Source organism: Phoxinus phoxinus (genome assembly GCF_949152265.1).
Source record: "Phoxinus phoxinus genome assembly, chromosome: 13".
In the NCBI taxonomy this organism is placed as follows: Eukaryota; Metazoa; Chordata; class Actinopteri; order Cypriniformes; family Leuciscidae; genus Phoxinus; species Phoxinus phoxinus.
The window spans coordinates 16,581,065-16,653,153 of record NC_136888.1 but is presented as its reverse complement, the minus strand read 5'-3'; the positions used below and the strand labels follow the sequence as shown (position 1 = coordinate 16,653,153).

Here is a 72,089-nt window from a genome sequence, read left to right as displayed (position 1 = left end):
GGTTCTAAATTTATATTTGAAATGTAACTTATTCCTGTAATGGCAAAGCTGAATTTTAGCATCATTACTGCAGTCTTAAGTGTCACGTGATCCTTCAGAAAATATTCTAATATGCTGATTTGGTGCTCAAGAACGTTTATTATTAGTGTTGAAAACAGTTGTGCTGCTTAATTTTGTGTAAAACGATAAAACATTTTTCAGGATTCCTCGATGAATAGACAAATAACAAATTATTTTAAAACTAAATCTTGTGTAACAATAAATACTGTCACTTTTGATCAATTTACTGCATCCTTTCTAAATTAAACTATTAATTTACTGATAATCGTACTGAACAAACTCTTGAACGGTAGTGTGATAAAATATTACTGACTTAAAGAGATCGAAATAAAGTGTAACCAACTTGGTATTTTTAAAAACATACTTTTGTCCATTCAATGCCATTGACTTCCATTGAATGGTCAAAAACAAAGCCATATCAATTTTACGCGTGTGTGTAAAAATGCTGGGTTGTTTCAACCCAATTTTGGGTCAAATATGGACAAACCCAGCTGTTGGGTTAAATTTTTTAATTACATTTTTAACCCAACGTTTGGGTTTGTCCATATTTGACCCCCCAAATAAGCAGACAGTCTACTAATCATCTAATGAAAGTTAGTTGACATGTTACAAAATATAACTTACAAAGTTACTAGAATGTCTAAAGTGGACTATCAAAATAAAGTGTTACCAATAAGTTCCACAGGTTTGGAACGACATGAGGTTGAGTGAATGATGATAGAATTTCAAAAATATGTTTTTGGCTAATATTCCTTGAAACAAGTTCCATTACAAATGGATAAAATATTGCTCAAAAATCATAATTTCTAATCCAAGTAAACTGTTGCCAGTCGCCATTCAGAATAATCTTTGGCTAGCACATCAGCAGAGGATAAAGGGCAGTTAAGGCTTTGTTTCATGTGAAACATTTGCCTGTGTGACACTTTTTGGCCGCTCGTCTTATCTGGGCTTTGTGCAGCTGTGTTTGCTTTTGCGAGAAATGATTACCCTGTATAGAACCGGCAAGAGTCTGAACAGAACAGATAGGATGAGTCATCTACGGGTGACAGTGATGAGCCTGTTTCAACCAAGAGAATGAAAAAAACAAAACAAAGAACTTCATTGGATTCGCAGGTAGCCTATGTCCTCAATATGAAACCTCGGTTTTCTCAGCAGTTGTGTTTGTTTCCAAAGGTCTGAATAAAACCAAATATACCATCAAAGCTAATTGTGATCAAATCCAAACATTTACCATAGTTCTCCACCCCATCCGTGGGAAAATAAGCAACAGGATCAGGAGAGATCCGCGGGTAAAACTAGAGCAACGTTCCCCACGTGAATAAGGCGGGGAGGATAAATGATAAAAGGAAAGAATGAGAGACGTGCTCTAGAGATCGCACAGGAAATGAAACACGATGGGCTAAATCTATAATGGCAATAAAAGTCAAGGTATGTAGTGATACATTGGGTCACACCTTTTCTTCAACCTGATTTCTTTGCATCTCACAACACAAATACCCACATTTGTGTAGCTCAGACTTTTTGATTTCATACAGTGAATGTATTTGTAGTTCTGCCGCGATTGCGCCGAGATATGATTCACAGAATCGAATGCGTGCCAGCAGCATTTGAATTACACCACATGCTCGAGCACTCGGCCATGAGAGATTAACGCCTATTCACTGCAAAGATTCAACACTTGAGGGACACGGTTTCTTTTAAAACGTGGCCTCCCTCCCTTAAGAGTTATAGGCTATATTTATCTGAATGCTTACTACAACCAACATTTAGCTATCCGACAAGTACAACATATTAAAATTGCATGGTAAATCCCAGCCTCAAGCATAGGCCTATCATAATCACATAAAAGCCAAATGAAATGTATTCAGACCCTTAAAATGCAAAACATGGTCTTTCACAAGAAGCAAGTTGCATTTGTAATTATGGGCAGAGGATTGAAAACTATTTTTGCTTGCTTTCTTATTTTGTGTTATTAGTATTTTTATTTTTTTTTAATCTGATATTAAAACATGAATATTCCACCCTGGACATTTGTTCTCAGGAAATGAAGTGCAAATATCTTCCTCCATCAAAGATGGTGGCATATAATTATACTAGCAGGCTGCAAAATTGACTTTTGCTTTCAGAACTCTTGGTCTTGTGAACTGTCATCTCTGAGTTAATTTCCCTGGAGTCTCCCCCTTACAAATTGTATGTCACTCTTTGCAGAATTGAAATGTAATGATGCTTAGAGGTACCTTCAACAGGCGATCGAACAATGGCTACATAGTCTTGCTCTTTTGAGGGCTCATTTTAGAAAGGCAAAGGCGCTATTTTTCATTACCCTGCAGCAGATGTGGAGGGGGTCGCATATAATTAATAATCATCAAGAATGAATTTCTATACTGGACTGAAACTATACTAAGTGTATTAGCACTGAAGACAGAAAAACAGGTTTGGTGTGACAAGTGGACTTCATTTGTCATGATGGATTGATACCACGAGAGCATAAAATATAGACCAAGTGTCAAAGGCGCCTTCCATAGGGATGCAAAATTAAAAAAATAAACCAGAAAGCCCAGCAACGTGAACATAAAACATGCTCCCTTCAATAAAAAATAAATAAATAACGATAATACTTTTAATCAGCAAGAATGCTGTAAATAGATCACATTTAAAGACATTTAAATTGTTACATTAAAAACAGGGATGCACCAATATGAACATTTAGACCGATAACTTTATATTTGAAAGGCGATAACCGATATATTGGCTGATATATCTCATTTTTGAGAGTCTCTCCATTAAAAGCCATGTCCCAAGCACACAATTATAATGTTCTCATTATAATTTTATGTAGCCTATATGACAGACTTACGCTGCACAAGTTGCACTAAACTGTATTTTATCGAAGTGATTCCAATCATATTTCAAACCGGTATGTCCTCTGCATTTTTTCTCCATATTGTCAATTCATCAATGGGATCAAATGAAAGGGCTATTCTTACTTCATGGCGTGACTCTATATTAAAGCCCACGTAATTAGACTGGCATGGAGAACCCATATGTTGTAATATATTATTCATACATTCTTGATAGAGCCGTCTTATATAACGGGAGATGTAAAACAGTCAGTTCTGCATTTAAACCTTTCAACATTTTGCAAAGGCCATTCCAATGACATTGAATTCGCACGTCACACCTTCTCTCTGCAATCATGACAAAAACATTTCACCAGACAAATACCTAATTTAGTCTGCTATCAATAGCGCATTTCAGCCAGGTAAATGCCATTACGGCTCTGATTTGCTCTGACACCTCTAAAAGAATGCGAAAGCACCTGAGGTTCTTAATTTTGTGTGAAGGAACAGGTGATTGATTCTGTGCCTCCAACCACTCTATGGAGTCAAATGACTGCTTTATGATCCAGCTGCACAATAATTCACTCAGATATTGAAATATGCCATCCATCAAAGAGCCCTCTAATTTCCCTCTGGAAATAATGAGTCCTCTCATTATTTAATGTAACTTGCCAGACCGGGGGTTTTCAGCGTGTTTATCAGATTCCTGTACCGCATCGATTAGAGCTAGAGGGATCTTCGCTCACTTTTGAGCTGAATGAGAACGCGAACCTTCTGCCACCAGCCGTGTCTATACTAAACGGCGAGGTGAAGATTCATAGCTTGTCTCTCTAGGCATGGCAAGTACACAAATCTTGTAAATTAAAGCAATGTTATGGCATGGCCCAATTCTGCTCTCTGAAGCACGATGCCCTTTTCTGCAGAGAGACGGAAAGGGCATGCAGCTAAAAACAAACTTTAGACTCACTTTTGAAAAGGCAAAGGGACACCTCTATACATCGGCGCAGACACAAACATATTAAAGAAGGATACACAAAATAATATAATACCATTATGAGAACAAGTCATGCTGTGACGTTTTAAAACTTAATTAAAAGTATTGACTGGACTACAAGAAATCTTTCAAGAAAAGATAATACCGTTCAATAATCCTGGAAACTAGTCGGACTCCATATAAAAGCCAAGCACTCTTAGAAAAAAAAGGTTAATTGGGGTTCAAAATGGAATAGGATTCTTGACTAAATTTTTCAGGTTTAATTCTAGTGATAAAGTATGTTTACCAGCTGTTTAATTCATTACATTTAATCAAAAAATAATAATTGAAACTAAATCCATAACATGGTCCAATGATGGGAACTCCTAAAAGGTTCACTCTTAAAAATAAAGGTTCTTCATTGGTATCAGTTGTTCCATACAACAACATTTGACATCAATGAAAACTTTTCAATGCACAAAAGGTTCTTTATATTGAAAAAGGTTCTTTATATTTTTTAAATGCTATTCAAACTAAGAAAAATGGTTTAAGAAATGTTCACTAAAAGGTTAGGGAACCAAAAATGGTTCTGCTATGGCATCGCTGCCCTTTTTTTAAGTGTTCATACTGTATATGAAGTGCCTGACAGAACCCTTTAAGGTTCTATATATAACCTTTTCTTCTAAGAGTGCAGTAGTTTCAGCAGCTAATCTTATGTCAAATGGAGCAGCTAGATGATTTCCAATCAGCAGAGTGCTGTTGTTATATCATATATTTGTCATCAAAGTAGGGGTGGTGTGCTTGGGACACAAACGGCAAAGGGTGATGGGAATCTTTCAACAAGGAGTTTTTACTGTTGCTCAAATAAACCAGGACTTGTTCAATTTCCATATGCAGCAGCAGCAAAAAAAAAAAAAAGACTCTGGCTTATGTCCAGATATCACTGAAGTAGAACTTTTACTGGTAAACAGATGATGAATTTCTCAGATGTTTACCTTTTTACAAAACACTTTCACAGTAAACAGTAATGTGTATGAGCCATGTTTAAACATTGTCAAATCCCAACGATTTTTCTCCACATATCGAGTACTTCTGAGAATCGCTGCTCACACATGCATTATGAAATAGATCTTATTGTTTAACAAAATGCATCATAGTTTTTTTTTGTATAATAAATAAATACATAAATAATTGTTTGTATAAAAGAATTGTATTCAGCAAGGATGCATTAAATTGATCAAAAGTTACAGTAAAGACTAAACATGTAAAATAAATGCTGTTCTTTTGAACTTTACATTCATCACAGAATTGTGAGAAAAAAAATCAATCATGGTCACTACAAAAATTAAGCAGCAAAACATTTCCAACAGATAAATATTTATTGCGTAGCAAATCAACATATGAAGGATCACGTGACACTGAAGGCTGAAGTAATGATGCTGAAATTTCAGCTTTGCCCTCATATGAATTTCATTTTAAAATATAGTAACAAATTAAATATTTCAAATTGTAAAACTATTTCAAAATATGAATGGCTTAATTTTCGAACAAATAGTCCTTGATGAGCAAAAAATAATTATTTTAAAAATTTTACTGACTCTTAATTGTTTTCTTCCATTCTAATGATATTCACGTATGTATTTATTTATTTTTGAAGAACTTGTTCTCAAGTGTCCCATAATCCAAATTATTTTTAATAATAATATATATATATATATTTTTTTTTATTCACAAATGAGTAGGGAACAAGAGATATTTTTGGACATGTCACCATACAAAGTGTACAAATTCAATTGAATGTTTTAAACCTCTTTTGTTGAAATCCCCAATACAGTGTCTAATTATTTTCTCCAGTAATGCAACCATCTGGCGACAAAAGTACAGTCAATAATTTGACAGCTGCGTGGGCACTGAAAGCTGCTAACGTTTCAAAGCCAAAGCCAAGACTCTACAAATGATTGATTTGCCATTGTAAGGTAAAAGTTTTAACAGTTTGATCCTCTGACACATTTTAACATACAGTACAAACACCAAAGAAAAAGACAAACGTCTCTATTAAAGCCCGGGACCCATAAAAGATACATAGCCTACCGGCCCTTTGCGGGTGACGGCTTCTGCTTTCAGAGCCTGTCAGTGCTTTTATATCTCTGTATATGGCTGAGTGGGGGTGAAAAATGGAGGGTGATGTCAGGGTCACTCCTGGGGATCGAGTGCAGCTACTGAAGCGGGACAACCGAATTCCTGATGGAGTTTGCAGCCGGCTTGTTGGGCTGGGGCCGAGCGCTCACAGTTACAGTAATACGGAGATGCGGACGGCTGTGCAAGGTCGCATGATATTTATATAGATGTAATTGCTCAGCGCTGATGCAGAGCGGGGAAGAGTAAGTCACTTGCACAAGGACCTTTCCCAGAATGCCTCTCTTCGGAGGCTCTATCTGTGCACTATAAAATGCATCTCAACAGAAATGCTCCATTTGTTTTTTATGCTTTTGTGGTGAGGTGGTCCTTTTTAAATAGGACTCCGCCCCAGGATTATTGGCAGCATTATTTGGACTATATAAAGGGTGTCCCTAGAGTGGTAGGATATTGCGTCATCCTCGCGTCATCTGGGTGTTGGCTGCCGGTGCTCGTCTGCTCGGTGTGTGTGTGCTGGTGTCTGGCGGGAGGGACGAATTGGATAGCTGGATCCTTCTACATCTACCTCGCTGCTATAGTTCCATGTGGGGAAAAGGAGAATTGATCGCACGCATAACTCAGCGTGCTGTGAGGGATTAGCGCTCTACTGCTTGAGTTTAGTCACATTGCTGCTGTATTTCCCAATCGCTCGAACCTGTAATACGCCGTGCGGTGAAGGGCTGAGTGGCTGCTGCTCTTCTGTTCGGTAGGTCCATTGTATTGTTTACATGCGGGCGGGGGGACTGAATTATTTTGCCGGGGGATGACGCGTGAATTCCTCTGATTTAGTAGGTGAGAGGAGGGACTGGTTTGCCGGATGTGTGAATGAAAGCTCTGCTGGTCGGTATGTAAACCCACTCATTCCACTCATGTCCACCTTACATTGAAAGTATGGTTCTAATCTTGGTTCTCGTGTGTTTTAGGCCATTGAATTGGGCATTGGATCGCGGCTACGTATCATCGACACTGCTGTTTTGTTTCTATTTCATTTTGCTTCTATTAGTTATCATTAGTTTTGTTTATTTGGTTTTGCTGCTATTAGTTATTAGTTTTGTTTCTATTTCATTTTGCTTCTATTAGTTATCGTTAGTTTTGTTTCTATTTCATTTTGCTTCTATTAGTTATCATTAGTTTTGTTTATTTGGTTTTGCTGCTATTAGTTATTAGTTTTGTTTCTATTTCATTTTGCTTCTATTAGTTATCATTAGTTTTGTTTATTTGGTTTTGCTGCTATTAGTTATCATTAGTTTTGTTTATTTGGTTTTGCTGCTATTAGTTATCATTAGTTTTGTTTCTATTTCATTTTGCTTCTATTAGTTATCATTAGTTTTGTTTATTTGGTTTTGCTGCTATTAGTTATTATTTTGTTTTGCTTCTATTAGTTATTAGTTTTGTCTAGTTGGTTTTGCTTCTATTAGTTATCATTAGTTTTGTTTATTTGGTTTTGCTGCTATTAGTTATCATTAGTTTTGTTTATTTGTTTTGCTTCTGTTTGTTTTCCTTTGGATGGCTGTTTCTGCCAACGGCTGCTAACAACTGTCGTGTTTTTGTTTGTTTTGTTTTGTGTTCTTTGCCTAAATATTTTCGGTAGGAATGCCCACCATTAATGCTGTGTTTTAGCTGCCGTCATATTTTGTTACTTTTGTCTTTTTCTTTGTCAGGAGCGGGGGTGATCCAAAAGCAGGCAGGCTGGCCATATCGTGCATGGTGTTAGAAATTCTGTTTCCGCGTGTGGTAGAGGTTTGCTTGTAGCACGTTTCACCAGTGTGAGTGTGCTGTGGAAGTGTTGGACACTGTGTAATTTATTGAGGGCTGATTCGAGGCCTACTGCTTAGCCTGCCCAGCTGATGGTGCACCCCAGCTCCATAACGAGAGCCTGCAGGTTCGTGTAGTGAGTGAACTTCCTTGCTCGTAGGCAAACTATTGGCCCTGCCATCTATTCTCATGGTTTTGCTACCTCCGGAAGTCTTATTGATTTTTTAATTATGTGTAATTAAATAAAGAATTATATTTTTGTACGTATTCACGTCTCAGTGTCTTGTGATTGTGGGAGGGAGACACGAACTTGTGTGCCCGTTTATGGGTATTTCCTCAAATTCAATACTGGGGTGGCGTAGTCGTGACTTGTTGTAGCTTTATTGTTTCCTCTCAACGCCACACTTTTTTAAACAGAAACACGTAAGCCAGAAAGTCCAATTTCCTAAGCAGCAAACTAGCCATCCATCCAAACAAACTCTGTAAAAAGACAATCTGTCAGAAGCAACGCAGCTCAGTCCATCCGTAGCATCCGCGCACCCCCAGCTGATATCAGTGGTGTGAATCTGGCACACTCTCTGTGCTTCTATGAGCCGAGTATCAGCTTCAATTTGTAAAACGTCCCTCAGCACACCCTTGCATCTGTCTCAATCAATGAGGGCAATTGCCAAAGGCTCCAGACAGGCCGTCTGCCGCTGCTTGTCCCTGACAGTCCCTCTGTCCCAACACCAGCTGAGGTTACAGTGTCTGCTGAAAGCCCCAGTCAGCATTCTGTCATGCTCTCAAAATCATTATTTAGGCCTGACATGCCGTACCATTTCCACACAGTACAATTAAGAGAAACTATTGGGTGCGTCAGAGAACGAGAGAAGCTTTAAAAAGTGCTGTTTTTCGTGTTTTTGAAGCTTTGATTGTGTTTACAGTGTGCAATATAACATGTATTCATGTTTCGCGTGTAAAAAAAACGGTATTTTCCCCAAAATGTACTTATCTGTATACCGCTGTTTTCACTTTCCTAAAAACGGGCTGATTACTTCCTTGTTCTATGAAGTCCCTCCTTCAGAAATACGTAACGAGTTCTGATTGTGTCAATGAACCGCTGGTACAAGGCACAAGGAACCCTGTGTTGTAATTCGACAGCTGCTTAGCGCACGTTGCCCGGAAAGGTCACGCCTCTTACCATAGTGGAGATGCATGCGCTCAGTGTTATTGTAAACATGGCCAAACAAAGATGATTTGACTCCGGGATGAAAATAACAGCATCTCGACGACATGGCGACAAACACACTCTACAAACGCAACTCTTCCTCTTCACTTTAGCAGCACAACAAGACTACGCGCCCTTTTTTTGTGTATTCCTGTGTGCGGAGGTTAGTCAAAAAACTGTTCTAGTGACGTCATTAAAGCAGGAAGTAGAGGGATGTAGTCCAAACCGGCCGTTCGCTGTTGGCTTTGAAAGGGGACTTCTGTTAAATCAAATATCTCGCTTGGCATTGAACTTTGAGCTTTATAATTTTACAGGTATTGTTTATGCTCTAACAGCAACATTACACACTAGCTAAAGTTTAAAAAATGGAATTACGAAGAATGGGACCTTTAAGATCCATCTTTGGGGAGCAAAAATCTGAGATCAAAGAGTAAAAAAGCTTCTTTTTTTTTTTCTTTTTTACAAATTGTGATGAGATGTTTTACAAAAGCATTACTATTTGAATTAAAAGTTGAAATTAATTTCAGTGCAAATGAGTCACATGATCATTGACAAATATGACTATTTATCAGTGGCCAGAATTCTATTATTCATGTCATGTCACTATATGTATACATGTTCAAAAGCTTAAGTTCAGTAATATGTTTTTTAAAAAAAATCCACAAGGAGGCATTAAATTGATCAATTGTCAAGACATTTATACTGTTACTAAAGATTTCTTTCAAATAAATGACAGTCGGTGGTGCTAGAAGGGTTTTGAGTTAGAGACTCCAAGTTTGCTATGTTGACAGGTCAGACTGTCCCTATCTGTGTGCCAACTTTCCGGCAAGAAGAAGAACAACAACAACAATAACAACAACAACAACAACAACAACTGCCTACGCACCTTTGGTGCTTGGCCCCTAAAATTCGTATACAGACCCTAAACTTTTAAAAGGCATTTATGTGTTTATATGTTATATGTTTTTCAATGTGATCTCAGACTTTCAGAACCCACAATACATAAACTACTTTAATTAAACAAATTGTTTAACTGTAAAATCTGATTAGATCAGCCAATATTCTTGATTTACACATGTAACTACCATTAAAACTTCATAAATGTCACACTTCGACTTTGTTAAGCTCAATCAAAGAAAATGTCTCAATACATTTTAACAATACTTTATTTTTATAGAGAATTATGGAGATAATGAGCTTACCAACTTAACGCAAGTTTGTAACACAATTTAAAACTTAAACCAAAAATACTGTAATACTAAATAAACTATAGCTGCAAAATGAATATGCATCCCAAAATTTGTACTGATTACCATCATCCATTTTAATAAAGTTTTGTTTGTGATTCTAAATGAAGCAAGTGCAAAGTGAAGTGAAGCAAGTGCAAAGAGAGAGAAAAAATCCTGACCAACTATGAATGATTTATTTAACTTATTATGCCATTTGAATTCTTTTTACTAATAGCAAATTATATTTGACGAGGCAAACCGTTCTGAGTGAGCTGGGTAATTACACTACATGATTTGCCTCATTAGGTTGTGTCCTAGTATTGTGTGGACTTAGTTTTGAGTTATGTATTTCATGCATTTAGAAATAATGTGCTATTATGCTGAATCCAAACATCAGAAATTATTTTACACAAAAGTCAATCCTTTCTTTTCCCTATGCACTATGTATTTTTGGAAATAAATAGCCCATATTGAAATAATCCACATCTCAATTAATAATATGTTAGGATGTGAAGGCCTTGATCTTTGCCTTTTAAAATCAATTGTTCATGCAGTCAGACTGAACAAGTTAAGGAAAGGGAAACGTGTGTGTGTCACCTACAGAAACACCTGTCCAAGCAGACTGAAAGGAAACACCCTACATAACAGAACGATCAATAAACGTGTTCTCTTGACAGCTCAATTTCAGTGCAACCAGCATTTTTATCACACACTAAATATGCAGTATACACTGTAACAATTACCCATGTCTAATTTCCTCAATATAAAAAGAAGCCAACCAGAAAAAGAGGATGGATGGATGGATGGATGGATGGATGGATGGATGGATGGATGGATGGATGGATGGATGGATGGATGGATGGATGGATGGATGGATGGATGGATGGATGGATGGATGGATGGATGGATGGATGGATGGATGGATGGATGGATGGATGGATGGATGGATGGATGGATGGATGGATGGATGGATGGATGGATGGATGGATAGATAGATAGATAGATAGATAGATAGATAGATAGATAGATGGTGGGTTAGTAAAACAGCTTTTTTTTTCTTCATGTAAAAACAACAAAAACAAAACATTATTCATACACATTTTCACAGTGTATTGACCAGATTTACCGCAATTTCTCATTCATTACATGGTGAGACACAATTCCACACTGTCTTAACATCAAATACTGAATCCCTGCCTCTGGGTTACAGCATTATTGTGCCCTTGAAATGTCTTTCACACTCATCCTTCAAGATAACCCCTTGCCAAACAGAGGAAATTAAAAAGCTTACAATGAGCGGGGCCAACTTTATGCAAGTTGAAGGAAAAGTCTGCTTCTGAGGTGAGAGTCAACGTGTGGAATTATACACTATCATCAATCATCTTTCCTGGAGATGTTACTGCCAAACTTTGTCCTTGGGGAGACATTTTATACCGTGTGGCCCGTCTCCCCATCAGAGGCATCTGCGCTGTGTTTGTTTTATTGTTTCTTGCTTTTATAAGATGCTGACAGTGCTGTGTTCATAAGCATTCTGCTAACGGCGCAGGTGTCGCTCTTATCGGAGTCTAATCTCGATGTTGACGACCACACGACTTAATTACATTTTGAAAGCAGCATGCGACCGAAAAATATCTGGGCTCGCATTTTTTCCATCTTTCTTTTCTTTTCTTTTTTCAGTGGTTGTAATGTATTCCTCAAACTTTCTGGTAAGGGGTTCTACCATATCTACCCATTGCAACTTATGCAATTGCTGTAACTCAACCCAAACTGATTAATATATATATTTACAGAAATTATGTCATCAAAAAATTATTTAATAACATAACACAATCTAATATGTGTGCCGGGTTTTTAAAGGGTTTTTTTCAACAAAACCTTTATGGCCCCTAAAATATTCAAAGTGATTTTTAGGTAAAGTGTGGTTATAGACATTTACTAACATTTCCATAAACACTGAAACGTACAATAATGACGTATTGACAGTACTAAAACTTAAATGAATTACATATGAACAAATTTATAGACGTAAAAATGTGTACGAATCCTTATTTATGTATATTAAAATTCATATTTTGGCATTAATATTTGGATTTTGTTGTATTCAGTTGTCATTTCAATTAAATTATGTTTTCAGTAGCATTTATTAAATGCAGTACTCTAATCTACAATCTATCTATGAAATGATAACATTTGATGAAATGATAACATTTCACTTTTTGTGACTTATGCCATAATCTAGTTTCGAGGGATTACATAATGTTAAACAATACTACACTTTGAAAACTTAAAATGAATAATACTTCTGTAATTGTTTAATCATTAATTATCATGTAATATTTATTTTGTTTGCCGTGGGACACAAAAGTGGTTTTCTCAGTATAGTCCTATGCTGTGATTGACAATTGAAGCAACCGTAAACGTCCAATCCTGCAATTGTCATACAAGGCCTTTATTATGGACATTTTTAATGTTTTTACTTTTGCTATGGTGTCAGTCTCCGTGTCTGTGCCAATACCCATGCCGGTGTCCATGTTGGTCCCAGTGTGTCCATGTCGGTGCCAGTGTGTCAGTGCCAGTGTCAGTGTGTCAGTGTCGGTGTCCGTGCCAGTGTCCGTGTCGGTGTCCGTGCCGGTGTGCGTACTGGTATGTCCGCGTCCATACCGGTCTCCGTGTCGGTGCGTCTGTGCCAGTGTCCATGCCAGTGCCATTGTCCGTGCCTATGCTGGTATGTCCGTGCCGGTGTGTTCTGGTGTATGTGCCAGTGCTGGTGTGTCTGTGCTGGTCTCCGTGTCAGTGCCGGTGTCCGTGCCCATGCCGGTATGTCCGTGCCGGTGCCAGTGTGTCGGTGTCTGTGCCGGTGTCAGTGTATATAAATATCTAAATATATCAAAAGAAAGAACAGAGCCTCTGCTTTAAGAACAAAATCTACATTTTTAACAAAAAGCTGAGAAAATCCTGTTTTTGTCAAAGACAAAAATCTGAAATGGATTCAGAATGATGATCAAAACATAGATTGAGTCTATCAACACCCCTAAACCATTCACAGCTCTATAACTCTTAATGGGTCCGACATTCCATTTGGCAACGTAAGGGAGTTTTGTTTTATATGCTTTTTAATGTTTAATGATCGCTTAATTTTACATGTGCGTAAGCAATGCTTCTATTGCTTGTTTCTGCTTCTTTGTTTCCAGTGTTTTATTCTGGAGATTCTCTTTCAGAAGATGTGTAATAGAGCCCCGTACCGTATAACAGTGAAGTCATGGATTGCCAGACAATTCCATCAATGGCGGGGATGCGTCGCCTCATAAAGAGTTAAATCTGACACACCCCAAAATAAAGAGAAAAAAAATCAACAAAAACATCTATATGGTGTAGATAGCTCTACGTTTGTATTTCAAATGATTGATTACTATATTATATTTAATTATATTATCATAAAAATCCGTGCCAAATTGATGTGTTTGGTATGAAAGGGTCTTAATATATTGTTCATTAATGTCTAGAAGTTAAATATATGCTCTGGTTTTACTTGAGACAACCAAGACTATGGCGATGAATATAAGATGATCAATAACTGAATGAGTTCAAGCTCTGGAGAAACCCAAGAGACGCGGACATCCTTCAAGAGGCAATAAGAAATCTCGACTCCTCATCTCTCCCTTCCACCCTAATAAAATGAGCTCTGACATACATTCAAGTTGTTTTCGTTTTCTTTTCTTTTTTTAAGGAACAAATGACTTCTATGCCTATTCAAGCATGCAAGTTCAATTATATGCCCATGCTCTATTAAAAATGTGATTTGCTCTTGTAATTGCCAAAAAGATTGAAAACCATGAGCAGTGTCTATAAAACACGCTACAAAGCAGTACATCTGATGACATATACAAGAGCTCAATTCAAGGCATGCTCCATGAAATAATTTTGAACCCTCTTAATGTTTTTTCATATTTCGTGAGGTCTCGGAGGATGAGGAGGCTTCCTCACACAAAGCAAGACGAAACTACTTTTTCACCTTGCCTACACACTCGTTTGTATGCACAGACAAACACACTGCAGAAGGGAAGCTGAGTGGGAGGATTAGGCAGATTAAATCCAGTGCCCATGCCTCAGGTCTCGCTTTTTTGGGAATAAGAAATCTGAATGGAAAGATGGCTGCATGTTAAGCCTGGTATGATTCAGTGCCACATGTCTCTGCGATAATGCAAAAACATATATATCCTACAAGGGACTCCTCTGGAAAACCAAAAACAATAGTCCTGATATCAAAAATATAAAAAGGGAGGTTGCCATGAGTCAAATTAATTAAAATACTATGAAGTAGGGACATCGGACTTAATGAAAAAAAAAAAAAAAACATTAAAAAAAAAATCTAACAAATTTCCATCACAACTACACTTAACTTAATATACTGTACACACACACACACACACACACACACACACACACACACACACACACACACACACACACACACACACACACACACACACACACACACACACACACACACACACACACACACACACACACACACACACACACACACACACACAACTGTGCAAAAGTATTCTGGTCTCCGTGTGTATATCGGCTGTTGTCAGACTCATTGAGCATACAAAAATCTCACTGGATTATTACAATTAATGGGAAAATCAATGATTGGAAATGTAAACTGATATTTCCTACTGACACACTGACAAATATATAAATAATTGTCTTAAAGGGGTGGTTGATTATGATTTCACTGTTTTAACTTTAGTTAGTGTGTAATGTTGCTGTTTGAGCATAAACAACATCTGCAAAGTTACGACACTCAAAGTTCACAGCAAGGGGGGCATTTTTGACAGAAATCGCTTTTTAAGGACTACACCCTACGGCTGGTAGGGATTACAATGAGCTTCTTCATGGGCTAGTGACATCACTAACCCTAACATTTACATAAACCCCGCCCCCGGGAACTCAATTATAGATTATCATGACAGAATATGCTATTCAATGACTAGAATATAGATAACTCCACATCAGCTACATAAATCCATCAACTAACCATTCAGAAATGTCCTGTTGCATTATACATGTTGTCACTTCTTCTTGAGTCTCTCCATCTTTGTCCAACTCCAGTTTGGACATAAAAGGCTAAAAGTTTTGGGAATTTTCAGTGCATGTCTGTGTGAGGTAATCGAAGATGCTAACGCATGAGCTCTTGAAGCTCCGCCCTCTGTGTCAGGAGAAGCAGCTCATTGGCATTAGCTCATTGCAGTGTGTTTTTGTTAACCCTCAAAGTGACAAATTTTAACATATTAAAAAAAAAAATCTGTGTGGAATTTTGTGCTAAAACTTATCATACTGTGGTATACTGTAGTCAGAGACTTATTTTACATCTTTTGGCTAACGTGCCTAAGACGTTTGCGCACATGCGCACATGCGCGCGCGCACACACACACACACACACACACACACACACTTTTTACCTGCGCCTACTTACGAAAGCTCCTTTTACGGGGAGAAGTTGCTTTCATAATTCACTTAGCTAAAAAATCTAAAAAAATTTGCTAACGAGTGAACAAACACTCCACACATGCAATTAATTATGAATGATGAGTAAGCGGTCAAGGTAATGGACAAGAATGGCTAATAAGACATTTAATTGGGTAAAGTCAGGAAAAATGTTGCTGCCATTTTGCAGAATTATATAATCATTACAGCCTAAACATTCACCCACAAAGTTTCCTTCACAGTTCGTCAAAATATCTGAAAAACAATTTCCAACCCCTCATTTCTCAAGGTGATTTGTGAACAACAGGAACTGGCATCTCTCTTCCACAAGCGTTTGCTGCTAACTATTTTTATCTCTCTCTCTCTCTCTCTCTCTTCATAAGTGACTCATCTATGAAGGGCTCCAGCGTCGTCTTTCCCCTGGCATCATTCTTGAGGCCTGCACTCCCTCTGCTTTCCACATTGAGAGAAGTGTTTTATGGTTTGGGAAGGTGAGACTCTGCCTGTGCAGGCACATCAGAGCTATTTTATTGCAGTTCTGCTTATATCTGCTGCAAATTGCACATCTTAACCTCTGTCATATCGCCAAGCCAAACAGAACATCCTGTGGCTCCAGCTCTGATGCTTCTTGCTTCAGAGTCAGTTTATTATAGACCGTTCTTCTCCCAAACGCATCCTACGTATATGAGGTTAAGCTCATACACAATGGAAAATGTAATATTACAACTGCAAAAAAATGCATGCACAAGTGGACTTAATCTAATTACGTGCTAATCAGAAACTGTATACTATATCACACACTCACAATGCACTAAAACAGACAGCGAGTAAATATAAAGAAATATAAAGAATTCACAATATTTCATGAGAATAGTGAATTTAATCTAATGTTATTTTAGAAGATTTTTTCAAAGGTATTTTAGAAGGTTTTCACATCATAAATATATAAAAAAAAGTAATATATAAAACATTTGAATATTCTGAAATTAGATTACATTTCTTGTCAAATAAAATGTTATATTGGCCAGGGCAATTACATTTTATGCCATTTCATTCAGTGTAAAAGTGACTAACTACAGAAACAAGGATTTTCGAAGCCAAAGACATCAGGTGACTTGCGAGCCACTTGATAAGAAATGTTGTATTATCGGTCTATTTGGTTTTCTGAAAAGAAGTGAGCCGTTGGCTTTGAAGACTAAGCTGTCGTAGCAAAGCTTTGTCAGTAAATTCAGCAAACCATTTTTTTTCTGTCGAGATGCAATTATTTTCAGCTTCAATTTCCACTTGGGACTTAATTACACATATTAATTGCAAAATGTTTTACAAAGAAGTTTTAGGGTGAAGTGTCTTGAAACGATGTTTACACCTAACAGTACTTTGGTTCATCTTTATTGTGCAAATACTTTCTCAATATCAATATCTCCTGGTGTGGGTCATTGCACTGGCTCGCTGTCAGCTTAAAGCCATCCCCAAAATGAATAATTGCTTCAGATCTGAAAACATCATATCGCCCTGGAGAATCAAACAAAGAAGTGTGATTTCATGGAAATAATGCAGGCATTTCCTGCAGAGACTAAAAGCACCAGTTGTGATGCTATACAATCTTGAAGTATCTTACTTTGAACAGAAAATAAATCAAAGCAACCTTGCATGCTTATTTCAGAAAGGAATCCTCATTTAGAAGGACATAATTGCTAATATGGTTGTTGATATGGCAAATAATGAGTCAAATCAAATAAAGTAACTTTAATAAAGTTAGATTGCTAACGCATTTGACGGATTCGTTAAAAACTCAATGGGGCAATTCATTCATGAATCATGTATTGGGGGCTTTGCTTCTAAACAGCTGACAGCAGATTTACAATTTTAAGAAAATATTCCCTTTAAATCAACATCACACAATAACACTTAATTTCAATATTTTCCCAAAGCCAGTGTATCCCCCACTTTAAATTAGGGGGCTCAATTTTGTGATATCCACTTCAAATTTGGAACACAACTTGGTTAGACATATGGCTGAGTGTCTTCTATAAAATGAGACCAAATCTTTATCCATTCTAAAGCATTCATGAGTTAAATTCAGATCTCTTCTAAAAAAGGAAGGTGACAGTTAACAGGAAGCAAAATATTAATTGCCTGTATTGCCACACTGTAAAAAAAAATGTTGGTTTAACTTAAAGCAAGTTACCTTTTCATTTTGAGTTTGTTGTAATTAAAAATTTGAGTTAACACAATGAAGAAGAATGGTTTAATAAACATAAACTCAAAATAGTATGTTATCTTCACACATAAGTTATCGAAGTTGATTTGACAAAAGATAAAAAGTTGCGATAACAAATCATGAAAATATTTTTTTACAGTGCAGTTTTAATGAACCAATTTGTGTGATATCTGATGGATAAAATGGAAAGACATTCCTTCACTAAATTCAGCTATCTTGCTGGAAAAAATAACAACATGTAAAGCAACAGCTACGAGCAGTAACCTAAAGAGATTTGACTTCCTCAGAACCTCACTTTGCTAACCGAGATGTTTCTTGCACATGCACTCTAAGTTGTATCAGATCCGTTCTGCTTTACATTGTTCTGATTCTAATACATCTGATGATATAAACTCAGTCAGCAAATGGGACATTAACTCAACATTCACATTGAGTGAATGGAAAACAGCCAGCGAATAGAACAACTGCAGTTCGGTATTTGAGCATCAAGCCATGCATAGCAGCAGTGCTAAACCTCTCTAGAGAGTGACATTTTTTTTTACAGCAACATCTTAAGTTAATCATCTTTGCAAAGCCTCTGGTGCATTATGTTTTCAGTCAATAACACACTAATTCACTTATTCATGTGGATTGCACATGGTGAAGATCCAAAATATCAAACCACGGGTATATATATGGAGAAGATGTTAGTATTTCTGTTGATTATATCTGATTCCGTTGCTTTGCACTGCATCACATTAAACTTTCAACCAGGGATTCGCCTGGAGCCCTGAGCCTCAAAATGTAAAACTCCCACAATCCCAAACATGATATTAAAATTAATATCTATAAATAAGTTTGGTATCATGATGCAACATGAATTTCTTTGATGTGCACTGAGGGAGATACAGTGTGGCTGGCAAAATAGTGGCTCAGTAAAGGGCAGCTGAAATGTCAGAAAAATAATAAATAATTAATGTGCATATGAGGCAATATGAGATCCTACCAGCACAATATTGCATCCAAACATTCATAAAATCGACTATTCATTTAAAAACAGCAAACATAGCTCAATAAGAGTTATCGAAGCATCTGTGAGCTTTCTCATTCCGACTGAAGTTAGTCAAATCATATTTCCCACAACATCTTGTTATTTATCGCTCTGTTTATGGTCAACTATAGCAGTAATATTGCTAGCAATTTTGCAGATTGAATGTAATACTTTACAAGCTCACCCAGAACACAATCTTTATGAGAAATATAGATCATAATGCTACAATTGGCTATTGATTATATTATTGACAATGCCGATTTAGGCTAAATTCTACGTCATATACGTTGTCCCTCAAGGCCAACATGTTAATAGAAACACGGATTTAAAAAAAATATATTGATCACACAAAAGACCGCCAACTTTTTCAGCAACCTCAAGAAGGATTAAAAAAAACATTCAATAAAGAGTGCATAAATTGAATCAATTAACTCTGATATTGATTTTTTATTTTTTTTTATTTTGAAAAACAAAACAAAAAGGGACAATACATATTAATGAACATTTTCACAAATGTAAATATGTCAGATTATAGCCTTAGGCTAATTTCCATCTGCAGACCCCCTGGCAGGTTGGTGTTACACACAAATGAATACATACATACAAATACACTATATACAAACTATGTACAGAGAGACAACGACAAGAACAGTGATCACATCATGTTAAAACAAACAATAACAACAAGAGTGGACAACAAAAGACATATAGAAAAAAGAAAAGCATCGACTGTATTGCACAAACCACAATTTTGCACATGCCCTGACTGACCTAATATTGCACTGACCCATATTACACCATTCTATATTGCACTGACCCGCATTGCACTAACCCCTATTGCACAACCCATGTTATACTGACTCTTATAGCACAACCCGTATTACACTGATAATTGTATCCCCCTTGTAATGCAAATCTGTATTTGGAATAGACGCGTGACTACTTTAAATAACAGCCGCGCACATCTGAAGAGTATTGCAGTTTAAATTTTATAGCACTTAAGTGTAGCTGTCCAACAGGCAGTTTCGATTTCTCCCATTTTCGGATTATTTGATTTGCCTGTGTTAATTGCTTCAAGACACAGCTGTCCTCACTCAGGGGTTTGAAAGCACTATATCTCTGTGGTGTGCGCGCTGCCGCGGAAGCGTCAGCGGGAAGCGTTCAGCTCTCCTCGTGTGAAGACCGACTCGGGTAAAGACCATCGACTCTACCTGCGCGACTCCACCGAGCAAGGACACCGACAAGGCACTTAAGTATCCTATTCTCCCTCTTCCTTTCACACTGGTATAGTATTTCCCTACTAATTATGTGTTTTCAATACATTCCTGTAGTCTCTCGACGACGCTCTCCCATCACGCACAGAAGGCAGCGCAATACTGCTAATCTGCGTCACATCCTCTCATCCTCACACACACCTCTCTCTCTTTCTGTGGGTCTATGGAATTGTCAGTCAGCGGTCAACAAAGCTGACTTCATTCCAGCCTTTGCTTCTCATTCTAATCTTAATATTTTAGGCTTGACTGAGACCTGGATTCGTCCAGAAGACTCAGCAACCCCTGCTGCTCTCTCTAACAACTTCTCTTTCTCTCACACTCCTCGCCAGTCTGGGAGGGGTGGGGGCACAGGTCTTCTCATCTCTAACAACTTTAAATACTCAACCCTCTCCTCTCTATGCAATAACTACTCGTTTGAATATCATGCTATTACACTTACAACTCCCATTAAGATCCATATTGTAGTCATATATCGTCCCCCAGGTCAACTGGGAAGCTTTGTAGAAGAGTTGAATGTGCTGCTGTCTTCTTTCCTTGAGGATGGCACCCCACTTGTAGTCTTCGGTGATTTCAACATTCATCTAGAGAAGCCGAATGCAACAGACTTCATCTCTCTCCTAGCCTCATTCAATCTCAAACGGCTCATCACCACAGGTACTCACAAATCAGGCAACCAACTGGACCTGGTTTACACACGCAACTGCATCACGGACAACATTTTGGTGAAACCTCTCCATGTTTCTGATCATTTCCTCATTACTTTCAATCTACAACTCTCTACCCATGCTCCACCAACCCCCCTACCAGTTACTTTCAGACGAAACCTGCGCTCACTCTCTCCCTCCCATCTTTCCTCTGCTGTGTCATCTTCTCTCCCCTCACCCTCACAATTCTCATCTCTGGATGTTAATACCGCAACAGATACTTTATGCTCCACTCTAACTTCTTCTTTAGACAATATCTGCCCTATCTCCTCCAGGCCAGCACGCACTACTCCCTCTAACCCTTGGTTATCTGAGGTTCTTCGTGAACACCGGACCAAACTCAGGGCAACAGAGAGGAAATGGCGCAAATCAAAAGACACAACTGACCTTAGTATGTATCAATCTCTGCTCTCTTCCTTTTCTGCTGATGTTCATGCTGCAAAATCTTCTTATTTCCACAACAAGATCAACAGCACCGCTAACACACGAACACTTTTCAAGACATTCAACTCTCTACTCTGTCCACCTCCACCACCACCCACCTCCGCTTTAACTGCGGATGATTTTGCTAACTTCTTCACCAACAAAACAACAACTGTCAGCAGTCAGTTCTCAGCTCCACACACACAGGAACCCAGTCCAACCCCTCCCACTCCCAAACACCTTCTCTCCTCCTTCTCTCCACTATCCGAGGAAGAGGTATCTAAACTTCTCCTCTCCAGTCATCCCACCACCTGCCCTCTAGATCCCATCCCCTCACACCTTGTACAAGCCATCTCTCCCACACTTCTACCAGCACTCACACACATCATCAACTCATCACTCCACACTGGCACTTTTCCTACAGCATTCAAGCAGGCTCGGGTAACTCCACTGCTTAAGAAACCGACATTAAACACATCACTCTTAGAAAATTATAGACCTGTCTCTCTCCTACCATTCATTGCGAAAACACTTGAACGAGTTACCTTCAACCAAGTATCATCTTTCCTCTCTCTGACCAACCAACTAGATGTAAACCAATCTGGCTTCAAGAAAGGGCATTCAACCGAAACTGCATTGCTGTCAGTCACAGAAGCCCTACGGATCGCAAAAGCTGCCTCCAAATCATCAGTTCTCATTCTCCTGGATCTGTCTGCTGCCTTCGACACTGTGAATCATCAGATCCTCCTGTCCACCCTCTCATCACTGGGCATCACAGGAACTCCTCTCCACTGGTTTGAGTCCTATCTCACAGGTAGGTCCTTCAGGGTCGCATGGAGAGGTGAGGTATCCAAAGCACATCAACTGACTACAGGGGTTCCTCAGGGTTCAGTTCTTGGACCGCTCCTCTTCTCCATTTACACCACATCACTGGGACCCATCATACAGGCACATGGCTTCTCTTACCACTGCTATGCTGATGACACCCAGCTCTACCTCTCATTTCAACCTGATGATCCCACAGTAGCTGCACGTATCTCAAGCTGCCTGGCGGACATCTCGGCATGGATGAAGGAACATCACCTGCAACTCAACCTGGCAAAGACTGAGCTTCTCGTCCTCCCTGCCAATTCGTCTCTACAGCACGACTTCACTATCCAGCTAGATTCAACTTTAATCACCCCATCAAGGTCGGTCAGAAACCTTGGAGTAACATTTGATGAGCATCTAACCTTCACAGACCACATCACAAAGACAGCTCGATCATGCAGGTTTGCACTGCACAACACCAGGAAGATCAGGCCCTTCCTAACTGAGCAGGCAACACAACTTCTCGCCCAGGCCTTGGTGATCTCTAGACTTGATTACTGCAATGCTCTTCTGGCCGGTCTTCCATCATGTGCAACTAAACCTCTACAAATGATCCAGAATGCTGCAGCCCGTCTTGTCTTCAACGAGCCGAAAAGGGCCCACGTCACTCCTCTGTTCATCTCTCTGCACTGGCTACCACTCGCTGCTCGCATCAAGTTCAAGGCATTGACACTTGCTTACAGAACGACCACAGGCTCAGCTCCCTCGTACTTTCACTCGCTCCTATGAGTCTACATCCCTACCAGAAGCCTGCGATCGGTCAATGAGCGACGGCTCGTGGTACCATCACAGAGAGCTACAAAATCACTCTCCAGAACATTCTCATTCACGGTTCCATGCTGGTGGAATGATCTCCCTACCCTCGTCCGGAATGCAGAATCCCTGACTACAATCAAAAGACAACTGAAAACTCATCTCTTCCGTGAGCACTTGACATAAAAAAAAAAAAAAAAAAAACACATTTATCCTCCCTTGTTTGGCTTATGCTACTCTGAGCAATGCCTGAACTTTGTATTTTGAGCACTTCTTGCGTTATTTTTGCCTCTTCATGATGACTCGCTTGCTGTAGTCCTCAGTTGTAAGTCGCTTTGGATAAAAGCGTCTGCTAAATGACTAAATGTAAATGTAAATGTAAATTTACTCTGTTTTACGTTTGATATATAATGATTAACTAAACATGATTACATGTTTGTGTGTCCCTCAGCCACACTTTTAAATGACTCCTAAAGGTAGGAAGACTTGTGCTTTCCCTCATTAACAGTGGAATACTATTCCAGAAACTCACTCCCTGATATGACAGGACGTTCTGTGAAAAGGCGGTCCGCCTAAATGCCAAGTCACAATCACCTCTCATAGTGGATCTAGTCACTCGAGAACCGGCAATACTGCTAGACTTTTGTTTAATAAAATCACTCAATGGTGGAGGCGCCAGACCATGAATAACCTTGTAGATTAGACAGGCTGATTTAAATAATTTGAAATTAGCAAAATTTAAAAGCTTATATTTATCTAAAATTTGACAATGGTGATATGACGAAGGTTTCTTATCTAATATTTTCAATGCTCTTTTGTAGCATACTTCAATTGGCCCAATAGCAGCATGACTCGTATAGGACCAACTTGTGATACAGTACTCAATATGAGCCAGTATCATAGAGTGCAGGAATGTAATCGCTGCCGTATCCGTTAATGATGTACGAATATGTCTAAAGTTCCGTATATTAACATTTACAATTTTCACTACTTTTTTAACGTGTTTTTTAAAAGATAATTTCGAGTCTATTAGCACTCCCAAATACTTAAATTCCTCAACATTAATCAATTATTGTCCCCCCAAGCAAACTTTTACTGCGGCCACGGTTGTTTTAGGTTTACTAAAAAACATTGATACGGTCTTTTTTACATTAAGGCACAAGCATGAACCATTCAGCCATTTTTGTAAGTCATTTAAGGCTAATGTAAGCTGATGGGCTGCATCATCAGCACTTTTGGCTTGTGTAAAAATTACCGTATCGTCTGCATACATAATTGTGTCCACATTTTTGCACACATTGGGCAAGTTATTTACATAAAGTGAAAATAGCAGGGGACCTAAAATTGATCCCTGAGGGACACCATGCGTATAGAGAACATAGGGTGACTTACTATTCTTTATTTGCACGCATTGATTTATATCTAATAGATAAGACTGTATCCATTTAATGGTTTGATTGCTAAAGTTAAATGTTGACAGTCTAGACAAGAGCTTAAGGTGATTCACAGTATCAAACGCATGCTTAAAGTCAACAAAAACAGCCGCAACACAACTGTTTTTATCTAAATAAGACTTCACCTTCTCAACAAAAACACAGACAGCCGTTTCAGTTGAGTGAAGAGATCGAAATCCGAATTGCATAGGGTGCAAACCCGGATTGGAATCATTAAGATGTGCAATAATAGAGTTAGCTACCCACTTTTCTGCTATCTTTGAGAAGATAGGGAGTATGCTAATAGGTCGATAATTAGCAGGGTCTAATTTATCACCCGATTTATATATTGGTATGAAATTTGCCACCTTCCAACTCAAAGGGACGACTGCCTGCGTGATTGATAAATTAATAAGATGGGTCACAGGCACCAAGATACAAGATGTATAATGCTTCAGAAGATTGGTATCAAATCCAAACACATCCCTTGCTTTAGAACTTGCTAGATCACAACATTACAATCTTTTCTTTATTAAATGTATTTAAAAATTGTAAAAAGATACAATGTGTATACTATTTTACAATAGTAAAATCAAATCTTCTACCCATTTAAAAATGACAAAAACAAACAATAGCACAATATAAAACTATTGACTTGCAGTAATTGACTATAAAAAAAAGAAAAAGAAAAAAAAAAGATATATTTTTCATTTATTATTGCAAAACATTTGTTTTAATTTCAATGGGACATCAAACTACTCTGATTGGTGTATCTCTTTTGAGGATCATGGGCATTTATTTGAAGGAAATTCATCTGTTAAACATAATCTGTTAAAAATGTAATTGAAATAACGCTGACCTTTCCAGAAGACCATAAAAGCCTATTCACACTGCATCAACAGACACCGACAGATGGCAACAGGCACTTTGGGGGGTTTTGTCGGACCATGTGTTACCCCTGTTGGTGTCCGGCGGAGCTTGTTTTTGCTGATTAAACATTCTCAATCGCCGCAGGTCAGGTCGTGGAATGTCTGAGAAGTGACATGGCATTATCTGGTGAAGGTTGTGTTTGTCGGTGTCTATCAGTACAGTGTGAATTAGCCTTGAAGGAGTCCTATTATAATTGTTCACTTTTTCAACTTTAGTTGTGTTATGTTGCTGTTCGAGATCTGCAAGGTCACAAATCTCAAAGTCCACTTCAAAATTATATATTTTTTAATTAACAGAATCCACTTTCTAAGAACTACAGGGAACAGCTTGTTTGGACTACAACGTGTTTTTTTCCAGGCTTTGTGAAGACATAATGTTACTCATTTAAATAATCCCCGCCCAAGGAATATGTCAAAAATGGTGCGAGGCCTGGTTGAGCTGCATTAGAGAAGACAGTGTTGTCACTATGTCAAAGAGATGCTGTTTTGTCCACCCCATTTCCAAAATTCATTTGTTTGACCTTCCTAAGGCTGATGAGAGTGATTAAAATTGATTTTATCCACTGTTGCTGAACATTATAACCCCAATGTTTATCTGTGTGCTGCATATTTTACGGAGGACAGCTTCCAGAGACGAAGAGAGTACAATGCACGCACAAAAGCTTCTCCTAAAATGGAGCACAATCTGTTGTTTGTGGATCACAACTTGTAATTGGAACTGTTAATAGCAAACACGACTAGAAATAATAAGACGTACTTACAAGTTTTATAGTTTCCAGTGTTGGACAATACTTGTAAAATGTAGTGAGCTAAGCTAGCAGTTACTCTACATTAAATGTACTTCACTTCACTACACTGAAGCATGGGAAATGTAGCAAGCTAAGCAATATGACTAAAGTAGTTTACTACATCTAAGCTATTTTTTTTCAAAATTATTTTTTATATTGAACCAACTTAATTCCAGGTCAATCCATCCATCCATCCATCTTCTTCCGCTTATCCGGTGCCGGGTCGCGGGGGCAGCAGTCTAAGCAGAGATGCCCAGACTTCCCTCTCCCCAGACACTTCCTCCAGCTCTTCCGGGGGGACACCGAGGCGTTCCCAGGCCAGCCGGGAGACATAGTCTCTCCAGCGTGTCCTAGGTCTTCCCCGGGGTCTCCTCCCGGTGGGACGTGCCCGGAACACCTTCCCAGGAAGGCGTTCAGGAGGCATCCGGAACAGATGCCCGAGCCACCTCAGCTGACCCCTCTCGATGTGGAGGAGCAGCGGCTCTACTCTGAGCTCCTCCCGAGTGACCGAGCTCCTCACCCTATCTCTAAGGGATCGCCCAGCCACTCTGCGGAGAAAGCTCATTTCGGCCGCCTGTATCCGGGATCTTGTCCTTTCGGTCATGACCCAAAGCTCATGACCATAGGTGAGAGTAGGAACGTAGATTGACCGGTAAATCGAGAGCTTCGCCTTGCGGCTCAGCTCTTTCTTCACCACGACAGACCGGTACATCGACCGCATTACTGCAGAAGCTGCACCGATCCGTCTGTCAATCTCCCGTTCCATCCTTCCCTCACTCGTGAACAAAACCCCAAGATACTTAAACTCCTCCACTTGAGGCAGGAACTCTCCACCAACCTGAAGAAGGCAAGCCACCTTTTTCCGACTGAGGACCATGGCCTCGGATTTGGAGGTGCTGATTCTCATCCCAGCCGCTTCACACTCGGCTGCAAACCGTCCCAGTGCATGCTGAAGTTCCTGGTCTGAAGGGGCCAACACGACAACATCATCCGCAAAGAGCAGAGACGAAATCGTGTTGTTCCCAAACCCGACACCCTCCGGCCCCTGGCTGCGCCTAGAAATTCTGTCCATAAAAATTATGAACAGAACCGGCGACAAAGGGCAGCCCTGCCGGAGTCCAACATGCACCGGGAAGAAGTCTGACTTACTGCCGGCAATGCGAACCAAGCTCCTGCTTCGGTCGTACAGGGACCGGACAGCCCTTAGCAAAGGACCCCGGACCCCATACTCCCGGAGCACCCTCCACAGGCCGCCACGAGGGACACAGTCGAATGCCTTCTCCAAATCCACAAAGCACATGTGGATTGGTTGGGCAAACTCCCATGAACCCTCCAGCACCCTGGAGAGGGTATAGAGCTGGTCCAGTGTTCCACGGCCCGGACGAAAACCGCACTGTTCCTCCTGTATCCGAGGTTCTACTATCGGCCGTAATCTCCTCTCCAGTACCCTGGCATAGACTTTCCCAGGGAGGCTGAGAAGTGTGATCCCCCTGTAGTTGGAGCACACCCTCCGGTCCCCCTTCTTAAAAAGAGGGACCACCACCCCGGTCTGCCATCCCAGAGGCACTGTCCCCGACCGCCACGCGATGCCGCAGAGGCGTGTCAGCCAAGACAGCCCCACAACATCCAGAGACTTGAGGTACTCAGGGCGGATCTCATCCACCCCCGGTGCCTTGCCACCGAGGAGTTTCTTGACTACCTCGGTGACTTCAGCTTGGGTGATGGACGAGTCCACCTCTGAGCCCTCAGCCTCTGCTTCCTCAATGGAAGACGTGACGGCGGGATTGAGGAGATCCTCGAAGTATTCCTTCCACCGTCCGACGACATCCCCAGTTGAGGTCAACAGCTGCCCACCTCCACTGTAGACAGCGGTGGTAGGGCACTGCTTCCCTCTCCTGAGGCGCCGAACGGTTTGCCAGAATTTCTTCGAGGCCAGCCGATAGTCCTTTTCCATGGCCTCACCGAACTCCTCCCAGGCCCGAGTTTTTGCCTCCACAACCACCCGGGCTGCAGTTCGCTTGGCCTGCCGGTACCCGTCAGCTGCCTCAGGAGTCCCACAAGCCAACCAGGCCCGATAGGACTCCTTCTTCAGCTTGACGGCATCCCTTACTTCCGGTGTCCACCACCGGGTTCGGGGATTGCCGCCTCGACAGGCACCGGAGACCTTACGGCCACAGCTCCGAGCAGCCGCTTCAACAATGGAGGTGGAGAACATGGTCCACTCGGACTCAATATCTCCAGCCTCCCTCGGGATCCGGTCGAAGCTCTGCCGGAGGTGGGAGTTGAAGATCTTTCTGACAGGAGACTCAGCCAAACGTTCCCAGCAGACCCTTACAGTACGCTTGGGTCTGCCGAGTCTGTCCAGCTTCCTCCCCCGCCATCGGATCCAACTCACCACCAGGTGGTGATCAGTTGACAGCTCCGCCCCTCTCTTTACCCGAGTGTCCAAGACATATGGCCGCAGGTCAGATGAAACGACCACAAAGTCGATCATCGACCTACGGCCTAGGGTGTCCTGGTGCCACGTGTACTGATGGACACCCTTATGCTTGAACATGGTGTTCGTTATGGACAAACTGTGACTAGCACAGAAGTCCAATAACTGAACACCGCTCGGGTTCAGATCAGGGGGGCCGTTCCTCCCAATCACGCCCCTCCAGGTAACACTGTCGTTGCCCACGTGGGCGTTGAAGTCCCCCAGTAGAACGACGGAGTCCCCAGTCGGAGCACTTTCCAGCACCCCTCCCAGAGACTCCAAGAAGGCCGGGTACTCTGCACTGCCGTTTGGCCCATAGGCACACACGACAGTGAGAGACCTATCCCCGACCCGTAGGCGCAGGGAAACAACCCTCTCGTTCACCGGGGTAAACTCCAACACATGGCGGCTGAGCTGGGGGGCTATAAGTAAACCCACACCAGCCCGCCGCCTCTCACTATGGGCAACTCCAGAGTGGTGAAGAGTCCATCCTCTCTCGAGGAGGGTGGTTCCAGAGCCCAAGCTGTGCGTAGAGGTGATCCCAACTATCTCTAGTTGGAACCTATCAACCTCACGCACAATCTCAGGCTCCTTCCCCGCCAGCGAGGTGACGTTCCACGTCCCTAGAGCTAGTTTCCGTGTCCAGGGATCGGGTTGTCGAGGCCCCCGCCTTCGACTGCCGCCCGATCCTCTCAGCACCAGCCCGTTACGGTCCCTCCTGTAGGTGGTGAGCCCACGGGAAGGTGGCCCCACGTCGCTCCTTCGGGCTGAGCCCGGCCGGACCCCGTGGGGGGAGGCCCGGCCACCAGGCGCTCGCATACGAGCGATACTTAATTCCAGGTCAATGCTCAGTGAAATAAAACGGTCAGACAAACAGATAGGCAGGCATAATTTGTCAGTTCAATTGTTTATTCAACAACTCTTCCAAACCAATTTGGCAAAAAAAAAAAAAAAACTATATAACTACCAGGTGTCGAGAGTGCACGTGCATCTTTTTCCATTAAGTAAATTTCTCACATGTCAGCCCAAGAATTGAGATTGGTACGTGATGTCAAGGTGGTGGTAATGCACCAAAAAGCTGGTTGTATGGCCCTATGAAATCCGTTTTATTTTTTCCCACATTCCTAATTATAATTTTTTACGTTTTCATTTTTATGGACTCCCATTAAATTCAATTTTAGTAATCAAAAGCATGAGTAAATAATTGAAATCATGAAAAGTATACAATTTAACAATCATTTATTTAAAAAATGTAAATCGTTTTTTAGGGTAATATGTAATATATATATATATATATATATATATATAATTTTTTTATATATTATTTTGTACCAAAATCTTTTTTTTGGGGGGGGGGGTTAGTGGTTAGGGGTTGGGGGGGAGGATTCCATTGTAATTCTGAAGGCCTCATGGCAGATTTATTTGATGATGGCAGAAATATAATTGGATAAAAGCTCTAACATATACACTATACTGTAAGCAGCGCAACCAATCTATGAAATTAAGAGAATGGACTATTGGGAATAATTTAATACTCATTCATTCAAAAATATATTAAAGTGCAAGTCACTGATTCTGATAGTGTTTAGGCCAGCAGAGAAGGCCTTGCTGGCCCTGACTGCCCACCACTGCGGGTATATACATATATCAACTGTTGCTTTCTACAGAACCTTTGAGATACTCAAAACATGCAAGAGCCAGTGGGTGGAACCACAGTGATTGATACACAACACATCAGAAGCAGTGCATTTTAAGAAAGCTATAAATCAACAACAGTTCAATATCGTTTAACTTGATCACAATTCATTGTTTGCAGAGGTAATTACAAGGTTTCTTAACATAAGTCCTTGCCATAACCTTGTCTTGTCTGATGGACTTTGGCACTTGGCCAGTTATTGAACTGGATCTCATGCAAATGGCAATGATGATGATACTCCCGTTTGCTCTTCCTCTCTCAAACACCATTATGACTTTGCGGAAATTAGACTCTTTAGAGTCAGTGACCGTGGCATATTGTGTTCGTGTATTGAGGCAATTTAGTTAAGATTGATTTAAAAGGTAATATGTGCATTCAGATGGCTTAAAATGGCAAATGAGAAGAACAGACAGAAATCATAGCAAATCAAAAATGTTTCTTGAGACCTACAAAAGGTTAATATAATTTAAAAATACGATATTTCTTAAAGGACAAGTTCGGTATTTTACACTTAAAGCCCTGTTTACAGATCGTATCTGATGAAATAGAACGGTTAAGATAAAAATTTGGACACATGCTCCTGTCCCGAGAATTTTAGGTTTATTTCGCTTTTGTGGACCTATTTTGCCAAACGCGTCACACCCGTGATTCTTCCGTTGAGAGCTTGAATAATAGACACTCCAGCCCAGTTGGTGGCGATAATGCACCTTTGCCAATTGCAAGCAAACCGCTGGCATTTCATTGAATACACAGAAGAAGCAGAAGAAGAAGCGGCGGAGTAATACCGTACCTCACATAGCACATTCAATACAAGTCAATGGAGTTGGACAAAAACTACGATAAAACCTGTTGGAAAGCATCTTTTTCAGCGATTTTTGAGTGCGCATATCAGTGAACACCCCTGACCACTGGGTGAGTTTCACGTCTTTGTAAACGAAAGTTTAATGTGTTTTAGGAAGGAATCTGCCAGTGCACATAGACAACCATTGTGGGGGAAATAAAACTAAAATTCTCAGGACAGGAGCATGTGTCCAAATTTTAATCTTAACCGTTCTATTTCATCAGATACGATCTGTAAACAGGGCTTTAAGTGTAAAATACCAAACTTACCCTATAAGGTCTTTTTGATAGAAATTAATAGTTTGTATTCTGCAAGGATACATTAAATTGATCAAAAGAGAAAGTAAAGGCATAACGTGACAAAGGATTTCTATTGAATTGAATAGGCGACATGTTACTATTCTCATTTCTTGGAAAAAGAATTGGCACAATATCCTTAAACACTGCAGAAAAAAAACTTACAATAACACACCATGAAGAAACGACACCACTCGGGGTTTTCACAAAAAAAGGTCAAAGGTGATAAAAAACAGCAGGGGGAACTGATGAGTCACGGCTCTTAACTTGTAACGGTCATGCAAAAGTCCCCACCTGTCCAGTTACGCTCTTCAGCGTGGCCTTCCAGAGGCGAACAGGCAAGATAGACACAGGCCTGTAAATTTTATAAGGGCTTAGGGAAGAGATGATATCTTTTAATTAAAGTTGCGGGTGGAAATAAATAAACAGGTTAAAGCTCACCCAAATTCGCAACATTTTATCTTGAAGAATTTCACGGCCAGGGAAACCAACTGCATATAAACCGCCCTGCACTTAAACTTTAGGCGAAACAGTAAATAATAAATCCTCAAAGACTGCAGTGCAACGGGGCTACATAATGGTTACTAATGGTGCATATTGCAGATCAGATATACTTCTTGATAGTGCAAGTTTGTTTAGCTGTAGGAGATCATTCAGGAGACTCCAGGAAGTGTGGTTTGGAATCACCCTGTGTGTGCAGTGAGAAACACTCCAGGGTTTATTCTTCCACATAATAAAACAACAAAAGCTTGACTGACATGAGGCTTCCAGGCACCGACAGAAGGGCTGGAGGAAGGCTGTTGAGTTTAGCTCCCGTTGGCAGCTCCCAGCCATTGGAGTAACCTCGTTTTTTTTCTGAACAACAAGGCAGGCCTTGTCAAAGCCAGGTATATTCATAGATGACTAGAAGGAAGTGCTGAAACACTTGCATCATCTAGCCAACAATCATCTGGACTTGCTCTATAACACAACCTCTGCATACATTTCTGCAAAACTATAAAAACGTACCTACAGTATGTTTCACTACACAGGCAAATTATTGATTAACAAAGACTTCTATTCACGTAGTTCTTTTACAATACTATATCATGACCTCAAAACACTTTTACAATAGTGCATTATTTGTAAACGAACACATTGTGATGTTTGCATCACATAACCAGCTCCATATATGGCTTTTCTGATGTAGTAAACTTGCCCGGTTGCGTCAACATTGCGATACAAAGGGCTTGGTTACGAGTTCTGTGAAACACGAGTCATGATAAAAGCGATCGAAGACTTGTAGAAGCCAGCTCGACTTTGCTCGCATTGCATGTAAAGCCTAGCAGATGACTAACAAATGATAGAAAATGAGCCACGACTGAGGAAACACTCACGACTCAATGAGGCTGCCTGATGCAAATGCACTCAGACGGTAATTTCTGACCTGAACCGCCAACTTTTTCTCAGGACAGAGTTTCAATCTGCCGAGCCACGGCGACATTATTTTTCCTTAGCTTCTTATGCATTTCACATTTAAATCCTGCGAGAGTTCTGACACAGTCGTCCAAGCACTTTAGGGCTTGACTGTACTGCGGAGACAGGGCAACTCAACATTACCTTTCGAATGCTGCCTTCCCGTTGGTGTATTTTAACACTTTTTTCCCCACCGATTTTCACATGGTCTATGTTAAGGCTCAGAGGGAACATTTTTTAGACATGTGTTTGAGAGAGATATCAGGAGAGAGAGAGCTGGAGGTGTGTAGGCGCAACCGTAACTTGTTCTGCTGGCCTTCATTGCAAAACTCAACAGCTTTCAAACATGATAGTTAAAACTTCTGATACAACGACTGATAAAGAGCTGTTGCAGTAAATGGCAAGGCACTTATTGCAGTGGCATGCGTAGACTTTTTCAATTAGGATAGCCAATGTGGGGCACAGACTCATTTAAGCACTGCCCAGCTACCAGGGTATTCATAATTCGCAATATAGGTTTTTCTTTTTGGTATTAAAAGCAAGATCAAAGACAAATTACAAACAATAGGACAAATACAATGGAAAAAGGGACACAAGTTAAAAAAAAAATGTCATGTACAGTAGGCTTATTTAACATGTAGTAAGAAATAATAGAGAAACCTGAATAATCAAATGTAAATTAAAACTGTAGAGACTTAACTAAATATAAAGTTCATTAAATATAACATTTTTATTATTAAAGATACAAAAGTCATTCAGTTAAGAGCAGTGATTTTATAAAAAGTGGTCAAATATCGGAGCTGGAGTATTAAATCTTTCTAAAGGTACACAGTTTGTCAAGATCAAATAAGATGTGATGGTAGAACTACAATAATCTGTTGTTGTTGTTGTTATAATATACAATTTTTATCTTTGTATACCTTCTCTAAAAGTTCTTAGCTGTGACTTAGCAGTAACTCCTGGGTGAAACTAATGACATAAAAATAATTTCAGGATGTGTCTGCTTGCTTTGCAAAAAGAGGCAGTAACCAAAAACTACTGAGAAGTCTAAAGCAGATTTGAACAGCATGTCTAATTGTATTTGATTACTGTGCATCAATACAAGTACAACCAATAGTAAAAAAATATGTTAAATCTTGGTGTGCAGTAGTGAGATAGGCTTTTTTTTAAAAAATAAAAAAAATAATAATAATAATTATGAGCGGACAGCCTTTTGTCTATGATTTTCTGCTTTCTATCCCTAAAAGATGACTGTCTGTGGGAAACTTGTGATGACCTGTGAAAGTGCATTTATATCGCTTTGTCTGCTGTAAATGGATACTGTTGTCATTACCAAAACAATACAAATTATTCACAAATTTATCCTCGGTAAGAATTGCGCTGTTGTTTGAAACAGTATCTCTGAATTGCAGGGTTGCACATTAGAGTTTCAATGCAAATGCTCACACATCATTCTTATCCAAGTAAAAATAACCTTTCATTGGCGTGGGGAGGGGCTCTTCATTGACGATTCATCATGGAATAACGAGGTGCCCTTTTTCTGCCATCTTAAAAATGGGGCCATATGCCAAATCATGCAAAACATATGGAATTGTCATTAATACAGCCAACCTTTTCAGCTACAGCCCTCAAGATATTCATCAAAGTAAGGCCCAAAAGCTCCTAAACTAGTTTGGTTTGTGACGTGAGGGGCCAACACAGTAGTTGGGGACATTGTTTCAGTGCACAGACCAAGGTCAACTTCTAGTGCATCCAGCCATTCTGCCAAACAAGGCAAGGAAGATACTGATCTTCCCAGGGGAGACTGACAAAAACCACTTATACTAACTGAATGGTTGCTTCCAACTTGAGAGCACATGTTAAACCCTTTGTCCTTCACATCCTATATGTGGCCAATTTACTATTCACAGTCAGACAAATGAGAATCAGTGCACTCTCTAAACAAACAAACAAACAAACAAATAACTAACCCCACTTTTATAATACTACTAAAAATAATATGAATAAAAAGGACAGGATGCATGCTATTGGTCTGTGACCTCATCTGTAATATACTGTAGTTAATTAAACGTGGTCTTCAAACAGAGGTAAGTCAATGGATAATGCATTACAATTAAAATGCAAGGCGTGAAATGCTCTGGCACAAAAGGACCTTTGAGTAACAGCCTCACTGTAATTTTCGCTTAATTAGTCGAACACGTCCCGGAGTCAGAAACCAGGACGACAAAACATTGAGAGTCCCTCTTGATGAAATTTTTCTGGCATGCAAAAATCTGCCATGTTAATTCTTTCCACCCTAGGGCCATAAAGGGGGTCATGCCCAGTTTTAGTTATTAGCAGTCATGATGCAGATGCTCAAAGACATCTCAAGACTGGATGCTCAAAAACGAGGAAGCATGCGCACACACGCACGCACGCACGCACGCACGCACGCACACACACAAACACACACACACAAATGTGTGGCTAAATTTCTCATTAACAGATTAATTACAGAAGTTAAAGCATTTGCCTCTGTTGTCAGGTTGTTATAAAACAGGAGAAGACTCTGAGGAACTTCTGCAAGATGAAGAGCTGGTGACTGCGAAATCTGCCCACAGGAGGTGATATTACGCATCTTGGCAGCGGATCAATACGTCCCTGCCTGGTAGACCCTGGCCATCGAGTTTTCAGCATAGCATTCGCCCAGCAAAAGCCACTGTAATGAGCTGAGCCATCTATTGGGCTCCTCCAAATTACCCCGCTGAGGTTCGTCTAGGGAATTAAACAGGAGAAGGAAGATGCCCCAAGGCAGAATTATGCTTGTTGGAGCTCTCAATCACCACACATTACCATCTAATAACGCAAGCCCTGGTCTCCCGAGAGCCACAGAAATGTGCCATTGCTCAGCAATTAAGCTCTGAGTTGTATACTGTTGACATACAGCTTTTGTTTTTTTCCCCCCAATTTTGCCACCTCATTCCCAAGTGCCCCTTTTTCCCTCCGCACCATGTCAAGACCTCAAGGTAGACTCTGAATGGGACGTTTTGTACCATTCTATCCCACATTAAAAAAATGTATGTTGCACTTTTGACTCTTCACTTTTCTTGAATTATTCTCCAGCCTGCTGAGAAAGCATCAAGTTAGTTTGTAATATAGTGGAGCCTTTGAAGCCATAGTTTTGCCCAGGAGGTTGGTTTAAGATCGCTTACTAAGACAACAGCGTCCCAAATATCATTGGGTTTTTTTATGCAACCATCGTACCCAAGCAAAAAATTTAACATAACTCATTTTCTCCCAAAATAATCCTCCAGTCATTCACTTAAGAACTCATATAGCTGCATAAAGAAACACAGGGGACTGTGGAGTATGTCTGCATTGCATTTGATGATTCTGCATCATGGCTTTAGTTGCCGTTAAAGAAGATGTAAGGAAATGCTATTAAGCATAAAACCTAAGATTTGACCTTATGACCTATGGTCAATTGCACAAGACCTTTTGATTGTCTAATGCTCTGCTACATACAGGGATTTCATGTGTTTATTTGTCATGTGGGCGTGGACGATCTAATGTTAATAATAGTGGGCTTGACATTGGATGCATTGCCGGTAAAAATAAGATATCACATTTTGACGACAAAACCCCTAAACATGTAGATTGTGAAGGGGAAAGTGTTCGTATATTGTGGGCAATGCATAATGCATCATATCATGAATAGGATTAATTAATTATTATTAATGCATTGCATATTTGCTTAGAATGTCTACAATTTCAAGTGGATTCAAGAGCATGTTTTTTTATTAAATCCCTGAATGTCGGCAGAGACAAATCATAGAATAGCAAAATCACTCAGTCACATTACAGCCTTCATCTTAATACTCCTAAGTATTTATAACATGTACACATGCTAATCACTGTAAAACATTATGATCAATAAGTTATGACAATATATGTTTTGACGTTGCAATTTCAACTTGAAGTTATACAGTACAAGATTCAACAAATTTTTGAAGTCAGTTTAATGTAATTTAAATTGCAATGACTTTTGATTGCAAGTAAAATCAACTTAGATTTTTATGTATCAACTTTTTTTTTTACGGTGTACCGTATATGTTTCTGCATGTGTATTGAAAGCGTAAAAGTATTTACACATGCACCATATAATGTATATTGCACCATTTTAAAAGTGTGACAATACTTATGAATCATTTATATAATAACTATTTGCAGAGTTTTTCTATTACATTATTTGAGCCCCTATAAAATAAAATAAAATATTAGGCAGATAAATGTACAATTACTGTATTTGTTGCAAAATACTATTAATATCAAATTAGGTAAATGTGTTAAATGTGATGATATTTCATTCATGACACTGATTAAATACAATAAAATCAACCAATATAATTATTAATTCAATATTCAACTGAAAAGGACTCGTAACCATTTGTATGTCTCTAAACTTGTTCACTATGTTTAGGTGAAAATTATTAATTATGTATATTGTAGAATTTTAGTAACAAACAGGAACACACTAAACACAAATACTGAATTTCATGCAAAATGCCAAACAAAAAAGAAAAAGAAAGATTTTACCGGTCAAAATGGCATGAGTGGAAAGTGATGAAAATGATGTGTTCTGAAAAATGAAAACAGGTTAAAGAAAAGAAAAAACACAGGCTATTTTAATTTTAAATCACAAGCTATTTTCTTGTCTGCTGAGTCTATGGTTTAAAAGATTGAACGGCTTTTTTGTTCTATTATTAACAGAAAGCCCACTTAGTACCAAAATAGCTTATTAAAAACATAGTTGAGAGATTCTCAGACACCCATTTTGGATATCAAATGTCTTTTTAATTTCATAATGACCCTTTACCGTCTGTTATGGGCATAATTGCATGCAAAGCATACAAACTGATGTGTGAGCATTCCTGCTCCTTGCTGAGACCGGAGTTCTATCAGTAATTTAAAATGGAAAATTGTCCCAGTATTATACATGTCCTGATTATCGAATCAAAGAGAAAATATCAAACAGGTGTGGAAATGAGTCAAGATGTCGCCTTCCCACTTTCGTTCTGTAACGTCGATCCCACATCTAGCCAAGTCGCCTACACTTCTAAGGTTAATGTGGCAGACACCTTTGTCACCACAGCTCTTGTGAGATACGCTGTACATAAAATAAAATAAAACGTTTTTATAAATCTGAAATTAGACTCTTTCGATTCTGTAAAAAAAAAAAAAAAATCTTATTTTTTTATTCTGACTTGTGCTGACAATTTCTAGCCTACAAACAGTAGGAGGAAAAATAAAAAAAGTATTTTATTTATCTACAGATAGAGCTGACAATGTTGAACAGTAGCAGCCTATTCTTTTTGCCATTCTTTATGTCTCGATGGAATATTGTGCTTTTTAAACCCTCGGGCAATCCTCCAGTATGTTGACCTCATCCATATCTGTTACTTTTGTAGTGAAGCTGGGTGCAGGACGCTAGTCAGCGATAAGAGTTTCATTCTGCCTCACTCGATCACACTTCTGACGCTCCTATTTTGATTTATGCTTTCTTACATCCTAGAATTTATTTAAAGAATTTGTTTTAAGTATTCACAAAGCTGTGGTGTTGTTGCTCACATATTGATTGTCCAAGATGCCCTGGGGCGCCTTTAAAGAATGCAAAAGCAAGAAAATAGCTCAGGTGGAAAATAAAAACTAGTTTATCCCAGATTCTCCTAGAAACCGTACCAGCCTGAATTTGCACATACTGAAATTCTGCTATATATGCCAAAAACAGGAAGTGTAAAATTAAAAGTAAAGCAGAACAGTAGCTTTTTCAACAAAAAAAGCTCTGTTTTGCACATAAACAACAATTAAACTGAAGTCAACTAGATTTCACCATGCAGAACTCATCCAAAAATAGCTAGAGATAGGCTAAGCTGTTCATCTCTTTAACATCTTAATATAGGCTACTAGACATTAATACAATGATTAATACAAGAAAACAATACTTTTGTTTGAGAAAAGGACCCATGTAGTCTTGCACGTCTTCACTATGTTTCAAAAGAGATCTTAAAGGGGCTGTATGTAGAATTCTGAAACGCTTGTTATTAGCGACACTGGTGGACGTTAAGTGAACTGCAGCCAACTTGCTGCTCGTGCTTGATTATACAAAACAAAACAAATCACAAAACATAAAAATCATATGACTTTAATGCTACAAATACCTGACATTACAAAGACATGATCTTTGGAGGAATAAAAACCGCACACAAAATGCACTATATGATTCATTAGCTTAATCCAGGATTATCGTGCTTGTTTTGATGGTTAATCAAGCATTGGCTTATGCCATGGTGACATGGGTTTGCATAATACTTCAGACTTAACAAAGGAAGGAGGAACTGTTATCCAATTTCAGAAAAAGAAGAGAAGCAACATAAGAGCCATTCCCCAGCGTTTCTATCTTTGATATCAGATGTGAGAGCAACTGTATAGTTCTCTCATTTAATGGCACGTACCCTTATCAAAATTCATTCTTTACACACAATTAAAACACTGATCCTCTCATCCTTATTTTATATCTTAATTTGTTCACCATGTCGAACATCTCTATTCTCTCTCGTAAAATTTAGCCTCATTACTCAAAGAAGTCAGAACGTTAAGTGTCTACAGCTATGCAACACATTAACAATCAGTCGTGAACCATGACTGCTTTATAATGGTAATAAAATGCGCACATTTACAAAACAGAGTGCGGAACAGAGAAATTTATGATCCAATTTATGTCATGTGGTCTTGCATCATCCATGTTAATTAGCATGTAAGGTGTATCCCTGCTTAATTTATCTGTAAAATATGTAATAATAATAATAATAATAATATTATATTCATCTATCACTTGCCAAACGCTAGCCAAATTAGAAAGATGCCAACATCTGGTTTTGCATTTTCACATATTTAGCTGACTAATATAATATTTGGCACAGTGTTTTTTCATCATAGTTTTAATAAATTCAACATTTTCATAATTTTGTTTACTTTTGTACATTAAACAGCTTTGATAAGTCGAGGAGCACAGAGAATATATGTGTATTATTTAATAAAATCCTTTGCACTGCATAATCTGAGGTTTTGCATGTATAAGAAATGGCTTTTCATCCTCAGCATATTGTATTTTTCACTACAAATTACTGTAATATGTTTATGGCAGACAAGTAATTTGCACACATAACAGAGAGGATGCAGTGAAGATTAATACCCCACTTTATTTTAAGCGAAAATGCTTATTACCACAGAGACTGCCTGGGGAGAAACAGATACTCATCTTTCATTAAAACATCCACTGCTAAATGCACACGGCCTACAGCTTTGCACAACATCCATGGACCTGAAAACACACCGACTGTTGCTTTCTGAACGCGATCAATGTTATCCAGTTCAACACCATAACCAATGAGAGCTGTGGCCTGCATAATGCAAGATCTGCTCGGACCAGTTCTATTAAAGACTCTACCTTTAAGAATTATTCGAGATCCATCATTTAATTTAAAAAAAAATCCAAATAAAATGAAACACAATACTATAATTTGGACAAGTACTAAACAAAATGCATCGTTCCATTTTAAAGGCCAGTCATGCATGTATCTAAAGCCAAAAAACATGGACTTAGTCTGAATATCTACAAATTTGACTTGGTTTACGTCAAGTGTTACAATAGTCATTATTTTGTTTTTCTTCGTTACTGATGTCGCAATACATCATACTTTCATAAAATCATGCATCATACTCTACCTTGTCTGTGGACGTTGTTGATTCTGGATAAACAGCGAGTGTGCGTGCGACAGTAGGAGCTGCGGTAGGCTAAATTATTTACGACAGCGGTAATGGACAATTCCGCTTCCAACATGTAGGGTGACCGAAGAGGAAGTTATTTAGTGTTGCTTTAAATGCCACATGGAGCACAAAAACTGTTATTCTGTAAAAACATGAGGTTGAGGTGAGTCAAAAGTCAGAGCATTCAGTGTACAGTCAAAAAATAGCACTGTCCCATGAGTAAAGCACCGTTTTAATCACTCAAATGACCTTTGATAATAAATGCTGACAGTCTCGCATTTGCCCTTACATAACTCCTCTCAAGTGCAACAAGTCATACTGAGATCTCTTCTGGCAGTCAAAATGTTCAGTTTTAATTAGTAACAGATATCGCCCTCACAAATATCCAGCATTCTAATTTTCTACAAGAGTGTTTCGCTATCAGCAAAAAATGGCCTTGCAGACAGAAAGAGGAGCAGTGCGCAATGGAGACTGCTCATATATGTGTATCAGAACAACATCAGCTCTCGGGACTTCAAATAAAACGGGTCATGTCAAGAAAGGGAAACAATTTCAACACATAAAAGCTAGATTGTTTCATTTGTAAGCAGGTGATGATGCCAATAAAGCAGGCTAATGTGATCTATAGACGTTAAATGTTTATGTGTACGGTGCTCTGATGGCTGTATTCCTTCTGAATGGTTTGATTGTGGTATAGGCGATAAAAAACAGTCATCAGTTCTTTTTTTTCCTGCAGCTCCTTTTTTTTTTTATTAAAGTTAAGTGAGCCCGGGTAAAACTAAATCTGCCATTTTGGTTTGTGCTGAATTTCTAAAGGAAGAAAAACCATGTACTTGTATTTGCACTTGCTAGCTCTTTTGTAGTCTTGTCTTATACACTTTTCTTTTGGACTATTAAGTCAGAATGAAGTACATGAATAAAATGAACAACTGCTGCATGCAAACGATGCTAAAAAGGCTGCTGTACTGTGTAATTTTTCCTCAAGTCATTTGTAGCGCACAAGGGCTGCTAATGTTTATTCAATATAAAACTGCTCCAAAAATCCCAGAGTTTAAAATGTTGTAAGCCATAAGGTTGATTCTTATACTGCAACAAAAATAGGAATATATATCTCAAATCAAAGTAGTATATTGGCCGGTTTCACAGACAAGGCTTATACCTAGTCCCAGACTAAAATGCATGTTTGATCTTAAAATATGTCAGTGCCATTGATTTGTCTCAAGATGCACACTAGTAATGTTTTTTTTCTGGGCACATTTATAAAAACTCCTTAAATGTCCCAATTGAACTAAGGCCAAATTCTGGCTTAACCTAAGACCTGTCTGTGAAACCAGGCCCGCATGCGTTAGATTTGAGGTTATCTGTGTACTCTTAAACATTTACTCCATGGTGCACTTTATACAATTAAAATATAACATATAAAAATTTTGTCATTCTCTTCCAGAAAAAAAGAGTAAGTATTGAAGACGCTTCCTGCACGATTTTAGTCCATCAAAAGCTCTTTAGAATGAGAACAGAGATGAGATAGAGATTTGCAAGTAGCAAATTGCGTTTCGTGTCTGATGTTACTATTAAAATGAAATGGCTTGCAAAGTCATTTCATGCTCTCTCAACTGTATTCCTTCATCTTCAATTACTGTCATTTAAAAACATTGTCAGTTTGTTTGCATGTTTGTTCATTTAGTTCTTTTTTTTTCTGATCCATTTTTTTTTTTTTTTTGATTGCATGCAGATGAGAAAAGCCCATGCAGCAGCCAATACTTTCAGCAAGATAAATGCCAGTAGCTTTAAAATCTTCAACAAGCCAACATGATTATATTGTTTTGGTGCCGGCATTGATTCATCAGCCTGCGACTCACATTGATCCATAATGGAATTTATAGAAAGCGGCTCTGATGATTTGACCTCATCAACAGCTCTGCTCATTTGACGGCAAATTGTAATATGGTAGCAACAAAGGACCTATCATGCTTTTTTTTTTACTTTTACAACATTCTTTAGTGTGTAATGTTGCAGTTTATGCTTGAGAAAGTTCTGCAAAGTTACAAAAAACATAAATTAAAAAACATGTTTTAATGACTCCAAAAATGTCAAGTGATAGAAAGTAAACACCTTGAATAGACTTCAGTGCACAAAAATAACAAAAGTAAAAATACTTTTATAATAGGATAATACATTAAAAAGAACATAACAGATATGCATAATTTATACCGTTAAAAAAAATTATATTCTTGATCACAATCTTGATATTGTTTTTTTACACTGAAAAAAATTCTACTCCTTATATTTTGTTTTTCTTTTTTGCATGGGCTTTTACTTCACAAAAGTTGAGATAACTTCATTTATTTTGTCAGTTCAAATACATTGAACAATTACACAGTAAATTACATTTAGTTTAGTTTATAAAAATAATAATATTTTACAAACTCTGGACGGTTACACCAAATTTGGCAATTTTGACTTTAAAACCCACAAAATTATCAAAATGATTGATTAAATATTTTACATATAATTTGACATTATAATTATGAACATGTTCATAGGTGAGTCATCATGACTCGTGTCACCATTGTGTGTATTTTTCAGACGTATTTGCATACACAATAAACATCTACTCTCAAATCTTATTCTTTCTGCACAGCATGTGTTGTCGCATTGTTTTCTTTTGTTATTCTCAATTATTGCGGATGAATGATACATCCGTGTAAACTGCCAATCATATGTCAGTTGTAATCGTCCTTGTCATAAGCGTGGTTCAGCGATGTCAATCAAATTCACATTTCCTGGTGCAACCGTGACAAATTGTGTGTATGACTGAGAGGTCTGATCCTCGGCAGACTCCAGCGGTACAATGAAGAAACCACTTCTAACCTGATATCCACATAGACACGCTTCTGTCCCCTTCAACACCTGACAGATAATATTTCATCATTTTTCTAGATACGGAGAGTGGCGAGACTATGTCCAGGGGCACATTGTGTGTTTACACCCCTGGGTTGAGGTTGAATGGTGTCTGCACTGCTCCGCCACTGGCCATATGTACACTTTTAGACGGTGGTGCCCCCGAGGCATCATCTGCCTTGTATCCTGAAGCACTTTACAACAAAAATAAGAAGAAATCGAATGCCAGTTTGGTGTTTTTGGCTGCCTCCTGTGGTGCTCTGCCACTAGTTATAAATCAACATAGCTCGTCAAGCAGCAATCATAACAATCCTAGGATGTAAAGGTTAAGAAATGCCCAGCAAGCTTGTCTCTGCATCGAGCTGATATATTTATTTATGCTTAACTTCGTCAACATAAAAAAAAAAATTATGTAAATTTAAATTTACATTACAAAGTGGCAGCTGTGGTTTCCAGAAATGTACCATAAAAAATTTGGTACGGATTTTTTTACAGATTTAAAGTGGACCTATTATGTTTTTTTTACACTTTCAACCTTCTTTAGTGTGTAATGTTGATGTTTGATCATGCAAAAGCCCTGCAAAGCTGCAAAACACAAAAAGCCCACTATTTTCTCTATCAATACGCACTCTTTCTGAGCTCCCTGAAATGTCTTGAGGGAAGTTTTCTTCTGGGAACGTACAGGTCACAATATTCCTCGTTTAAATATTCCCACCCAAGGCATGTACAAAATAAAAAAGGGCCTGGTTGACTCGCATCAGTATGTTGAAACTTGCACAACGTCATATGCGCAAATACAAAACACCATCATGTTAACATACGACTCTAAAATATTGCAACAAACATTCATTTAAAAGCATAAGATGTAACGTTAAACAAGAAAGTTATTTTAATGGAAAAAAAACATCAAATTACTTTATTAAAACTGTATTTTTCTGTAAAACTACATAAAAATGCATGTATGCACTGTAAACACTTTTTTGTTTGTTTGCTAAACTTACAACAATGTTTATCCAATTGATTTGTCCAATGTATTTGAATTGACAACATTCTCAACTTTTGAAGTACAAGTAGAACTCAAAAAAGCCCATACAAAAAAAAGAAACAAAATATAATGAGTTGAGGGAACATACAGTTCACAGTAGCATTTTCACAGTCTTTTACCATTAAAATTACAATCTTTTTTTTTAAAGTGCAGTATTTTAGTTTAAACTCAAACTATACTGCAGACAGAGAGAGAGAGAGAGAGAGAGAGAGAGAGAGAGAGAGAGAGAGAGAGAGAGAGAGAGAGAGAGAGAGAGAGAGAGAGAGAGAGAGAGAGAGAGAGAGAGAGAGAGAGAGAGAGAGGATTAACAGTTTGTATTCCTCCTTTCAGCACAGGTCAATACACCTCTTTTGGATTCACAACATGTTAAGGTCATGAGGGAGCACAGATAAGCATATAGATTATTGTTAAATAGGAAATGCCAATACAAGCCATGCCAAGCCATGGCTGTTTTCTTTTAATGATCCTCTCAGAGATTCTAAAGGGCCGATAAATGACTGGTGATGGGTGGTTAATCCTGTCTATAGTAAACACTCCGGCTTAGCAGGTCCTACACTCTTCTCTCTTTATCCAGGTTTCATAATTTATTGATAGAAAAACTTGCATCTGTTCTCCATAAGCCATCTGTAAATTGGAAGTCTGCCTCTCATAAAACGATCTGTTGATACAAGCATCTATTGCATTCTGTGGTGCGCATTCAAGCGTTACATGAGGGAGTTTTACTCCCTAAACTTATTCTGAAATACTGATGTACTAATGATTAGTCTTTATACCGTATGAATATCAACAAAACCCATACAAACTATAAAAGTTTAAGAGCAGGTAAAGTCTGGTACCTGTGTAAAGCCGAAAGTGTTTTAAAGTACATAATCTCATACTTTCCTCTTAAGCCAGACTGATTACATTAATTCAGATTCTTCAATATGCATTCATGGCACGTTAATTTAATAGCACTGGGTAGTAAAATGATTTACGTAATCATGATCAATGAGGGATATTCTGATAGAACATCCCTCTTGGCAGAAGGATGAAGGTGGAATCAGTTCAAGCAGTTTTCAGAGGAAAACTATCCATCACAGCTTATGTCTTTGGAGAAGCAAAAGTATGCAATGTGATCCAAACAGCCTGGAAATCAATTATTTTGCAAATATCGGTCAAGATGGTCTTTGGCTCATCAAGATCAAGAGCACAATTACACACTTTAAAAAATAATTTAAACAACATTAGAAAAATATATATACAGTTGTTCAAAGGTGGTAATGCTAAAATATTTACATTTCAAATAAATGCTGTTCTTTTTAACTTTTTATATGCATCAACGAATCCTAAAAAAAGGTTCACGTGACATTGAAGACTGGAGCAAAATGGCTGCTGAAAATTCAGCTTTGCAATTAAATGAATGAATAAAACGTTTTTTAAAATTTTTATAATAATTAACAATATTTCACAAATTTTGATGATGTTATAGGGGAGGCTATATGTCATAAATGTCTGGGATATTTGTTACATTTTCATCGGGGGAAGTTGTCACATGCATTTCATATTTAGCAATTTTATTTCATCCAATGTTGTAGCAAAAATCGATACAGAATGAAATGTACAGTACTTGCTTCACAGAAGTAAGTAAATAAATAAATCAACTTCAAGGTTGATGCTATAACGAAATCTTTGCACTGTAACTAATGACTTGTATTATATAGAAGTTAGTTTTCAAAATAAACAAACAAAATGTCTTCTATAATTAACTAACTGAACCACACCGAGCGAGAACTCTCTGAGAGGAAATGAGTGAAAAGAGGAAGTGAGGTTTGTGGCTTGACAGTGCCTCCAGAGTCATAAACACTCAAGGTTGTCGGCCTAACACAGAGATGAATGCACTCAGGTCCACTTCACTAATGAAAGAAGTCATGACTATTCTTGAATGAAATATATAAACACACACACAACAACACACAAGAGCTGCGCACATGTACACACCCAAACACAAAAACTCACATAAACACCAGAAGCTATCAAATTAATTTCCGAAGCAGTGCAGTTTAAATCTGAATCCTTCTGCAGCCCTGACCTGCTGCCAATGTATATTTAATCAAGATGAATGACCTTTTTTGCAGTCTTTGTGTTTTCTGCAGCCCGACCAATGAAATACATAGCCTTCGCTTTAAGTGATTGCTTCTGTAAGGCGAGGGAGCGGATTCATTCATTTCAGGACATTGAAATGTTTTCGCAAACATGGATTCACTGTCGTGGTAAGAAGATTATCGCAGTAACCATTTGAACCAATAATGTAAAGAAGGTTGAGATATGTCTGAGGAATCCCATATCTGCCATCTCCCCCATTCTGCTTATAAGCTGTAAGGCATTAAACATGAAACAGAAGAACATCCGATGTTTATGCATGCTGTTACATGTTTGGATAGATGTAGCATATTCCTCTGCTACCCTGTCAGGGTTTATTTTATAAAAATGACTGGTTGACATTCCGTTATCCAGCTTATTACATGGCTTCTCAACAAATAAATAAATACATGGACATGAAATATTGATTTGAGTTGAAATTATTTTACAGTCTTGTCTGTACTGATTACACAGAGTCATGCAAGTAGTGCCCGTTTCAGTTATCTGATTGAGCGGACTAATGGTGGGTTTAAGCCATACCGTATAGATCGATGTACGAGATGAAAACACGAACGCCACCACAAAGTCGAAATAATGAGTGGGGAAATCTGAACTTTTTTTAAGCCCTGATTTCCCGAGTTAGGTGTCTTGTTAGTAAGAAAACATGGTGCACACATGCGGCGTTTGTTTTGACGGTAATTTTTTTTCTCTTCCATTTACAGTAAAACTAGCTAAATTGCTAAACACAACAGCACTGTACAATTACAATAGAATATATAGCCTTCATAAATTGAACAAAAACACAGCTAATGCACAGTCTTTAGGCCTATTCATCATTCTAGAAGTAGATTAAAAAAATCTTGCTGAAGGTCCATTGCCATCTTGCTCCATCCAAAGTGACTTGAACACACCTGACATCGTAATTACGGCTTCCCAACTCATATAAATATCAACTTTCCATTAGGAATTGAACGCACCATGATTCATCCACCTTATTTTGCAACGCAAAAGTAATCTATTCTTTGTACAAGTTTGAGACTTCCAATCTATTAGCATCTAAATAAATAACTAGAAGAATAACAAAGTGCAGTAAACGGTAAAACTGTTTGCGCTACAAACCAGTGGGTTTCTAATTACAACAATACATTAAAAGAAAAAATACCAAGTTTGCAATATCAAGCAGCATTACAAACTGCATGCAAATAAAATGAACTGGAGGTGGATGACAACGGAAGCCAGACACATTCGATTTACAAATGGCCACGTTCACACTTGCATTAAAAAAGGTGGACACAGCGTTGTCATGGGAGACAGTAAATATTAGGAAATATCTGACCTCTGAATACCACTGACCAATCAAAATCAAGCATTCCAGTGCTTAAATAATCCATGTGGCAAAACCTCCTGCAGTCCCTATGCATTTAGCAATCCATTCTAAAGATATTCCAGTCACATCCTATGCTATAGGGAAAACAAGAGGGACATGACCAGATCCATGACCAGATCTCTGAACCAAGTCATAGGCTCTTACGTGCACTTCCTATTGTCTCTCAATGCTCAATATGGTGTCATTTCACACCATGCCAGATTACCCATGTGCATATGATAAAAAATATGGGAAGGTATTTCCATAACATCTCTATACAAAGTCATTTTGCTATTGTCCACATTCAATTGAGCTCCACACAGTCAAAAAGGAGATACGGGTCGGTCTATCAAAGCTGTATTCATGTAGATGTACAGAAAGGTGACGACCCGAAGGGGAAAATGTGCCAAGAATACATAACCACATAAGCAGAGAATAATAAAAAAAGACAAATAGGCCTAAGTGCCAGTGTGAGCACAGAAAAGATGTCAGGCTGACATTAAAACATTTATTCATATTTCAAGTGGAAACTGCTTCCCTCTCTCGCAACCCGCATTACTTGCATACAGGGTCAGGCAATAAATTGTTGACCAACTGTATAATGCATCAATGTCTGACTTGAAACGCTCAAAGAGATCAAGTCGACTCTCTCTGGAATAAAGAATAACCTGCTTTCTTCTGCAACCCTGTTGCCATTAACATTTGAAAAGGGCACGGAGAAAGAATAAAACACTAAAAAAAAAAAGAGGCGAAGAACGGATGTAAGCGAGGTCACGGCGGTGATTTAAGAGCCATGCACACCTTCATGCAGCTGAAATTACACGGCAGAGGCTTTTTATTTTTGCACCATGATGTCAAATAGATGAGACATAAACAGACGCCCCCTACAACCTCCTCACCAAGGCAACATGCTGAAGTAATATAGTCATACACCCAACAAATATGAGGTTCACCGATTAAGTAAATAAACAACAAACATGTATGTATTTCACTGTATTAGATAAGCTAAGTGCCAAATGCATACATGTGATGATTTTATTTCCCAATACATTTATTTTTTGTTCCGTTGGTATTTATTTATCTTGCTCGGAATCTGTGCTGATGTGAATATATAAATTATGATTTGATCTAATGTAATGGCATAAATACACTTTTAGGTGTCCAGATATTTTGGAGTCACATTAAAAAAGCCATTTAGAACCTAAAATGTCTTTGGAAAAAAAAATCCATTGCAATTATTTCTGATCTAGAAGTGTATTAATTTGGCCTTGTGTCATACAATTAACAGCACCTGTTCTCTAACGGTTGAGGAAAGTCATTGTAAGTACTTCCCAACTCATCACTGTATAATTAAGCTTCCCCTTTGCTTATGCAACAAAAGTTTTTGTCCTCTTCTTTCAGATATTCCCAGCAGGATAACATTGTCTGAGCAATTAAATGAGCCCCCGATGTAATTAGGGAGCTTGACGCCAATCCTTGATCATAAAAATGAAGACGCAGGTTGGAGGAAGCCCATGGCACTGTCTGCGTAATCTCAGTTACATTGCTTGTAATTGTAAATGGCCTACTAAAAAAGAAAAAAAAAGAAAGAAAAGTAAAAAAAATCAATTGTGAGTCACTTCTGCCACCTTGTGGTTAGACCTTGCATTGGATTTGTTAACTTGATAGATGATTTGTCTTCATATAAAAAGGTAAAAATGATGCGTTTAAGAATAAATATACCCTCATATATAGTCTATAGTTAGACATCTAAAAGAAAGAAAAAACGCATTTTCACACATATTTTTTCAAGTATTTCAATATTGAACTATATAAATCTCTATAATCAACTACATGTTTTTAAGACTAGAGCAACAAAATTCAATTGCTATTGTCATTTTGCTACCTAAAAATGATAAAATGGTTAAACTCTAGAAATAAAACTCTGCAGCTATTTTTTCCTCCCTGCATTGTTATCAGATAGAAGCTCATATTTCTAAGATATCAAACCATCAATCAATAAACCAAAATCCCATCTCTGATGACCTTGCTATTCCTTCCCCCCAGAGAAGACTGATAAATGAGGTACAGATTGTAGGAGTTTAAAAATCAAATATAAGTAATCAATGTATGCTTCCAATTGTATTATAAGCCTCCACAAGAGAATGCTGTAAATAAAGTAGTCTGTAAAGCTGACTTGGCAGCTCCACAAATCTGAGAAAATTCATACCATCTATGAGAGATTCTTTTCGCATCTCACTCGCAATGAAAACGTAGAATGAAAAATGAAATGGTTTATGAAAGATGACATGTCCTGTTTGGATACTATGAAAGAAAGAAACTGAATATTACATTTAAACTATGTTTTTCTCTCCACTGAAATTGTTTCCAAAAAATTGAGGTATGACCACCACATCACAAGCTATGGCTCCATCACAATGCCAGAGATAATGATGCCTTTACCAATGGCTTACAATGACACAGAAAAATATATTACTACAGACACCATGTCACAAGAAGGAAGTCCATAGGTGAATCTTCAACCTATCTTCTACCAACATATATTTTTCATCGAAATCGACCACAGTTGTACATAATTCCAATATTCAGTTAAGCCATCATCTGACATCAAGCATTATTGTATGGGCAACATTTTCTGTTCATATGCTAATCGACTTTGATGAAAAAAAGTGTGAACCCAGAGGAAGCATTCACTATGAAACAACATGAATTTACTGTCATCCACATATGTCTACAAAGCAAAAACCCACAAAAAGAGAACATTTTGATTCAACATGCTTAAGCATATCGTTCGACATTTTTGAGAACAATTAGCATAACAAGTCTGTATTTATTTTCAAGCAGGACTGCTTTACAGTGACAGAACAACTAATACCACAAAACATCAGGGATCCATCCATCGCTAATACTTAAGCCCCGTTCACACCGCCAGCGACACGCAGCGACAAAGCGACAAGATCCCATTCATTTCAATGGAGCGCTGGCGACTTCCGGCGACACGAGCGACAGTGACCGTTGGCGACAGAATGTGGGCGTGTCAAGCGACAGGAGACAAGCGACAAAAGTTCAGAAATTTCAACTTTATGCAAATGAGAAGCGATTTTCGCGAGCGACAACCAATAGGAAAGAAGGCTTTCAGTGGTGTCACGTTACGTCACCGTCTCGGAGTGCAGGCAAGACAGAGTTCGAGGGCGATTTCACTGTCTTATATGATTTGACCATGGATTTGACTAACCACATTCATGGATATAATAAAATGATGCATGGAAAATAAACTGTCGACAGTCTCAGTGAGTTTAATTCATTTATAGTTCGAGTGTTGTAAGTTTTTGATGCAAGTTTAGCACACTGCAGTTCACTTTGCAGTTTCCCCTGCATTGTGTTGACTATTAGAGACAAGAAACTGTATTATTTGTCAAATACGAATGACGTTTTAGTCATTTATGACCGTATGAGTGAGTTTAATTTGTTGCTTGTTCGATCGTTATCTAGTAAATGATTTACTCCACTGAACACTGCTATAGGAATATAAAAACCCCTCTCCCAACACCATACTGTTTCTTTTGAGCCTATGATTTCTAGTCAAATTAAAATAATATAAAGTTAGTTGTATCACTTGTGATGGTATTTAGTATAGATATGGCCAGACAGTCAACCAATAACATTAGAGCGACAGCACTACCAACGCCCACAAGCGACTTCACAGTACAGAGACTAGCGACACACAGCGACAAAATCGCTGGCGGTGTGAACGGGGCTTTACAGACGCTGAAAATTGTTGATTGTTGATTTCCCACCAAAATGATGTCACTTCCTGGAAGACGGTCTTTTAATAATTAAAGCGATATTGCAAACGAGACTAGTCGGATAAAAGGTGATTTAAAGCGTGATTTATTTAAAACGGAATAATGAAGAAACCTGGAATATATCTTAATGAATGGCAGTTTGTCATCTTAGAAGTGTGCAGAGAACCAAACATGGCAGACATAAAATCAAAAACATTTCTCCAAACAAAAGTAGGCCGATTTAAGATTAACCCAAATTAAGTTGCACTAAAAGTTGCACTACTGTGTTAAAAACTAAAAATGTTCTATCTTTAAAAAATAACGTGCATAATATTATCTAATAGGCCAATATTAACATATGTATGATAGAGACATGAAAATGTACATAGCAGGAATTACTTATTTCTAAAAGGAGATCTAACAAATATTATAATTTCGTTTTGTTTTTCCCGCGACAGGCCACGCCCATGTAGGAGACGCACGGTCACTGTGACCAATGACGCTTGAGAGGGGCGTAATTATGGGCGTGGTTCGGCTAATCACAGCACCGCCTATCACGGAACATGCTAGTCAGCTGATTATGTTGCAGGAACGCACGAGATAGAATGAACGTAGAAAATCAGTGTTTTGTGTTTTTTAGTATTTTTCTCTGTATCAGTGTTTGTTCAGGCGAGGACTACGATTTAGATGACAAAACTGGTTTAGGACGATCGTTTGATGGCATTGGTGGTTTAAGCGGTGGTGGGGTGAGTGTTTTACTTTAGTGCGCTTCCTTTCTCAGAGCTTTCTAAAGTGCTTAGTTAGTGAAACTTTTCAAAAAACGCTAACGTCTGTGTGAAAACCGATGTGTTTAACTTACAGGCAACCTCGCGTTTACTTGTCAATTATGATGAACCATATCGGAGTCAGATACTAGACTATCTATTCAAGGTGTGTTTAGAAAGGAATCTAATAAGGCTAATTTGTATGTAATATAGTGTCTATATTCACGTTATGTGTATTTAACAGCCTAAATTTGGAGCCTCATTACAAATACTGAAGGTTGAAATTGGAGGCGATGCTCAGACTACAGGTATAGCATACAGAGCAGTTTCAGTTTTAAAACCTGTATAGTGAAGGTGTTTTTGCATTATCCAAATGACCTCTTTAATGTAATGATTTACAGATGGAACCGAGCCCTCACACATGCACTATGAAGACGATGAGAATTATTATAGAGGATATGAATGGTGGCTTATGAGGGAAGCTAAGAAGAGGAATCCAAACATCACCCTCATAGGTAAAAATGACCTATGGTTCAAACAGGGAAAACATGCACAAATACTTCTAGTGCTTATATGGCCATTCAATCCAAAATTGTATTTTGTTTTTTGTATTTACCTTTAATATATTTTTTTAAATCAACAGGTCTACCATGGGCCTTTCCAGGATGGGTTGGAAATGGTGAAAACTGGCCTTATGATTTCCCTGATATCACTGCCTCTTATGTGGTGTCATGGATTCGTGGGGCCAAGCAGTACCATGACTTGGATATTGATTATGTCGGGGTAAATGCATCTCATATATCCCATTCCTTTCATTGTTTTTTCCTGTGGCCATATTCCTAATCCTTTTTTTTTTTTTTTTTTTACAGATATGGAATGAAAGGCATTTTAACAGTAAGTACATAAAGGTAAGTGCTGTCAACAAAGTCAGAAGTCATAATAAACTTTTTTTACTTAATTTTTTTTTACCTTCAATATATTTAGGTGCTATTCTGTTGCCCCCCTCAGACTGACATGGTTTAGCAATAGCTAGTTTATGATAAAATCTTATGATTTGAACACGGTTTGCTAAAGTTCTGTGGGAAACTTTATATGTAGTTAATCTGAATAACAGTTGCAGACTCAAACCTACATTGTAATATTACATTATGAAACGGTTAATCAGTTAAACTTTTATTCAGCAAGGACACATTAAATTGATCTATTCATTGAATCTTGTTCTATTCATCAAAGTATCACAAAATTATCAGAATTATATTAAGCAGCACAACTGTTTTCAACATTGATAATAATAAAAAATGTTTCTTAATGATGCTGAAAATTCAGCTTTGCCATGACAGGAATAAATTAACTTTTAAATATATTAAAATAAAACAAATATTTTTAAATAGTTGTAATACTTCACAATGTTACTGTTTTACTGCAATTTTAATCAAATAAATGAAGCCTTAGGGAGCAGAAGAGACTAAAATAATTAAACAACCTGACAGACCCTAAACTTTTGAAAGGTGGAGTCGTGGTGCCTGTTTTATTATTGTTTGTTAACATTGGTGCATATACTGCATATTCAATTTAAATGACATTTAAAAGTCAGAAATGACTTTTTTACACCTTCTTTCTCTGCCTTGTTTGCTAGCTTTTACGATATACACTGGATAAAAGTGGTTTGGAGAGAGTTAAAATCATTGCCAGTGATAACCTCTGGGAGCCGATCACCTCTGTTATGATTGCTGACAGAGAGCTACAAGATGCTGTTGATGTCTTGGGGTATGATACATTTTTTTTAATGAATGGTTACTTATTAAAATATACACATCCCATTTTTAAAGATGAATGAATGGAAATAAAATACACTAGCATGACATGTCAAGAAATGTGAAGAATGGTGATGTAAGATCTTGCTGTTGGAATTGTTTGCCTGACAGGGTTCATTACCCTGGAACCAAGACTGTACCCAATGCCCTGAAGACTGGGAAAAAACTGTGGTCCTCTGAAGATTACAGTACCTTTAATAACAACGTTGGCGGAGGCTGCTGGGCCCGGATTCTCAACCAGAACTACGTCAATGGCAAAATGACAGCGTATGACATCTATGATAAAGACATTTAGCATTTCCTTTTGATCATACAGAGTGCATTTGACAATTGAAAAAGCAATAGTTTGTGTTCTCTTATAGGACCATATCTTGGAACCTCCTTGCTAGTTATTATGAAGACCTTCCCTTTGGAAGGGATGGACTAATGACTGCAACGGCGCCATGGAGTGGAAACTATGTTGTTGAGTCCCCTATTTGGATAACAGGTATTATCCAAACACCTGTGTATTTTTATGTACTCTATATATGCATTAATTGTATATGCGTCTTGTAAGATAGAACATGTGTGATGGAACTAACAAAGTATCTGATTCATAAAATCCTAAAAGCCCACACTACACAGTTTACTGAGTCTGGCTGGACGTACCTGCAGACAGTGGGACACTTCACACATGGTGGGAGTTATGTTGCATTGACTGATGAGAGAGGAAACCTAACAATAATCACTGAAACTATGGTGAGACTATAAAAAAATGATTTTCTAATCATTTGATACTGTTCAAAAGTTCCGTAAGATTTTTAAAAAATGTTTTTTGAAAAAAGTCTATTTGTTCTCCAAGGCAAATTTGTTTTATTTGATTAGAAATACAATAAAAATAGTAAAATTGTGATATATTATACATTTATACATTTTAAAATGTATGGTATTCCTGTGATGGCAAAGCTGATTTTCAGCATCATTTCGTCACATTCTCCTCCAGAAATCATTATAATATGCTGATTTTTCGCTCAAGAAACATTTCTTATTATTATGAATATTTAATATTTTGTGGATGAATAGAACGTCAAATATAAATATTTTCTAACAATATAAATGTTTCACTGTCACCTTTGATCAATTTAATGCATCCTTGCTGAATATAGATATAAATTAAAATAAAAAAATCTTACTGACCCCAAACTTGTGAACAGTAGTGTACATTCTGTCTCTCAATGGTCTTTATATTTGTGTGTAAACATATTATTCTATTTTTCTGGCTTTTTTTTTAGACCCACGACCACTCTGTATGTATAAGACCCCCTCTGCTTCCCTATAATGTCACGGTCCAGAATGTAACATTCCATCTCAAAGGGACTTTTGTAAGTGCTGTTTGGTGTGGTTTCAATGAGTTTATAATGGATCAAATTAATTTATGGAAATAAATGGAATAACTTTTTAACAGGCTTCGATCAGTGAGCTGCAGGTGTGGCATTCAAAGTTTGATTTCAAGACAAACAAGACAATCCTCTTCCAAAATCTCAAGCCTATTAAAGTAAGTACATACAAAATCAAGAAAATGAAGGCATTTTCTCATGATATAACCTCTTTAAAAACAGTAGGCTATAAGGATTTTCTTTTTTTGCCTGGGTTCTTAAAAAAATCTTGGTTCAGTAGATTGATTTGTCTAATAATTATTTGCGGATGTGTGTTTCACAAAACGACATCTAATGTATTATTTCTGTGTGAATTGTGAATGCTGTAGGTAATTGAGGGGTCTTTCAGCATTGAGCTTGATGTTGATGAGGTATACACATTTACTACTGTAACAAACGGTCAGAGAGGGAGTTACCCAGATCCTCCACCCACTGCTCCCTTTCCTAAAACATACAAAGATGATTTTGATGTCCGTAAGTAGCTTTGTTGTCATTTTTTCCCCCCTTATTTGATAATTATTCTAATACTTTTCACACAACAGTCTGTGTAACTCTAACAACAATTTGAATTCCTATCTCTCAGCTGGAAATCCCTATTTCTCAGAGGCTCCAAACTTTGCGGATCAGACGGGGGTCTTCGAATACTTCACTAACCTGACGGATCCTGGACCTCATGTTTTCACTCTGCGACAGGTGGTCACTCAGCGTCCGGTGACCTGGGTTGCAGATGCTGATCAGACAATAAGTGTTATTGGTGATTATAAATGGTGAGAGAAGCAGTGTTAAATATGGTTTGCATAACATTTGTTAGGATTTTATGACTTATGTAAAGGGCCGTCCCAAGCATGGGGCGGGGCTTAGTGCGAGTTAGAGAAAGCGGACCAGCGTGGGGCCCAGTGCGATCACACGGCCCTGATTATGTACACTACCGTTCAAAAGTATGGGGTCAGTTGGATTTACTTCTATTCAGCAAGGATGCATTAATATGAGAAAAACAAACAGTAAACGCATTAAATTACACTAAAGACTGGAGTAATGGCTGCTAAAAATTCTGCTTTGTTATGACAGGAATGTTCTACTGGTACATAAAATAGAAAACAGTTTTTTTAAATGGTATTAATATTACTGGTTTACTGTATTTTTGATCATATAAATGCAGCTTTGGTGAGCATAAGACTTGTTTAAAAAAATTGTACTTACTGAACTTTTGAATGTTAGTGTACTTGTGAATTAAGAAAAGACTACATGGAAAACCATCTTTATATTAGAAATAAACGATAATTTACGTAATTCGATTCTATTGATGAACTTTATACAGTTATTGAACTGAACTGAACTTTACAGCAGAATCGGATTCACTGATGATTATTTTCCTGTTTATCACTAGCCCCGTTCACACATCCAGTCTTTACTGGTAAATTACCGGTATGAGATTATATGTGAACAAGACCATTTAAAAAATACCGGTAAATTGGTTCCGTCAATTTACCAGTAAGGGAAGTTGTAACATTACCAGTAAATTACCGGTAATGTGCTCTGTGTGAACGCAGAATGAAGATTACCGGTATGATCACGTACAACGTCAGAACGTACTGACGTAAGAAGTCTGCTTTGGGCCAGTCATAAAGTTCTTATGGAGATGATGTGATTACTCAGCGCTGTTTGTAAGCTTTTTAATAGTTTTTCTATTTGAGTACTGTATGCACAAGATGATCATCTTTGACCGTTGTGCCACATCTTCCAGCTTTTTCAACGTGTTACGCTCGAAACCCAGCCCTCTTTTCCATTCATCAGCCTTGTGGCTTTGCAGTTGGATACTATTATGCGCGTTTCATTGTTAAGAGCCAAAACGTGTTCTGTTTGATCATCCCCTTATGCCTTTCACTCGGGCGTCTAAAAATGTTCTCAAATTGAACAGATAGTGAAACTAAAGCACTTCTCCTTATGCGGGTGGATAAAGACAACAGTGTGGCGTTTAAAGATCTCTTCCAGTGACTGACATCACAGAATTTACTGGTATTTTGGAGCAGATGTGTGAATGGTCTCTTAAGCCGGGGACACACTTAATGACTGTAAGACCGATTATGAATGTAATTTGATACTTGTGACTGATCACGCCCAAACGTGCCGAGTCGCGTTCACAGTCAGTGTTTAAAATCTGCTGTAATCGATGGAAAGGGTCTGTAAGTGTGTTTTAGTCAGTCTTAGAATGTTTCAGCTAGTCGTTAAGTGTGTACCCGGCATTACTGTAAAAGCCAGAACGCCATGCTTCTGTGAACAGCATATTTGTGCATTTACTGGTAAAGTCATTCTGGCAATTTTACGGTTATTTACTGGGATTGCTGTGTGAAAGGGGCTACTCTGTAACAATGTTCAAGTTCAGGGAAGAAAGATGCGGGAACTGGCAAACATTCAACATAACTATATTCACGAAATAAACATAAAAAAAAAAGTAAAGCATAATATGTAACATATAAACATAAGATACAACATAAATGTCATCGCTCCGTTCCCATGGCTCTCGGCCCCGCCCTGCTTGCCACACACCGTTAAGCTGCTTTGAAACTATGTACTGTATAAAGCTATATAAATTGAGGTGACTTGACGTATTAACAGCTCTTTGTATTTTTACAATTATCAGGCATGACCTAATGGTGTCATGCGACGTGTACATGGAGGCTGTGCACACTGGTGGAGTCTTCATTGCTGTCAGAGTGGATAAAGGTGGAGGAGTCATCCGAAGTACAAAGGGAATCTTTTTCTGGGTGTATGCAGATGGCACCTACAAAGTCACCAATGACCTCAGTAAGCATCTGAAAAATACTCATCCCCTACTGCTGTAAGTTTGACAAGGCCAGGTCATGCATCCAAAACCTTTGTTTGACAGGTGGAATGACAGTTCTTGGTGAGGGAATGTCTGGAACTAGAGCACGTGTATGGTACACACTGACCCTTACAGTCAAGGTTTGTTGAATTATATAGAAATGTTCCTACACATTTATTGCTGAGTTTTTCCTCTATTTTAAGTCTTACCTGTTGTGACTTGAATCTAATTTCTCCGCACTGTCGGATTTTCACTTTTTCATAAATAAACACAGCTGATCAGTTATTTATTCTGTTTTTAGGGAAACTATGCATCAGCAGATCTCAATGGCTATACCCTGTGGAAGAATGCAGTGCTCTGGGAGCCACGGCATGGATGGGCGGCCATAGGCACTAGTTCTTTTGAACTTGCACAGTTTGATAATTTTGCTATAGAGGCCTTAGCCTGATCTTGTTTTGTTTGCCATTGTTGTGACACCGAAACAAGCAGACTGGAAACAAAGATTTTTTTTGTATCTGACTAATGTGATTATGAAGAGATTTAATGAGTTATTCATTTTTAAGGTTTCAGTTATGCAGCCATACCCATTGTGTCTTACTAATAATAATAATATATTATATAATTTAAACCACTTGTGTGATTCAGAATATCTGAAAATGAACAATATGGTGTCTACCACCAAGGATCTTCCCCATCTGCGGGTAAATCAGATGATTCATAGTCTAGCTTTGACCAGATAATGACCACAAATGACCAGCATGATCAATCATGCACAATATCAGTGCTTCATTGTAAATACCGAAAATAAAATATAACTAGAGCATTTCAACGTACCAACAATCCCCTGGTCTGCTTGTATTCTTCAGTGATCTGCTCTGCTCAATGTTTTCAACCATGCCATATTCTGACACCCACTGGATGTTAAAATTCTTCCATATGAAGGTTGACAAGCAAATAATCAATATATGTTTGCTGAATAAAGAAAAACAAAAAACATAGTTGATAGAAAACCACAAATGTAAAATATTGATAATCTTCTCTATAGAATGTCAGAACAATTGACATTGATTCTACTGTCAGCTCCCGTATGACACAAATCTCTTCTGAAAGTTTTTCCTGGTCCGAGCACGATGTTATGCCTTGAGGAAGATGATTTCCTTGCATGCAGTCACCCATTCATCTTTTTTACAGCTCGTGTATTATTATTTTTTATTAAATTAATGTTAAAGGTTTTATATATGTGCACACATTATTATTATTATATATATAGAGAGCATTTATATATATTTATATATACATTTATTTATATTTATATGTGTGTACACATCATAGACTAAAAAAAATATACTGTCACATTTATACCTTTTAACGTTAATTTCATTTAATGTAAGTTATTTTTATATAAATATGTAAAAAAAGTTGTAAAATAATGTTATTTTATTTATAGAGGCTTTTAAGCGCATAAACAGTGCGTTTAATTGTATATGTAGTTATACATAGACATTGCGAAAACATCCGTTTCCTAGCAACAGGACAACAACTAACGTTACACACAGGATGGCGGACAAGACCGAGGAGAGACCGCCGAACTCCATACGGGCTTTTATCAACAATGTTGATAATTACACAACGAAAAATATTGCAAAGGTAGGTTATTTTATTACTTTTTATAATATTGCATAATTGCACCGTAGTTGCAGCGGTACAAATGCAGTCTTAGACCTCTAAAAAGTCCACATAAGTTAGTCGAAATCGGCACGTATAACGTTAGCCTATAACACTCGCAGTGGAATCAGAAAGGTTGGGTGGCAAGCTTCAGATGAATTACATCATGTCACATCAAGACACTGCTTGAAAATTAGGGCTATTATGCCCATACTTTATTATCCTGTATTTAGGTTTTAGACTCTTGTGTAGTTGGTGCATCTCTTGTGGACTTCGGAGAGGCTGTGGAGGAGGAGGAAGAAGACAGGCTGCAGGATGAGCAACCCAAAATCAAAGATGCAACCTTCCAAATTGTGGGAACAGTTTCCAGCCAAACAGAGGAGAAGTGCAGTTTTATCTCTGAAGAGTACAGTGTAAATAAATCAACTAACGTTATGTACTACAGCATTCTGCAGATATGTCTTTTATAAGTTGTAACATACTGTCAGTTTACTATTTTTTTTTATAACATCCCTTTTCATCTCTAACCAGCACTTGAAGCGTGAAGAGCTTTTCCATCATCTGATGAAATGTGATGTGATAATTTATGATATTAACGTTACTCAGCATGCTGATCAGATAGCTGAAGCACAGTGGGCCGTCTCAGGTAACGTTATCACATTTTTATTGAATCCACTTCCTGCTATGAACCTTTTTCTTGTGCAGATGCTAGTTAAATTATCATCCAATCACAGCTCTTCATAAAGAAATGGACACTTTTTCTGGGCACAAGATGTTTATCCTGGTGTCAACCGTCATGACGTGGGCTATGTCTAAACCAGCCGATAAAGTAAGAATAAGAACACTGTTATCAATAATCAAGTAGGCTACTTTATTGATCAGCATGTAAACATGATTAAAAGGTTGTATTTATGCATATTTTAACTCCACAATAGGATGACCCAGAGATTCCTTTTACAGACGAGCACTACAGGAAAAGAAAAGCACACCCCAACTTCCATGATCATATCGAATTGGAGAAACTTGTGGTCAAATTAGGCAAAACTGTAAGCAAGAAACCTTGTGGGATAATAATTTTTCCATTTTAGTTGAAAATTCATGTAATATTAAACAATTGCACACACTAGTTTATGGTAAGATATTCCAACACTTCACGTGAGCATGACTTTAAAAGTGTGAAATAATATTTATTTATGAATGATTTTCAGAAAAGCTCCCTGTTCTCTACATATGTTGTTGCATCAGGGCTACAATATGGAATGGGAGAATACATGTTTCACTTGTTTTTTAAGGTAGGCTAAATCATAGTGGACAGACATTTAAAAAATATTACTTTTGTAAATACTTTTACTAATTGAAATGTTGAAGTTAAATAGTTTGTTGTGTTGCGTTGCTCTATGTAGACGTCATGGGTGGGCGAAGTCTCCGAGGTGCCCATCTTTGGTGATGGCTCCAATATTATCCCCACTATTCACATCAATGATCTGGCAGGGTTAGTATAATTGTGGAGCTTTTTATGACATCATCCATGCAAAAAGCTAAATTACAGGGCATTTACATCCGTTTGATTCAGGATCATCCAAAATGTCATTGACCACAAGCCAAAGTCACAATACGTTGTTGCTGTTGATGACTCCAAAAACACAATGGAGGATATCATAAAGGTGAGATTTGACACATTCAGTATTTATATAACTCTTTTTTTTTTTTACAAGTTAACCATTAAGGTAATGGTTCTCATGCAAGGAAATCTTCTTCCTCAAGGCAATAACACTCGTGCTTGGACCAGGAAAAACTCAGAATGTTTCAAAAGAGGAGATTTATCTCATACGGGAGCTGACAGTAAGAATCAATGTCAATATTGTTCTGACATTCTTTGGAGAAGATTATCAATATTGCACATTTTTGGTTTTGTATCAACTATGATATCTTTTTACTTCAGCAAACAAATATTGATTCTTTGCTTGTCAACCTTCGCATTGAAGCACTGTATCTGAAAGAGAATTTTAACATCCAGTGGGTGTCAGAATATGGCATGGTTGAAAACATTGAGCAGATCACTGAAGAATACAAGCAGACCAGGGGATTGTTGGTACGTTGAAATTCTCTAGTTGTATGTTTATTTTTTGGTACTTCTTTTATGTTGGGCTTTTTGTCTCAATCTAAAGTTTCACAGTACAAGCCTGTGTTTGTGTGTGTGTCCCAGCCCCTTCGCATCTGCATCCTGGGACCACCTGCTGTTGGGAAGAGCACTATAGCAGAGAGGATATGCAAGCATTACAAACTTCATCATATTAAACTTAAGGAGACCATCACTGAAACATTAGACAACCTCGTGAGTGTTATACAACACCCAGAATTTATTCAGAACCAGCAAAGCATGTTCAAATAATTCAGAAATAATGTTGATATAAACAGCTCCCTGCAGTGACCTTTTCTGTTTTTCTACATTGAAAAATAAATGTAAATTTTATAGATTTTATACTGATGCTTAGTTGAATTAATCAGGAGTCGTGTATTCAAACGGAGGACATGGAAAATGATGAGGGTGAAGCTCAGGAGTTTCTGGACACTCTGAAGGAAAACATGAATGAGAATGAAGGTTGTATATTTGTAAAAAAAAAAAAAAAAGTTGCTTTATATTGAAATTATATATATTAAGTTTTTGTTGTTGTTGTTTTTTAGGACGACTGGATGACCAATATGTGATTCGTATAATGAGGGACAAACTCAGGACTAAACCCTGTATGAACCAGGGCTTCGTTTTGGACGGTTTTCCCAAGACATATGAGCTGGCGAAGCAGTTATTTACTGGTGAGAAATTTGCCCTTTTTTTAGAAAGGCATAAACAATATATGAACAAATTAAACGATATATGAACAAATTAAATCATGATTCTGATTAATAATACATGAGTTTTGATTTGCTGCATGATTATTTAAATATTCAACAGGTGATGAAGAGCCTGAAGACTTGCAATCTAAACACGAGAAAAAGATCATCCCAGGTGTGTAATTTATTAATATAATGTATAATGCAGATTAGAAATGCCTTTTTTCCCTCAAACTTCTCCATCATAATTATTAGCCTTAAGATTTGAGTCTTGCATGACTGATTAGAACTCATTTAACTACAGTACTGTTCAAAAGTTTCATGTTTTTGAAAGAAATCTCATGCTCGCCAAGGCTGCATACAGTAAAATCAGTAATATTGTGAAATATTATAGGTTTTTAAAGGTAACTATTTTCTATTTTAATATATTTTCAAATGTAATTTATTCCTGTGAGGGCAAAACTGAATTTCCCACATATGTTACAGTGTCACATGATTCTTCAGAAATCATTCTAATATAGTTATTTGAAACTTTTCTTATTATTATCAATGTTAAAAACGGTTTTGCTGCTTATTATTATTTTTGTGGAAACTGTGATACACATGTTTTCAGGGGTCTTTATAAAGTTTAAAAGAATAGCATTTATTTGAATCTACATGATAATGAAAATATTTCATAACATGATAAATGTCTTTACTAACACATGAACTGAATGTATCCTTGCTTAATAATAAAGTTCTCCTTTAATTAGCTCAGCTTTACATTATAGTGGTAACTTTTGTGAACACGTTCAATAAGAGGTGTTGTATTTGTAGACAGAATACCCACAACTCATTTAAAAGAAATACTGTAACAAGTGGCTTTGAAATTCACTATGATCCTAGAGAAACAATAATTTGTCTGTTCTCCAGAGTTTGTGTTCTCTGTTGACGCCACTGATGATTTCCTGAAAAAACGTGTTCTGAATCTACCCGAGACTGTTGTTGAGGGAACTTACTACACCCCTGAACAGTTCCCAAGCCACTTGGCCCGTTTCAGAGAGAGAAACGTAGAGGATCAGACAGTGCTGAACTTCTTTGAGGACCTGGAGATTCATGCTGAGCACTTAGGTAACATTGAAGGAGTGAACCAAATCCTGTTTTAATGAAGTGCATCTGTTGAGCTAGCTAATACACATCAAGCATAAAGGTACGGTCACATTTACAGCTGTTCTGTGAAAATCCAGTCATTTCAATAAGAATCCACGCGAATTTTGCATGAGTGCAAAATATTTCCAAATACAGATTTCGCAATGGGTTCAAGAGACAGCTGCTTGGTTTGGAAGTGACTTCGGTGTAGGATCTGTTCACACTTTGGTTTGATTAAAATTAACTCTGGTACAATTGCTCTGTATGTGCGGTTCATTTGAACCATACAATGATGCCATCCAAACCTTGGTGACCACCAAACAAAACGAGACCCACCTTTTCAGGCCGCTATTTTGTCTCGTTTATAAGCTGTTAGTGAGTTCTCAGCTTCCCACCATGTGTACACACAAATAACAAGCTCACTTAGCCCAACACACAGCCTTGTTTAGGCAAAATAATACACACTCACCGTCCAATTTATTAGGTACACCTCCTGTTCAACTGCATGTTAACACAAATATCTAATCAGCCAATCGCATGGCAGCAACTCAATAAGGCATGTAGACACAGTCAAAACGATCTGCTGAAGAGTGAGAAAGAGATGTGATTTAGGTGACTGAACGTGGCATGCTTGTTGGTGCCAGGCAAACTAGTTTGTGTATTTTAGAAACTGCTTATCTACTGGGAATTTCACGCAAAACCATCTCAGAGAATTTACAGAAACCATCTCAGGTTTACAGAGAATGGTCTCGAAAAAGATGGGCTACAGCAGCAAAAGTCAGTTAAAGGAATAGTTAACTTAAAAAAGAAAATTGTCACCATTTACTCAACCTCAATGTTTCAAACCTGTAGGAATTTCTTTCTTCTTCTGAACACAAAGGAAGATATTTTAAAGAATGTCGGTAAACAGACAGTTGATGGACCCCATTGATTTCCATAGTAGGAAAAAAAAATACTATGGAAGTCAATGTGATCAATTGTTTGGTTACCGATATTCTTCAAAATATCTTCCTTTGTGTTCAGAAGAAGAAAGAAATTCATATAGGTTTGAAACGACTTAAGGGTGACTAAATGATGACAGAATTAAAAATTTTAAGTGATCTATTCCTTTAAGTTGCCACTTCTGTCAGCTAAGAACAGCTGTGAATGCTTAACGAACCAGAACTTGATGTATCATTTTCTTATTTTGGTCCGTACCAAAAAAACAAAGCCAACCGAACTACAAGTGTGAACACACCCTTACATCGCTACACTATTGACAATAAAAATATACATTTTTGCCGACAAAATTTCACTAATGTGACCTTACCTTTAGGAGTGGTATTGTGACGTTTCAACAGTTTTGACTGGCATCTCGCATACCTTGCTTGAAAAGTGTGCTTGTGCTATTTTTTTTTTTTTTTTTACAATTAATATGACTTGATTTAACTAATATGATTAAATTAATTAAAAGTGTGGCCTAAACCTCTAAATGTATTTACTTTTATTGCAGAGATTACAAGCAATGATGACAATGAGTACTTGCTGGTAACTGAGAAGATTTGCAAAAAAGTGGGCAAACCGAAGAACTACAGGCCGATCTCAGAGGAGGTGGAGGAAGAAGAGCGACGGCAAGCTGAACAGCAGCTAAAGAAACAGGCGGCACAGAGGGCCGAGGCAGAGCGGCGGGAGGAAGAAGAGGCCCAACAGAGAGATCAGCGTTGGGGGGAGTGGGTAAGCACATCAAGTTCTTTTTTTTTTAAAGGAATTTAAGAAAAAGGGCAAGACTTACTAACAGCTTGCGCTAGCGCAAACCCTCTATTGGCGTTGAAAAACTACTGTCAGGATTTAAGGGTTATTTTTGCATCTGACCTTATTGCATATGCATTTCCCTGTCAGACCGCTAAATTTATGGTTGAAGAGTATTTCAAAGATAAATGCAACGTGATTTACTAAGTCAACTTAGTGGTATTTGTTCCATTATTTACCGCCCAAAAAAGGCACGTCTTAACCGTTTTTGTGCCTGACATGACATTGAATCTGCACATTGTCAGTAAATCACACGCAGAACTTTCATCTCCTATCTGTGTTTTTATTAAATTTGTCCTCTTTAAAAGATCTGGTCCTTCATTTTTAAAATCTTTGACTTGCACTAATTTTTGCCATTTAATTTTTTATTTTTTTTTATTTTTTATTGTCATTTAATGTTTTGCTATTGCAGAAATATATGTTAGGCTAGCAGCTCATCAATGAGATTTTTGGTGTGTGTTTTAAGAATCAGAATCTTGAGGAGGTGAGGAGACAAGAACATGACTTGTTGGAATCTCAGTCAGGACCTTTCAGGAACTACCTGATGAGGGATGTGATGCCCACTCTCACCCAAGGCCTCATCGAATGCTGTACAATACGTCCTGATGATCCCATAGACTTCCTGGTAGGTTGGTCCTCCTAATAACAGCTGCACCTTATTAGTTTAATTGAAGGTATTTTCTGGAAAACGTGTTGTCAAATTCTCTCATTGTGTCCTTTGTATCTTTCAGGCTGAGTACCTTCTCAAAAATAACCCTGAAGCGTAATAAACGTGGACATTTTTGTGCCCTGGGTTTCATCAGCAAGTATAACTTCTGTTGGTTTGTTTTGTTCTAGAGAGTTTTCAGTCTTAATGTAGATTTAAAATCTGAATCTTTAATATACAGTCCATGATTATGAATGCTACAATTAATAAATACAATGCAAAATCAAATGGAAAAACTAATTTCTTCCTCTGTTTATCTACTTGTGCATTTAAAATGTGAAAAGCATCATAATAAAATAAAAGCTTGGTAGAATCAAGCTGTAAATTGGAAGTTAATTTGTGCAAAGTATGTCCATCATGTCATGATTGCTCTGATTGGTCCTCTGCTTTCAAAGGATAATGTTACAAATGATGGATAATTAACATACCCTTTTACATAGCACATAATTAATTACATTAGTAAAATAAACAAAATACTGCACTTAAGTTGCCTTAATATGATAATAAATTAACATACTCCTTAGCTCTAGTTTCTCCTTTCTCGATCAGAATAATGTAATACTAAATAATATAATGATACAAATCAGAAGAGTCCAGTTTACAATAGGCAATATTATTCCCCAAGCCATGAAGAATAATATGATCATCGGCAGCAGAAGATGCAGATAAACAATAAACCAGGTAGGAATTTACAACAAGTCAAGCGGAACGACGATAGGTGTTACAGCTGCTAAGGACAAGATCGTGTATGATGAAGCACAGGTGCATGAGGTTACGTAGAAATATTGTCTGTCTGTAATATGGAGTGGAAACTGTTTATTAATCTGTTGATCAGCACAAACTTTTAAAACATCAGCCCTTTGGTTCTGTGAGAGTGTCAGTATCAAATTCAGCTACTCAAATAGGCGAACATCAGTGGTCAGAGATAACCTTCTCTGACCTTAAATGTAAATATTAATAAACTGTGTTACAAAAATGAAATATGCAGTAGATTACATTGTTCATGGCATGTTTCAAGGCCAAAATGAATTGTACGTTATATTTATGACAACACTTTATTGCACATTGGCTACCTAAAATAATTACTCAATAAAAAATAATCTATATACTTTAACCTGTTAGCCTTCGCCAGAGCGAGGACGCGTTTTGTTTTATACAGTTAAAAAGTTTAGTGTCTGTATTTTCTTTTTAAATATAAAATGTTTTTGAAATAAGTCACCAAAGCTGCTAGCCTGGGTTTCCCCATACTGCCTTTGCGCAGCGTGATTTTATTCACGCTGAAAGGCAGTCTGGAGACCATGGACCAGATTTTCGCCTCGTTTAGGGAACCAATCACAGAACGGGGAGGGAGCAGCAAGACGATGACGACATGCGACACAACTAAGTTTGTTTATATCTATGGATTCAACATGGCAGCAGACGCGATTCACGCGAAGCTACCTTTTGATGCAGCCTTAGATATTGTTCTAAGTAGTTTAGAACGCAAGTTTATTTTGAAAAAAGAGCAGCTTTTGGCATCTCTACATACGTCGTCTGGTATAATGGAAACGATTGGCTATGAGCTACGTACAGGCGCATTTGATAAACATTCTTAGCACCCAATAAACGGCACCGGGCATTCGTAAGCCACGCCTCAAATACGAGAAAATGCACATGTGGTTCCCAGACCCAAGTCTCAACGAGAATTGGGTCTGGCGTTAGCCAGGCTACAAAGCTGCATTTATTTTATTTAAAAAAAAATATATACAATGGAAATGTGATACAAGTGAAAAAAATACAAGTGAAATTATTACAATTTAAAGTAACTTACAAGTTTTGTATTTTAATATATTTGATCAAATGTTATTTATTCCTGTAATGGCAAATCAGTCTTCAGTGTCACATGATCCTTCAGAAATCATTTTAATATGCTAATTTCTAACAATTATCAACATTTAAATCTGTTGTGCTTTTATTTTTGTGAAAACCATATATACTTTTTTTTCAGGATTATTTGAGAAGAGATTTCTAAATAATTATTATTTTGTAATAATGTGAGTCTTTACTGTTACTTTTGATTAATTTAATGCATCCTTGCTGAATAAAAGTATTAATTTCTAAGAAAAATTAAATAAATAAAATCTTACTGACCCCAAAACTTTGACCAGTAGCGTATCCTTTTTAAAGCCACTATGTTCTCAAGACTGGCAGGTCACAGAATGCATCACTAGATGGCACTCCTACCCAAGCAATATAAGACATTTAGAGTCTTTTCCTTTAAGAACTCCTCCACAGCCACTGAAATTGAGACAACTGACTTGACCAAATTCTGTACAAACATTTATGTACAGTTTTTTGTGCAGTGTTCAACTATATTTGCATCTTTGGATCAATATAGCATGTCTATTAATAATATAATAAAATAACCAATTCAGCAGCATGTATGAATTGCTCAGTTTTCTAGACATGTTTATGTCAGTCTTAATATAATTAAAATATAAACCTTTATTCAGTCTAATATTGTCTATGATTAGGATTATACAGCAATCCTATGCAATACAATGAATAAAACAATGCAAATTAAATGCATTTTCTTACCTAGCATAATACAATTATGTTTAAATTGCTTTTTTGTATTTATTAGATGTATATAATTATAAACAGTGTTGGGGAAAGTTACTTTTAAAAGTAATGCAATACAATATTACCTTAAAAGTAACATTGCAGTACTTAGTTGCGTTTCATGGAAAGTAATGCTACGTTACTTTTGCGTTACTTTTTCTCAGTTGGGCTGGGCTTGCTTGTGTGTTATTAATAACAAATATACAGTATATATCCCTTTCACACCAAAAGTGAAATTATCCTTCGATTATCCTGTGCAGACAACAACTTGTGTTACTTATTTAAAAGTAATTTTGTTGTAAATTTAAAACTAATGCGTTACTTTACTAGTTCTTCGTAAAAAGTAATCTGATTAAACTTGTAATGAGTTACCAGCAACATTGCTGATAGATACTTATAGTATAACTATCAGGAGCTAAATGTGTCAATGTAAGTACATTAGTATGTACAGTTGTGTTTACCCTCATCACTACATTGGAGGTCTGAATATTTGTGGCTGCAAACAGTCAACCAAAACCCTGTCTGCATTTGGAGGGGAGGGGGTGTGTTTTGTTGCTTAGGAACAGTTGTGTCTGTATCGCAGTGGGGGGCTCCTTGTGAATATCATTATGTTCCCTTCAATCGACAAAAATGACACATTTTTCTTGTCTGCCAATATTTATCATTGGCTGCACTCACTTGCGGCCCTCGAAAATGTATTTTTATTGATTACAGGGCAGAGTCTGGGATTATAAGTAACTTTGTATCAAAATAATATTCTAGATATCTACAATGAAAGGTCTGTTCATGCTGACAAACTATGAGACCATAAGCAAAAGTAAAATGCATATAATACCTATGGTTGTTTTGTTCAATATACCTTGTTTTTGCCTGTAAAAAGCCTGGCAAGTCAACAAAGTAGCTTTATGTTAACTACTAATAACTCCCACTGTCTGAAAGAATGAAAGAAACCGAGATTGATCCATTTTCCCTGCAACAATACAGGAGTGATAGGAATTAAAGATAATTTTGAAGTTGTGAGATGTAATTGTATATGTTCTGTTGCTCGCAAATAAAACAGACGGAGCAGGTGAGGCCAGAGGACGTGGCGAGGAGCGGAAAGGTACCCGGCGAGCGTGCGCTCTGCGACTGATTGTGCGCAGGATCATGTTGACAGGAGGAAGGAGGAGATGCAGCCACACATACAGCAGGGATGCTGGGTGCCTAGGCCGGAAATTCATCAAAATGGGGGAACACCTCCAAGAAATGTGCGTCAGACGGTGTGTGTGCTCCTCTCGCATCGTCCCTTTGGAAAGTCAGTGAAATTTTCCAGTGATTGATGATGGCTTGGAAGGGGGTCAGTAAGAACAATGTGCATTATTAATGAAGTTGGACTGAAAGTCAAGATACGATAATTATAAATGTACCTCTCCAACACAAGTATATCACAAGTAATATATATACATATATATTCATCCAAGCTTAAACAAAACAATACTCTTTTTCTTTTACATTTTTATGAATTGTTTAATTTTTAAATGATTTATTTATCTGAAAAAGCTATAACAAAGATTTAATATATTATAAAATATATTAAAGCTTTTTCAGCAAAATTAATGTATATAAAAATATAATATATTTGAGGTAGGTTCTAATTGTGACAACTTATCCCACAGTGAAAACATGCCCTGATTTTAGCCATGTGCTAAAATAAATAATCTTTTAATAAATAATTTTTTTATTTTTTTGCGATTTCAGTGTTTGTTTGATAAAGATTTTGGTGTTTGTTCCTGTATAGAAATTGACATTCAAAACTAAAACATATTCACTGAAGTCAAAAAGTGTGACAACTAGCCCCGGTATCCCTCTAAATAAAACTATATATACAGTATTGGTGGCTTCTCTTCTATTACATTATATTATCATAGAAGCCACCAATATCCTCCTTTGAATTACAAGCAGTTGCTCACGAACAACTGCCCAATTTCTTGGGCTCGAACTGAAAAATGTTTGACATTTTATCTTTGAGTACAGCCGTACACGCCGCATCATTCCCAGCGTCTGTGCATCTGTTCCCAACATCCTTGCGATCAGGTTTCAAAGTCTGTTTGTTCCAGAGCCGGGGTGGGTTGAAGCTGGCTGGGCGATGTTCGGCAGCGGAGTTGGTGAGATGGAAGCCTTTGTTAAAAACATCAGGTAGAGCGTGGGGGGGCTGTTGGCACAGCGGCGCTTGCCCCCATGCTGTTCTGTCAATCTGCCCCTGCCCCGTGCCGAGAGGAGGAGGGGGGCAGACACCAGGGGGGCCAATCCTCCATGAGACCCAAATCACACCAGACGAGGAAAGATGGTCCCTGGCTAAATACAGTTATCCCCCCTCATCTGTCAATCAAGACATCTTTGAGTAATTTGGGATTTGCCAAGAAAAGCATTCAAATCTCGGAATACTGTAGCTTTTGATATGCAATGTGTCATATCTCTGACTTTCTTATTTTAGAAAGGCCTTTATTTGATCATTTTTTTTATAAAAATGTCTTGAGTTTTAGTTTTTTACAGTTTGAAGTTTTTCTTTTGAAGAATTAATAGGTAAACAGCATTAATTGGTAATAAACGAAGGGCATGTGTTGGAGA

At 37.9% G+C, this 72,089-nt stretch overlaps 2 protein-coding genes across 2 annotated transcripts; both read left to right on the top strand.

Moving 5' to 3' along the window:
• The first annotated feature begins 52,486 nt into the window (after positions 1–52,486).
• galcb (galactosylceramidase b) lies at positions 52,487–59,601 on the top strand. Its single transcript, XM_079633471.1, has 17 exons — positions 52,487–52,691; positions 52,807–52,875; positions 52,954–53,017; positions 53,111–53,224; positions 53,353–53,492; positions 53,579–53,617; positions 54,346–54,476; positions 54,635–54,790; positions 54,886–55,010; positions 55,134–55,261; positions 55,795–55,884; positions 55,968–56,057; positions 56,268–56,412; positions 56,522–56,705; positions 58,580–58,743; positions 58,826–58,902; positions 59,064–59,601. Exons 1-17 carry the CDS (start codon positions 52,551–52,553, stop codon positions 59,208–59,210), a joined length of 2,004 nt encoding a protein of 667 aa, XP_079489597.1. The 5' UTR covers positions 52,487–52,550; the 3' UTR covers positions 59,211–59,601.
• A 707-nt stretch (positions 59,602–60,308) lies between these two features.
• Positions 60,309–67,110, top strand: ak7b (adenylate kinase 7b). Its single transcript, XM_079632274.1, has 18 exons — positions 60,309–60,409; positions 60,661–60,840; positions 60,959–61,073; positions 61,162–61,256; positions 61,363–61,473; positions 61,636–61,719; positions 61,831–61,919; positions 62,001–62,091; positions 62,192–62,269; positions 62,370–62,519; positions 62,634–62,762; positions 62,936–63,029; positions 63,113–63,241; positions 63,381–63,434; positions 64,172–64,369; positions 65,880–66,100; positions 66,642–66,800; positions 66,907–67,110. The coding sequence occupies exons 1-18, from the start codon at positions 60,320–60,322 to the stop codon at positions 66,940–66,942; spliced, it is 2,103 nt and encodes a 700-aa protein (XP_079488400.1). The 5' UTR covers positions 60,309–60,319; the 3' UTR covers positions 66,943–67,110.
• The last annotated feature ends 4,979 nt before the right edge of the window (positions 67,111–72,089 follow it).

Coding starts and splice junctions, on each gene's coding strand:
- galcb (XM_079633471.1), top strand. CDS start 52,551: ATGAACGTAGAAAATCAGTGTTTTGTGTTTTTTAGTATTTTTCTCTGT. Junction 53,493..53,578: donor TGGATATTGATTATGTCGGG/GTAAATGCATCT, acceptor TTTTTTTTACAG/ATATGGAATGAAAGGCATTT. Junction 56,058..56,267: donor AAAATCTCAAGCCTATTAAA/GTAAGTACATAC, acceptor TGAATGCTGTAG/GTAATTGAGGGGTCTTTCAG.
- ak7b (XM_079632274.1), top strand. CDS start 60,320: ATGGCGGACAAGACCGAGGAGAGACCGCCGAACTCCATACGGGCTTTT. Junction 63,242..63,380: donor GGCGAAGCAGTTATTTACTG/GTGAGAAATTTG, acceptor AATATTCAACAG/GTGATGAAGAGCCTGAAGAC. Junction 66,801..66,906: donor ATGATCCCATAGACTTCCTG/GTAGGTTGGTCC, acceptor TGTATCTTTCAG/GCTGAGTACCTTCTCAAAAA.